At 35.4% G+C, this 72,089-nt stretch overlaps 3 protein-coding genes and 2 pseudogenes across 4 annotated transcripts; 2 read left to right on the top strand and 3 right to left on the bottom strand.

Moving 5' to 3' along the window:
• Nucleotides 1-2,436: 2,436 nt before the first annotated feature.
• On the bottom strand, nucleotides 2,437-3,737 carry LOC142618958 (heavy metal-associated isoprenylated plant protein 39). Its single transcript, XM_075792028.1, has 3 exons — nucleotides 3,398-3,737; nucleotides 3,187-3,265; nucleotides 2,437-2,864 (listed from the first exon to the last, which is right to left on the bottom strand). Exons 1-3 carry the CDS (start codon nucleotides 3,404-3,406, stop codon nucleotides 2,647-2,649), a joined length of 306 nt encoding a protein of 101 aa, XP_075648143.1. The 5' UTR covers nucleotides 3,407-3,737; the 3' UTR covers nucleotides 2,437-2,646.
• A 17,875-nt stretch (nucleotides 3,738-21,612) lies between these two features.
• Nucleotides 21,613-22,376, top strand: LOC142620203 (actin-depolymerizing factor 7-like; annotated as a pseudogene).
• An 8,732-nt stretch (nucleotides 22,377-31,108) lies between these two features.
• LOC142620855 (actin-depolymerizing factor 7-like) lies at nucleotides 31,109-31,889 on the top strand (annotated as a pseudogene).
• A 2,234-nt stretch (nucleotides 31,890-34,123) lies between these two features.
• On the bottom strand, nucleotides 34,124-39,790 carry LOC142621189 (receptor-like protein EIX2). Its single transcript, XM_075794506.1, has 3 exons — nucleotides 36,962-39,790; nucleotides 34,880-35,901; nucleotides 34,124-34,797 (listed from the first exon to the last, which is right to left on the bottom strand). Exon 1 carries the CDS (start codon nucleotides 39,678-39,680, stop codon nucleotides 37,017-37,019), a length of 2,664 nt encoding a protein of 887 aa, XP_075650621.1. The 5' UTR covers nucleotides 39,681-39,790; the 3' UTR covers nucleotides 34,124-34,797; nucleotides 34,880-35,901; nucleotides 36,962-37,016.
• Nucleotides 39,791-42,699: 2,909 nt separating this feature from the next.
• LOC142618221 (heavy metal-associated isoprenylated plant protein 31) lies at nucleotides 42,700-44,052 on the bottom strand. Of its 2 annotated transcripts, XM_075791127.1 has the most exons (3): nucleotides 43,797-44,052; nucleotides 43,615-43,693; nucleotides 42,700-43,216 (listed from the first exon to the last, which is right to left on the bottom strand). In XM_075791127.1, the coding sequence occupies exons 1-3, from the start codon at nucleotides 43,803-43,805 to the stop codon at nucleotides 42,888-42,890; spliced, it is 417 nt and encodes a 138-aa protein (XP_075647242.1). In that variant the 5' UTR covers nucleotides 43,806-44,052; the 3' UTR covers nucleotides 42,700-42,887. The 2 variants fall into 2 exon arrangements, with proteins under 2 accessions (XP_075647242.1, XP_075647241.1); XM_075791126.1 differs by lacking the exon at nucleotides 43,797-44,052 and having other exon boundaries at nucleotides 42,856-43,216; nucleotides 43,615-43,708.
• Nucleotides 44,053-72,089: the final 28,037 nt, after the last annotated feature.

The raw sequence follows: 72,089 nt of genomic DNA, 5'->3' as shown, positions 1-72,089 counted from the left end.
AATTTAAAACATTATTTCAAATAACACATATTGACTTTAAAAAAAATATACAATCTAACAACAACAATAACAACAACAACAATAATAATAATAATAATTGTAAATAAGGACTTAAGGAGGATGTGGTTGAATTTAAATGTTGAAAAAAATAACATGAGAAGAAAAAAATGTAGAAGAAAAAAATGTAAAAGTAAAAGATATAATAATAAACACCAAATTAATTATCTCTAAATAAATATCAAATTATCTAAATCATGCTATGTAATATAATAATATTACACTCTTATATACTATCTTTAATTCTTTATAATGCAATATGATAGAATTTAACAATCAAAATGAACAAAAAAAATTAAAACACAATTAAATTGCATCAACCTAAAGTAGAGTTCAAAAATACACAAAAATTGGTCAGCCTAAAGCAGAGATGTAACAAAAAAAAATCCACCAAAAATTGAGAGAGAAATAAAATTTTTTGTGAGGAAAAATTATACATATAATGAAAGAGAGAATGCCAAATTTATACTAAAAGAATAATAATAAGAAGAAACAAAATAAAGAAAGATAAAAGGAAAGATGAAGAGTGATATTAAGATAAAAGGTAGTGGAGAGATGAAAAGATAAAGGGAAGACGAAAGTGTAAATGTTAAAAAAATGAGTACAATTTTATTTATTTGAATTTAAATAAAATATTATATGTTTAATTTTTTAAAATAAAAAATAAGAGAAAATATAACTAAATTAATTATATAGAGGATGTGGCTGAGTTTAAAATTTGAATAAAATAAGATGAGAAGAAAAAAAAAGTAATACAAAAAAAAGACATAACAATAAATACCAAATTATCCAAATCATGTTATGTAATAGAATAATATATATATAATATTCTTATATATTATCTTTAATTTTTTATAAGACAATAGGATAACATATAACAATACAAGAGAACAAAAAAACTTAAAACACAAAATTAAATCATATCAACTCAAAGTAGAGTAATAACGAACACAAAAATGTATCAACTTAAAGCAAAGATGCAGGACAAATAAAATTAAAAAAATACTCCAAAAAATATTGAGGGAGAGAGAGAGAGAGAGAGAGAGAGAGAGATAATCTTTTTGTGTGGAAAACTATGTAAAGAATGGAAGAGAGAATGATAAATGTATAGTAAGATGGCGTGAATATGAAGAGACAGAATAAAGGAAGATGAAGAGAAAGATAAAGATAAATAGTGATATTAAGGTTGAGGGTAGTGGGGAAATGAAAAGGTAAGGGAGGAAGAAGGTTGAAGAAAATATAATTATTAAAAAAAATGTTAATGTTAAAACAAATTATAGAAAAATTGGAAAAAAAAAAAAAGAGAGAGAGAATAATGACGTAGATGTTGATGTGGCTCAATTAGAACATAGCAACAATAAATACTAAACTTCAGCTTTTAGATATATATTTAGCAAAAAACAAAATAAACAAATTAAATCAGAGTACTGTGAGTTAATCAGCTTTGTGTCTTTCTTCTTTGCTCAGATTTAATTAACAGTTACTCTCTGTCTTTTTGGCATTTATCTTGGTGGATTTGCATCAAATACCCATGCTAGAGATTTATCCACAACGTTACATTAGTTATTAATCAGAGCCAACAAAGGGCACTATCGAAAGCTTCTCCAAAGGGCAGTAATCTTTTACGTCTTACATGACAAGTTTAAAGATTCTACCAACCGACAGGGCCATTGCCCATTGGTTATGGCTGCTTTGTTAATTTGACGCTGCCAAATACAAGCATGCCATATTAGTGAAATGAGTGACCAAATAAAGCAAAATCATGCTCTCATCCTACTCATATATTCCCCAATCAACATCAAAAACGTTATCAAGACACGTAAGTCAGTGGTGGCGGTCACGAAACTTATGCTCTCAAATTGTGCCAATGTCAATGGTAATCTTGTGGTCACTCTCAAAGAATGAATGTAAATTACTAATTTTGTATGAATTCAATGCCTTTCGGGAAGGATCTCTTGGCAGATTCAAGACTTTGGGATCCTTGAAATTAAGATAGAAAATGACCCACAAACAAACAGAGGAGGAAACTCGGGGAATCAGCATTTTCTTTACACTTGTATTTTTCTTCTTGGCCTCCAACAAAGACAAAACTAGCGATGATCCCACAACCTCAAAAGCAATTTACATTAGTTGCCTAAGGTCCAGAATGTAGAAAATCTCCATTAAAGAAAATAAACCCCACAAAAAAGTATGTTGAAAAATGAGAAAAAAAAAATCTGAAATTTCAACAGGTAGACACAACAGTTTCATAATTGTCTACGTAGTAAATCTTGATTGATGCATAATGTCAAAAGTCATAACAAGATCATAAGAAAGTGATGTTTTGCTAGTTACAAATTTATCATTTTAACAAATTATGAAAAATATTATGAACAAAAGTAATCCCCAACATTTCTCATTTTATTTATAGGACTAACCGGCTATAAACTACATGGACGTAAATAAGTACCATGAGCTTTGTAATAGAAATATTTGTTCATGGGAAAGTCATAATTAAAGCTTATCACAAGCATTCCTCTCTGATATACTGAAAAACTAAAATTAATAAAAGGAGCCTGAGGGTAATATTGATTGAAATCATTGGCATACTCATTTCTTCTCCTCTTTCTTTTCTTCTTTCTTCTCTTCTTTCTTTTCTTCTTTCTTCTCCTCTTTTTTTTCTTCCTTCTTTTCTTCCTTAGCTGGTCCAACTGATACTATTTCAACTTTTCCTACTTTCTTCAACTTCTTCACAATTGCCACTGCATCCATTGATCCTACAACTGTTAACTTCTGGTCCTTCAGATCTGCTGCTATTGAATCTATCCCTGTTGATCAAAACACAAGGAATTAATATAATATTGCCAAAGAAAAATAAATAAAACATGTCAGTAATCATACTGTACGTACTATTTTCTTTTCTATTTAAAATGAGAGTATTAGATTCAAGACTTATATTTTACTTTTTCCAGCTTGTGAAATCAGATATTCTTATTCTCAATAATAAAAAAATATATATAAAAAAACCCATTGAATTATATTATGTCTTCAAAAAAAGTGACCAAAAAACTTTTAAGGTTTTGCACAAAAACTTTTTTTATTAGTATGTGGAAAACTGTAAGAGAAAACATAGACATAAAGATTAAATACCAAATATATCAGCTGCAGCTTCTATTGCTTTCTGCTTTGTTTTCTCATCGGTCATGGTCAAGACCTTCAAGATCACCTTCTGCACCAGCAAGTTCCAATTTTCAAAGAGAAAAAAAGAGTGAGGAATTTGAGAAAACTAAAAGAGGGTTACCACTTACCATTATAGTCTATACATATCAAATACATATAACAAAGAAAGAAAACACAGTACCTGAGCCATTTGGAGAGGAAGGAAATTAATGTGGACACAAAGAGAAGAGAATGAAGGTTGTACCTAGCCCAATTATGGGGTTTTGGAAAAAAACAGAGGGAGAGAGGAATGAGGTTGCGTGTTTGAGTATAGGCTGTGTGTGTGTGCGAGTCACATCCACCAGATGGATCCTCTTAATGGAATTTCTGGCCGCATGGAACAAGCTTTGGTAGCCATATATATATAATATATTAATATATGATAAATGATTCACACGGTGGTGGTGTATTTTTTTAAATAAAAAAATCAATACTAATTGGTGATTTTCTTTTTTCTATTTTTTATTCTTTAATTTTTAAACAAGAAGTTGATCGCACGGCTGGAATAGTTGAAGGCATGCCATGATTACATTAGTAGTATGGTCAAACTTCTAAGAATGTACTTGAAATTGTCATCAATTTCTATTTGAATTTAGTTCTTTTTTTTTATTAGTTTTTTCTTGGTGCGAAGGAAAAATATATCTTGGTTACTTTTTGGTTTTCTTTGATTGTGTGAATGGAAAAGTCTGCTTATCAAGAAATAAGAATTTGTAGAAAAATTTGGTGTTTTTGTGTGGGCCTTTTTTGCAATGTCAGGCTGGGCCGCTTGCTGCTATACTGGGCCCAAGATTTTCTTCTGAGTTGGAGAGTTGGGATTGGTCCAAAAACAAACCTTCCTGGTCCGGCTTGTGCACAAACAATGCCTTTTGGTAATCAGATCTTTACGGCAGGCAGAACTGTCACGTTAGCTACAGCAGGCAGACATAATAAAAGAGGACAAGAAATAATAGAGATTTTAAGCAACATAGTCAGTGGGCCTTAATGAAGGGTGGCCGTTTTACAATATAACATCAGAATAATAAATGTCAAATGAGAGTCAAGAGCGTATTAAGTAAATAAACGTTAGCCTGCCGCGATGAGCTGTTTCACAGAGCTCATGTCAGGAAAGGGAACTACTCCCTCAACCCGACTAATTTCTCTGAGGGGAAATTAGCTGCTTTGAAGGAACAAGCCTAAGTGACTTTGGCTGATCGGAGTTCTTTGTTTGGTTAACAGAGAGCATGAGTTAGAAGGGGAGAGGGCGATCAATCCAGTTGGTGCATGCCAATCACTCCATTCACTCTGTTTCTTTCTTGCTTCTGTTTTCTTTTTCTTTTACTTTTCTTTCTTCCTTTCTTTTATTTTTTCTCTCCTTTCTTTCCTGCGCCCTCTAATCCCCTGTTTTCTATAAATTTTTTTTTTTGGCTATTTTTTATAGAGGTTCCCTTTCTCCCGTTTTTTCTTGTCCCCCCTCGCCATTCACTGTGGGACTCCTTATATAGGATTAGCCACGCTTGGTTTTTTTTTACCCTTTTAGCCCTTAACCGTTTTTGTCTGGCCTGGGCTCCTTTGCCGATCGTCACTGACTGGTCAGTCACCCAGCCAGTGCTACCCTGCCTCAGTCAAAGAAGACTTTCTTGTTTTGCTCACTCCCTGCGGCATTCCTACTTGTCACGGGATGAAGACTCTCCTTCCCTTTACCCCTTACGGCATGCACCTGGTGGTTCCCACTCATCCTTGCCTCTTTTGGTACACATGCCTCCCCAGCAGGACATTGCTTCCAAAAGAACTTGAGCAGGAAACACATAAATGGATTTTTCCCCCTCCCCACCGCCAGACCATACCCCCTTACCTCTGACCCATGACCTCACCATTTCCTGTATTGGCTGGGTACAGGCTGGTGGTGCATGGGCTTTGCGCGTGCCTTACCTCCGTGCTTGTTCAAATCCTGCTTGTCGCGGTCTAAACGTCAAACTGCTCAGCCTACTGCTCATTTTTGGCTTCTTTTGGCGTGGGTTATTTTGCTCGACCTTTCTTTTATGGCTTGCATCTTCTGAGGACTAGACCATGCTTGTTCGTGGGCCGTTCCAAGCCTTTTACTCCCGGCCCCTGTTACTTGCTTCCTGCCACACAATTCTGTCGTGCCTGCCATGAGGCCTTCTTGACCCCAAGCCTGCTGGGCCACTTTGGACCTTTTACGTTCATTCTTTCTCCGAAGGCCCAATGATCCCTCTGGGCCCTTTTGCTACTCGCGGGCTCCCATTGTCCCACCTACTTCCATTTAGGCGTCCTTGGCCCACTTACTTTCTCAAGCGTCCTTGGCCCTTTTTCAATTTTATGTCTCCCATGGGCTTTTACTAACTTCTTGAGCTTCCTCGACCCAAGCATTTCTCACTTTTTCTTCGGGGCTTATGGGTTTTCCACAGTCCCCTACTTTCTTTACTTGCACTACTTTGAGCCTACCGTAGCAGCCATGACCCATTCTCACTTTTCCACCTCTATACAGCCCATGAGTTCGTGGTTACTTTCTTCCGGGCCTTTTTAGGCTCACTTACTTCCTCAAGATCTATTTATTTGTCTGTTAGACTCACTATTCGTTGTTCCTGCCACTCGCTTAGTGGTATTTCCATTGTACTTTCTATAGCCCATGACTTTGGGCCTTCCTCTCTTCTGGGCTTGTCAAAAAATAAGCGTCTACAGTTTTTAACCAAAGTCATCCCAAAAGGGTGAGAAATGAGTTTTGTTAGTACAGTGGATTCAATTAGGTTTTGAATATAGTGGATTTGATATTCCTCTTTGAGAGAAGTGCTTAGTTTGTTGAACCATGTAAATTTTTGTCACTGTTGGACACGTGCTAATTTTTTTTCCCCCTTATTTGTTTGAATTTGGTGGTGTATTACATAACAAGTGGTATTAGTAGCGGGGCTCCTAAGTTAGTTGGACTATAGTTGAGGTAAACTTGTCACTTGGCCTGATCAGATCGGGTTCAAAAATTAACACTCGATGATCATTGAATGGACTAATTGCTCCACCAATAGCTCAACAATGAATGAACCACCTGTGGGGAGTAAAAAGATCTTAATAGGGATATGGGCCGTTGGGCCTTGCTAAGGAAGGCCGACCTACTCTTGGGTTTAGGGCTTGTTGATACTTTAGGTCGTCCCATACGCCGAGGATCCGAGGACCGAGCCGAGGATGTTTTTCCCCTCGGACTGACACCAGAGAACCCGGGACTTCATGGTACAAGTTAGGGAATGGCACGGTCAAGACCAATGGTTAAAGGGGGTGAACCCTTGAATGTCCTAGAAGCACCGATGTTGGGAAAGTGTCAAAAGTAAAGGCTGCTACCTCCACATTAAAGACCCTGCACCTACCACCCTGGCCGCATTAATGGGGAGGTGACACTTGAACAGTGGAAGGGAAACTTCTAGTTACTGTTCAAAGGCACTAAGAAAAGAAATATTTAGGCTAAGGGAGGAGTTGGGGCAACACGTGTATAAAGTATTAAAAAGAAGAGTATTTAAGGGGAGATCAAAAACAGAAATGAGGACGGGACTTTTTGTAACCTAAAAAGAAAAAGGACAAAGAGAGAGATATAATATAAGAACAGCTCTCGGCTTACGTCCGAGGAGGCCTATTTACATTACTCCTTGCTGTTTCCAAGTACTTGTAATCTTTAGTTTGTCATTTAATCTTCACTCACTTCTAACCTGGGTTTCAAGCCCACTCTCTACAAAATTTTATTGTTTAAGGCTCATTGGGCCTGAGCCCATAACTGTTCTTGGGTCCAGGTGCAATTGTGCACTTACAATTGGCGCCGTCTGTGGGAAATCTAGTCTAGAAGTAGTAGAGATATTATGGCAGGCTTAGGCTCTCACCATGCAGAGTCACAAGGATCACAACCGGAAGATCATTTCGAACGTCTTGAACGTCATAGGGATCGTGAGGGAAGCGTCCATACAGAATACCCAGGGGCTAGCCATACTCAAGGAGGGGGTAGCACTACCCACGATGAGGGCTCTAAATCCATGCAGAAGGAAATTAATCGTTTGAAGAGGAAGTTACGCCGTGCTAAACGTAAGGTTTCTCCGTCCTCATCTAGTTCTTCCTCAGAGAAGGATAGGGGAGTTGGCTACAGTTCAAGGTCATATTCCCCCACTGGCGCAACATCCTCCGGCGAGGAGGACGACCAATCAACTCGCAGACGTAAGAAGCTTCGTTCTAGGGGCTTAGGCAACGATACCATGAGTAGAGCGTTGCACCAACTCTCTAAATCTCCGTTTTCACGGAGGATTGAGAGGGGGAGGCTTCCCAGGAGGTTCACCCAGCCCACCTTTACCATCTATAATGGCCGGACTGATCCGGTGGAACACGTGAGTCACTTCAACCAAAGGATGGCAGTGCACTCTCATAACGAGATTTTGATGTGTAAAGTCTTCCCCTCCAGCTTGGGACCTGTGGCTATGAGATGGTTTAACGGTCTCAAATCGGGGTCTGTGGGCTCGTTTGGGGAGTTAACTAGGGCATTTGCTTCGCGCTTCATCACGTGTAGCAGAGTCCATCGGCCATTGGATTCGTTGCTATCCATGGTCATGAAGGAAGGGGAGACACTGAAAGCATACTCCGACAGATACTGGGAGATGTTTAATGAAATAGATGGCGACTTTGATGAGGTGGCGCTTAATACCTTTAAGGTAGGCCTCCCTACTGATCACGACCTAAGAAAATCTTTGACGAAAAAGCCCGTCCGCAGCGTACGCCGTCTTATGGATCGTATCGATGAATATAAAAGGGTAGAGGAAGACTAGCAGCAAGGAAAAGGAAAGGAGAAGGTTATCCCGCAGGAGAGAAGGGATTTCAGGTCGGACAGATATCACAACAACAAGCCGAGGAGGGATTACTTCGGACAATCCGGCTCGGCGACCCAGCTGTAAATACTGTGTTCCGAGAACCAGTGCATCAGTTATTAGAAAAAGTTCGTAAAGAGCCCTTTTTCAGATGGCCCGGCAAGATGGCAGGGGACCCTGCGAGAAGAAATCAAAACCTTTTCTGTCAATACCATCAGGATGTGGGCCATACTACTGAGAACTGTCGGACCCTGTGGAACCATCTGGAGCAGCTCGTCGGTGAGGGAAAGTTAAAGCAGCACTTGTGTCAGCCCACTGGGCAAGTAAGTCAAGTTGGTTCAAACAACCAGAGGAACAGTTCATCTCGGCCAGCATTGGGAACAATTAATGTTATCTTCGCCGCACCTGGTAGGACCGGCTCAGGTCCCACTAGGGTCATGGCGGTTTCCCATCCGCAGGCCGAGGATGTGGGTGGTAGGCCGAAGAGATTAAAGATCACTTTACCTGTCTTGGGTTTCTCCGAGGAGGATAAAATAGGGACTATCCAGCCCCATGACGATGCTCTTGTGGTTACCCTCAGAATAGGGAATTATGACGTGAAGAGGGTGATGATAGATCAAGGCAGCGGTGCAGATATCATGTACCCTGATCTATTTAAAGGACTGAGGTTGGAGTTGGAAGATTTAACTCCTTATGATTCTCCACTTATAAGCTTTGAAGGAAGGGCCGTTGTGCCGAAGGGACAAATCCGTCTACCCGTTCAATCCGGCACAGAAACGGTTGAGGTAGATTTCATTGTGGTTGACACGTACTCTCCATATACAGCCATCCTCGCCAGGCCATGGCTGCACGCTTTGGGAGCTGTTTCTTCCACCTTACATGTTAAAGTGAAGTTCCCCTCGGGGGAGCATGTTGAGGAAATCCTCGGCAGCCAGGTAGTTGCTAGGCAATGCATATCGGCTGCGGTGCTTCGTCAGTCAGAAATGGAGTCATCAACCTTGCTCGTCCAGGAGTCATAGCAATTAACAGCTCCGGAGGCACCTGGAGCGATGACAGAAGATGAGGCTGTCTGCGAGGAGTTAGAGAAGTTTGTAATAGCAGATGATCCAGAGAGGTTCTTCCAAGTTGGCATACTTTTGCCATACCAAGAGAAGATGGAGTTGTTGGAATTTCTTAAGGATAATTTAGATGTCTTTGCATGGAACCCCTATGAGGCTCCAGGTGTAGATCCGAACTTTATTTGTCATCATTTAAATGTCAATCTGGCCATTGTTCCGAGGAGGCAGCCATCTCGGCGATCTTCCCGAGAACATTCTGAGGCTGTGAAGGAAGAGGTTCTTAAACTCAAAAGGGCGGGGGCTATCAAAGAAGTTTTCTACCCTGAATGGTTGGCTCATACTGTTGTCGTTAAGAAGAAGAACGGCAAGTGGAGAGTATGTGTGGACTTTACTGATCTGAACAAGGCCTGTCCTAAAGATTCGTTCCCAATGCCACGGATTGATCAACTGGTAGACGCTACTGTCGGACATCCTCGGATGAGTTTTTTGGATGCCTTCCAGGGTTACCATCAAATTCCCTTGGCGTTAGAAGATTAGGAGAAGACTGCTTTCATTACACCAACCGGGAACTATCATTATAAGGTCATGCCATTTGGGTTAAAAAATGCTGGGGCTACTTATCAAAGAATGATGACCCGAATGTTTGAACAGCAACTGGGGAAAAACATAGAAGTATACGTGGATGATATGGTGGTAAAGAGTAAGACGGTACCTTCGCACATGACAGATTTGGCCGACACCTTCCAAATGCTGAGGAAGTATAAGTTGCGCCTTAACGCCTCCAAGTGTTCTTTTGGCGTGGGATCTGGAAAGTTCCTAGGATATATGATCACTCATAGGGGCATAGAGGTGAACCCAGTGCAGGCTATTCGAATTTGCAGCCGCCTCGGAACCCAAAAGAGATTCAAAAATTGACCGGAATGATTGCTGCGCTGAATAGATTTATTTCTCGGTCAGCTGACCGGTGCCGTCCTTTCTTTCAGTTGTTGAACAAGTGGAAAGGGTTTCAATGGACCGAGGATTGCGAGGTAGCTTTCCAACAGCTTAAGCAATATCTTTCTCGGCCACCCATTTTATCTCGCCCTGAGGTGGACGAGGTTCTATTCGCTTATCTGGCCGTAGCCATTCACGCGGTGAGCCTAGTCCTCATAAGGAATGAAAATGGATTACAGAGACCGATCTACTACGTTAGTAAGTCCTTGAATGAGGCCGAGATGCGCTATCTGCCTTTGGAAAAAGCACTTCGGTCGTAGTCCACGCCACGCGCAAACTCCCTCATTATTTTCAATCTCATACCGTGGTTGTTTTGACCCTGCCTCTCAAGGCCGTGTTGCGTAGTGCTGATTATTCGGCAAGGTGGCAAAATGGGGAACCATTTTGGGAGCCTTTGATGTTAAATACAGGCCTCGCACATCGGTGAAGGGACAGGTCCTCGCAGATTTGGTGGCAGAGTTTACTGAACCATTGATAGAAGAAACTTCAAAAGAAGCACACATGGGTGGAAAATCAGTTGGTGTGATCACAGATGTATCACCCTCGGTTTGGAGAGTTCACGTGGATGGGGCTGCTAATCAAAGAGGGTCTGGTGTTGGGCTTGTTCTAGTGTCCCCTGAAGGGATTGTCTTTGAAAAATCTTTGAGATTGGCCTTCTCGGCTACTAATAATGAGGCTGAGTATGAAGCAGTCTTGGTAGGCATGCAAATGGTACATAAGATGGGTGGCAAGGAAATTCATTTGTTCTCGGACTCTCAGTTAGTGGTCGGCCAAGTTATGGGTACCATGGAAGCTAGAGATTCCAGAATGCAGGAATATTTGGCCCAGGTCAAACGTCAGCGGGCTCAATTCGACTCCTTTGTCTTAGCGCATGTCTCTAGGAGTGGAAATACTCATGCAGATTCTTTGGCTACGTTGGCAACATCCTCGGCTCAAGGGCTACCAAGGGTTATTCTTGTTGAGGATCTGGTAGAACCTTCTCTTTCAGCTGCTAACGCACCTCGCATCCATCTAATAAGGCCTGGTCCTAGCTGGATGGATTCGATCATATCTTTTCTTAAAAATGACATCCTTCCTGAAGACAAGGTCGAAGCAGAAAAGGTACGCCGAAAGGCGCCGCGTTTCTGGTTGTCCGAGGACCAGAAGTTATACAAACGATCCTTTTCAGGACCGTATTTGTTGTGTGTACACCCTGAATCAACAGAATCATTGCTGGAGGAATTGCATGAAGGAATTTGTGGGAGTCACACTGGGGGAAGGTCCTTAGCCCATAGAGCCCTGACGCAGGGTTATTGGTGGCCTAATATGCAGAGGGAGGCTCAGGATTATGCCAGAAAGTGTGATCAGTGTCAGAGGTTCGCCCCTAATATCCACCAACCTGGAGGGGTTCTTAATCCTCTGTCTAGCCCTTGGCCTTTCGCACAATGGGGCTTGGACATTGTAGGGCCATTCCCGAGAGCTGCTGGAAACAAAAGATGGCTGCTCGTAGGAACAGACTACTTCACTAAATGGGTCGAAGCTGAGCCCTTAGCCAATATCCGAGATGTTGATTCCAAGAGGTTTATTTGGAAGAATATTGTTACTAGATTTGGTATACCACATACTCTTATCTCGGACAATGGCGTTCAATTTGACAGCAACGCCTTTAGGCAGTACTGTGGTGACATGGGCATCACAAATAGATACTCTACCCCAGCTTATCCTCGAGGAAATGGACAGGCCGAGGCCGTTAACAAGGTCATAGTCAACGGGCTCAAGAAGAGGTTGGATGATGCGAAAGGCAGATGGGTAGAAGAGCTCCCTCATGTCCTGTGGACGTATCGGACCACTCCGCGCAGGTCCACTGGAGAAACGCCATTCTCTATGACTTATGGAGCAGAGGCGGTGATACCATTGGAGTCTGGATTTCCTACTCTAAAGACAAGTTCTTTTAGTCCAGAGAATAACAAGGAACTTCTAGAGAGAGATCTTGATTTACTTGAAGAACGGCGTGAGGCAGCTATGGTCCAAATGGCTTATTATCAGCAGAAGCTAAAACAAGGACATGATGCCCACGTGAAGCTAAGGCCACTTGCGCCTGGTGATCTTGTATTAAGGAAAGTTGTAGGCACTTCTAAGAACCCAGCATGGGGTAAGCTAGGACCTAACTGGGAAGGCCCCTACCGCATTGTTTCAATAGCAGGCATAGGGTCGTATAGGCTAGTTGACCTGGATGAACGAGTTGTACCACGTCCATGGAATGTAAATAATCTTAGAATGTATTATTATTAATCAAATAAGCTTTTGTCAATTAATGTTTCAAAGTTATGGCTAGCTCTCACATTTGAAGTTACCGTTTTAAAGAATCAAACAGAAACTTGGTTTAGTGCAGTCCTCGGACCACAAACCTTGTGGAAATTGATGTCTTGTCATTTGTTAAACAGAACCTTAGTTATGCCGGGTCTTCGGACCTCCTACTTTGGGAAAATTAACATTTGAAGTTATTGTTTTAAAGAATCAAACAAAAACTTGGTTAAGTGCAGTCCTCGGACCACAAACCTTGTGGAAATTGATGTCTTGTCATTTGTTAAACAGAACCTTAGTTATGCCGGGTCTTCGGACCTCCTACTTTGGGAAAATTAGCATTTGAAGTTACCGTTTTAAAGAATCAAACAGAAACTTGGTTAAGTGCAGTCCTCGGACCACAAACCTTGTGGAAATTGATGTCTTGTCATTTGTTAAACAGAACCTTAGTTATGCCGGGTCTTCGGACCTCCTACTTTGGGAAAATTAGCATTTGAAGTTACCGTTTTAAAGAATCAAACAAAAACTTGGTTAAGTGCAGTCCTCGGACCACAAACCTTGTGGAAATTGATGTCTTGTCATTTGTTAAACAGAACCTTAGTTATGCCGGGTCTTCGGACCTCCTACTTTGGGAAAATTAGCATTTGAAGTTACCGTTTTAAAGAATCAAACAGAAACTTGGTTAAGTGCAGTCCTCGGACCACAAACCTTGTGGAAATTGATGTCTTGTCATTTGTTAAACAGAACCTTAGTTATGCCGGGTCTTCGGACCTCCTACTTTGGGAAAATTAGCATTTGAAGTTACCGTTTTAAAGAATCAAACAGAAACTTGGTTAAGTGCAGTCCTCGGACCACAAACCTTGTGGAAATTGATGTCTTGTCATTTGTTAAACAGAACCTTAGTTATGCCGGGTCTTCGGACCTCCTACTTTGGGAAAATTAGCATTTGAAATTACCGTTTTAAAGAATCAAACAGAAACTTGGTTAAGTGCAGTCCTCGGACCACAAACCTTGTGGAAATTGATGTCTTGTCATTTGTTAAACAGAACCTTAGTTATGCCCGGTCTTCGGACCTCCTACTTTGGGAAAATTAACATTTGAAGTTATTGTTTTAAAGAATCAAACAGAACCTTAGTTATGCCGGGTCCTCGGACCTCCTACTTTGGGAAAACTAACATTTACAGTTACAATTTTTAAGAATTAAACGAAAGATTGCTTAAGATTTGTCTTCGGACTATGACTTTGCTTAAAGTTAACTTCTGATTGTGTCCGGATGTTAATACGTTATTGTTTATTAATTCGGATCTTAAGTTTTATATCTTTAAGTGTTGAATAAATTTGCGTAAGGACTGGTCCTCGGATCTTACATCTTATTAGATACTGTGATATACATTACAAGGGTCTGATCGTTATATGAGGTCCTTTCTTCGTTTTAATTGAGGCATTATTCAAATGAATTAACCATGTCACCTTGTATTAATTCTTTAATAATATACGCATGGCTATGTGAAAGTTATGACTGTGCAATCCTTGGAGTTAGATTTTTATGCTCTGAGAAACTTCTGATATGACTTAATGGGAAACTTTTGTAATAAGTACATAAAGAATAAAGAAAAAGTAGGCACAATCCAAGTGAAAAGCAAACGAAATTGTTCTTCATTAATCAAGTTGAATATACATTACAATATATAATTCGAAAAAAAAAAAAAACAGAAAGGAATGAAAAAAGAGAAGTCCTAAGCTGTTGGAGGAGGATCTTGTTGAGAGGTACTAGTGCCCTCGGTCTTTCTCAACTCTAGCTCAAAAGGAGTCATAACCTGCTTTCCTTTATCCGCTGTCTTTGTTGGAAGGACGATGGGTTCCACTGTCTGGCTTAAATCCTTCTCTGCATCCCCTCCTCCTTCCTTCTCTTTGTTGGAACCAGAAGGTTCTGTAGGATCGGGAATTTGCTGTGGGACCATCGGAGGTAAAGCAGGAAGAATCGTCTCAGGGGTAGGAGCAGCAACAGGAGCCTCTTCAATCTCCTGTATTTCTAGGGGAAGCCAAACGTTCTCGGACTTCCTCAAATCCGAAGATTGAGGAACTCCTGCTGCGTTTAAAGCTTCCCCCCATACTTTTTGACAGTATTCGCGGCATAAAGCCGCGAACTCCTCTGTCAGCTGCTCCTCGGTGGTGGCTACCCCTTCATCAAAACTTGCCTGTTTGGCAGCTTGAAGAGAGAGTTGGAAGGAACTGGCTTCTTCTTTCATCAGCGCCAGTTGCTTCTTAAGATCCGAGCACTCCCTTTGAGTTTGGGAGAGCTCTTCATCTCTTTCATGAAGGAGCTTGCGCTGTCCTTCTATCTGGGTCTTCATGGTCTTCAAGTTTGACTCGACCCCATTCTTCTCTCTCCTCAGCTCTGCTACCTCCGAGGTCAGCTTCTCGTTCTCGGCAAGAGCTGTACCTAAGGTATTCTCAGTCTCCACCCTAGTTTCGAGCTCAGCTCTGGCTACTTTCCGAGCGTCTTCAATAAACTTTTCAGCTACAAAGACCTCCTGAATAGCCTGTAAAAAAGCATGATGGAGTTAGGAATAACAAAAACTAATTTACTTATAAATATTGTTAAAAGGAGAAACACTTACCAGCGCTAAGTCTCTTTTTAGAGAGAGGAATAGTTGTGGCTGGCCCATCTTTTCCAAGGTCTCCATGTCCTTGGGCAGCAAAAGAGGGCGTTCTAGGACCTCGGCCAGGTGGTGGGCGTGGCCTTGTTGAACTGCCCTTATACTGGACTGGCAGGAGATAGGAGCGCCGTCCAGCCTTAGATCGGGGGACCAGGTGGCCGGTGCTCGGCGCACTACAGCCTCATCCCTGATTTCCCCAAGTTCAACTGAACGGGCTCTACCCTTGCCCTTGTCCAGCTTCTGCTGCTGGGCCGGTGGGAGTTGTTGGCGTGGTTTCTTGGGGTCTTTAGTAATCGTCCCCTCATCATCCCCCTTCCTCTTCTTCTTGGGATCCTCGGCTGGAAGTTTTGGCTCAGCAGGAGGAGGAGGTAAAGCGGGGGGAACTTGGGACGTCCCCGTTTTCTTTTTCGCTGCAACTTTGGCAGCCCTGTTGGTGAGGAGACCCTCCATTCGTCCCATGTTTTCTTCTACGTCGTCCTCGGGAAGGGCAACCACAAACCCAGCAATTCCAGAGGCCTCGGTAGCTTCTTCTTCCTCGTCGGAAAGTACCACAAACTGGTTCCCGCGAGGTCTCTCGGTGTCTTCGAGATGGAATTGATCTATCTCGTCGTCAAGTGTGTGTGAAGAAGACACCTGCTCTTCTGGAATGACAGTTGTTTGTGAGTGCACGGCGAGGGGGACTGCTGCTATCGGCCGGTTGTACAAAATAGTGTTAGGAGTGTCCGGGAGGTCACGGTCGTCCAAAAAATGGCCCCGAGCTACGTTGATCCTCTTCCGTCTTCGGTCGCCTGCAATAATGGCGTCCTCTATCTCTTGGAAGTCTTTGGAAAGGGGAGTGTATCCGAGAATGAGGTGAGCAGCCCGGAGTTGTAAGTCTTCGCTAACGAACACCTCGGAGCGAAGTACTCGGTTTAGATCGGCAACGTTACAATGACTCAGACGAGGACGCACGTGCTGCTTATCTGCAAAAAAGACGTCAAAACAAACAAACCTGATTAGATTCACACAAATATTTAACAAGTTTAAGTAAATACAAATACGCATTTTTGTGTGTGTGTTAGGAGAGGTTGTGTTGTGGGGAGATTAATCCTACGGCGTCGCACCTGGATCCCCCCACTGAACTGGGCAGTGGAAGCCATCGTGCCAGTTCCCAGACACGATCAAGTAGTCGTCCTTCATGCCTTTGTTTGATTTGGGCAGACAGGAGATTAGCCTAACGGTGCTGGACCGAGATTTCATGTAATAACCTACCTTAGAGAGTTTGTGGGACTCATATAGGAACACGACATCGTGCCATGTGAGGTTTAAACCCATCTGCTCGTTTAGAGCATCTACACTACCTAGAACTCTAAAAACGTTTGGAAGGCATTGGTCGGGGCACAACCGGTGGTTGCGAAGATACTCCCTCATTACGGGTTTCATTGGAAGGGTCATCCCACCCTCTATGAAGGCTATCATAGGGATGATAACCTCTCCCTCTTTCCTAGAACCGGCCACGGCTGTTGCCGGGCAGTATTCTAGCCCTACGTCACTGGGAATATGGTATTTAGCTCTAAAGCCTTCCATCCCAGCGGCGGTATCAACTAGACACTTAAATTTTCCCATTGCAGAAAGACGATAGACTAAACTCTAAAAAGGAGAATGATTGTAGTGATAGCCGAGGACTGTATCCGAGGAGAAAAGGTCAAGACTAAAGAGAGCAATAACTTACAAAGTTGAAGGTACGGGTTTCCACGGTTTTCTGCTGGTGAAGAATGATTGTTGTTGTTTTGATGGGATTGATCCCTGATGACTTAAATGAAGGCGCAGGTTCCCGAAGCGTCACGACGTGCGAAAAGGCGGCCTCGAAATTATGTCTGTCCCGCCTAAAATTTCGTGGAGTAATGAGAACCGTTGGATGCCCATCTCACCGTTGAACGTGGGAGACAAAGAGTAACTTACAGTAATAAATACGTGCGTTTTTGAAAATAAAACCGCCAAGTGTCATCTTTTAGGACGCGAAACGATTTCCACACGTGCCATCACTTATAAAGTGTGTAGAGTGGATCCTCGTCAGATCAAAACCCTATTTTTCTCCTCGGATGTCGAAAATTAGAGTTTTGAGGGGCTATTGTGGGGAGTAAAAAGATCTTAGTAGGGATATGGGCCGTTGGGCCTTGCTAAGGAAGGCCGACCTACTCTTGGGTTTAGGGCTTGTTGATACTTTAGGTCGGCCCATACGCCGAGGATCCGAGGACCGAGCCGAGGATGTTTTTCCCCTCGGATTGACACCAGAGAACCCAGGACTTCATGGTGCAGGTTAGGGAATGGCACGGTCAAGACCAATGGTTAAAGGGGGTGAACCCTTGAATGTCCTAGAAGCACCGATGTTGGAAAAGTGTCAAAAGTAAAGGTTGCTACCTCCACATTAAAGACCCTGCACCTACCACCCTGGCCGCATTAATGGGGAGGTGACACTTGAACAGTGGAAGGGAAACTTCTAGTTACTGTTCAAAGGCACTAAGAAAAGAAATATCTAGGCTAAGGGAGGAGTTGGGGCAACACGTGTATAAAGTATTAAAAAGAAGAGTATTTAAGGGGAGATCAAAAACAGAAATGAGGACGGGACTTTTTGTAACCTAAAAAGAAAAAGGACAAAGAGAGAGATATAATATAAGAACAGCTCTCGGCTTACGTCCGAGGAGGCCTATTTACATTACTCCTTGCTGTTTCCAAGTACTTGTAATCTTTAGTTTGTCATTTAATCTTCACTCACTTCTAACCTGGGTTTCAAGCCCACTCTCTACAAAATTTTATTGTTTAAGGCTCATTGGGCCTGAGCCCATAACTGTTCTTGGGTCCAGGTGCAATTGTGCACTTACACCACCTATATGCTTCGATTTGAGCACAAATGAGCGAGATTAATCAAGGTGAAAGATGACATAATAGAACTCAACCAAATTTGAGCACAAAAACTTGATCAAATTTTACAGCAGTCACTAGAAAATAAGCGATGTCAATGACATAAAAAGGGGTTTTTGATGAGAGAGAGAGAGAGTAAATGAGTCGATAAGGGATTTTGGGAAGTGCATATCAAGAGTTGGGAAAATATTGGAGTTACAATAAATTTTACTATAAAAAACTTATAAAAAAGAAAACAAATGGACGAGTCAAGAATATAACTATTGTCACTCAATCAATATAATAAATGAATGTTTATTTTTTAGTAAATAAATAAATGTTTAAACTTAAAATTACTTTCTTGTGATTGGTTATGTAGTAAAATTTGTAGTATTCCTAGCATCACTTGTCAAGTTAAATTAATTAGCTTCAAATCCACCAACTCAAACATCTTTGTTGGGTTAGAGATTTTTAATATTATTATTTAATTATTGTGAAAATATATGTAAATTAAAAAGTGTTATAAAAATACGTGTTGGAGGTATTTAAACACCCCTGCCAAACCCCACCCAACCATTAGAACATTGGAATTTACAATTTAGATTCAAATCTAATTGACCATTAGGCGAAACCACCCAAAATCAATCAGATCGTGCGGTTTTGTCAAATGGGCTGGGTTTTTGTCTTTTTGAGCACCTAGGATTTAGAGTATTTGCTACCTCAACAGAAAGGAAGAAAGGACGTTACAGAAGATGAAGAAAATCATATTGCATAGTAATATATGTCAGTACGTACTAAAAAATTACTATTGTTTTTGTTTTGTTTTGTTTTTTTTAAATGTTTTTTTATTCAATAATTACAATGAAAGAAAAAGAGATTTAAATTCTAAACTTTTTTGTTAAAAACTCAAAGAAGTGTCAATTGAGCTCTCTCTAAACTGCAATCTAACTAATTAAGACATTTGAAGAAATTTATAATCAATTAAGTAAACTGGTATGGTAGAATCGTCTAATTTATTTTTCAGCTGATCAAATTTATCTTAATTTTAAAAATATTTTTATGGATTGGTAGAGAAATCTCTAATCCTAACAAGAATAAGTCCCTCTAAAGTTTTTATTTTTATTTTTATAATATATGATTTACAACCCTATAATAGGAATTCTTTGGAGTATATAATAAAAATTTGTTAATAAACCATAAATATATTTATGAAAATTATACATTTATACCAAATGAAACATTATCGATAGCTAGTATAGTGGATAAAGCCGTAACCCTTTTTTTTTTTCTCCCATTCCAAAATTTCCAATCTATCAAAAATTTTCCCTTTTTACAATTGAATGAAAGTTGAGTGATGTCAATTGTACTATGGTCTATGGAGTATTTGACTTCATTTGTTCCCGTGAATAACAATGAGATAACAGAGTTATCGATTTGAGTTGGAATTTTTGGACTTTCTTATCTATAACTTTAAAGGGCTTCAAACGAAAGTTGGGGGTCAAGTTGGCCAACCCATCCATTGGCTACGGTGGCTTTTTGATGATTTATTCAAGATGCTCTTTATTCAAAAAGTTGTAAAGGGAGACTTTCTTCCTCTTAACTCTTAAGTTATTGCAGTACAAATAATTAAAGCAATGCAAGATTTGAATAGCACCACCATCACGTTCATCTACAAGAGAACCATAGCATGACCTTTTACATAGTAAAATTTGGTCAATAATTTGACCATTATCATTACAATAGTGGTTCCATGGACTCACCAATATGTGAATTTTCACATGCTCTTACCAATAGTTTTGTAACTTAATTGGTTATTACTTCTTAATGTGTTCATAACATTAAGAATTTAAATCTCTCTCTCTTTCTCTCCTGCTATAGCTTTTGAATTCCATAAAATAATTTTCTAACGATAAATCCGGCCTATACAACAACTGTCCTATGGCTATGAATAGGGAGGCATGCAGTGCACGGTACAATAGAAAAGTAAGGCAACGTTAAAGAATAAAAGACTAATTAATTAGTTGGTTTGGGGACATTAATAATGATGGTGGATGGAAATGTGAATGCCAAATTTGAGAACTTCCTCTGATATTGTATAGGGGTGACAAAATTTGACACGACCCACGAACCCGACACGACACGACACGAAATTAGCAGGTTATAGATTGAGGCTTAACGGGTTTGTGTCATATTCAAGTTGACACGGCTAACCTGTTTAATAAATGGGTTGGGTTAGTGCTGAACACATAGAACCCGTTTGACCCGTTTAATTAAATGATATTTTATCAATATACCCTTCAAACTCTTGGTATATAAACTTATTAGTTGTTGTGATTTATTTTCTTTGACATATTGTGATTGATTATTTGTGATATTGAGATATGCCTTAATTTTGAATGATTATTTGTGATGCAGTTACTCGTTAGTTCTGAATTTTATATTAAAAATATTTATTTGTTTGTTTTTTCATTAATTATTATTTTTCATTTTGATAAAAGCTGATAAACAGGTCGACACGACTAACCCGTTTAATAAATGGATTGTGTTAGGGTTGAGGAATTTTGACCCGTTTAATAAACATGTCGGGTTAGTATTGACTTATGTAGTCGAATACTCATGACTTGACACGACACGAACCCGACACGCAAACACGAATTGTCACCCCTAATATTGTATCACTTACAATTTAATGGTTTGAAATATCTAATACTATTCAATTAGGTCTTTTTTTCCTAAGTATCTCTACCTGTCATCAATGTAGAGGGTCTTCTCAGAAATTAGGCAAAGCAGATTGAGATTAGAAAAGAGTCCTAGGAAGGTGCTACATGTCCCAATATGTCTGGCACACTATATATGTAGTATTGAATATGTACCCTGAATACTCCAAAATGAACATTGCTTGCTGATTCCTGTTGCTTTTTTTTTTTTGGAAATATTCTAGACTTGATATTTTATTCGTCACTTCTTACACAAACAGCATAAGAGAAAGAATACAATCTATGTTCCATGATGAGAACATTTTGACAAAATATCCAGCAGGTAGCTATTAGCCTATTATCCTCATCTCTTGAACTTTCTGCCCCCCAATCAAAAAAAGAGGGCCATTTCAAAGTGCCTTTTAGTCATGTCCCGTAAGTCCGCATGTTTGTTACGCCACAACAACCTATTAAATGACAATATGATTTTTCTCCAAAAAAAAAAAAAAGTAATGACAATATGCTTTGTCTAAAACTATGAATTATGACAACATAATATGCAATAACAACAAAAATTTTAGTCTCAAATTTTTTGAGCTTGGATACAAGATTAGTTATAGTTGGTCACATATATTCTTTTCCTACATTATATTCTATTTGAAGTCATAACCTCTACTACTTTCTTAATTAAGATGTTTTTTTTTCTTTTTCTTTATAAAATCAATTAATGTGTCCTTTTTAGCTATTTATACTACCGCTATTTTTGGTTTCCTTTACCTTTCCTGTTTTCTTAACTTAAATCAACTCACGATTCATTTCTTGATGTTGTTTTCTTCGGAAAAAAATAGATCCTATTAACTTTAATACTTTATTGTATATGCGTATATACGTTTGTGATGTGGAAATTTTTTTTCCTTCTTCCAAAATAAAATATTTGGGTTAGGCAAATGTGATTTCTTGTATGGCTGTGAGTGATGAATGTAAACTGAAGTTCTTGGAGCTAATAGCAAAGAGGAACTGTAAGTTTATTATTTTCAAGATTGAGAATCAAAGTAGTGGTAGAGACTTGGAATCCCAGATGAAGCCTAAGAGGACTTCACTGCACCTTAACCTGCCAGTGAGTGCCGCTATGCTGTCTTTAATTTTGATTTCATCACTGATCAGAGTTTCCAGAAAAGCAAATTATTTTCATTGCATGGTAATTTAGATTTTCTCTAACTAGTATACATGAATGCTTAAAAACTAGTCTTTTAGTGTATATACTATAGTGGCATATTGAAATGGAGATAAAAAAGCACAATATTTAGTAATTAGTAAATCTTTCTATTAACATTCAAAGAACAATTTTGCTGCTTTTTTGAGAAAAAAGTCATGAAAAATTTTGCTTCTAGGAGTAATGGAAATACTCCCAAAATGCTAATGAGTAATGACACAACGGAACTAGAAAATAGAAGCCAAATAATATTTGGCTTCCAGGCTAATACTGCTCCTCTTTGGACTTCGAAGGCAATTGATCGTATATTGAAGGTCAAAATAACAATTTGATACACAGTGGTGTTTGTGAAAGTTAACTCTCTTGTTTTCAGGTCACCTTTCTTCAAAGTGAGAAGTAAGGCGGTCTATGCCAGCTCCAAGGATAGATTCAATAGTCAACTGGATGGAACTCAAGTTGAGTTGCAAGCAACAGATCCTAGTGAAATGAGATTTGGCATTGTAATAGGATGAACAGTGTAAAAGTTTTTTTTTTTTTTTTTTTTACTTTGGATGTTTAGCCCTTCTAAAAACTACATTATGCGCGCATTGTTTTTCCACCCCTAGTCATTATTATTATTTTTTCTCTTGTTGCATGGATTTTATACTAAAAGTGTTTGTTTGAGAATAATTTATCTAGCTTTTTACTGAAAGTATGCTAAAATATACTTGTACCTTACAAAAAGTAAGAAAAAGTGTGAAAAAATGAAGCTTTAAAAGCTAAAAATGATGCCATACTATGAATTTATCTGTCATGATTAGTACTTCTTAGGCTGCTTGTCCAAACTCCGAAATCACTTGATAGCACATAACTCTAGTCATGGTGTGTTTTAATGTTGAGGACAGTGAATTTGGAAAAGCACTGAATCCAACTTTTATCTGAAAAATCTAACAGGAAAGAATTAAACAACAAACCTTATGTTCTATTCTTTTTGGTGCAAAGTGAAATGACTTCTACCACATACATAAATAGTTCGAACAGTCATAGGCTGGAATCATAATCCTTAGCATTTTATTCAAGTACATTTTAGAACAAGATCAGGAGGTAATGATACTTGTCACAATTGCTCTGCCAACTAATCTTTGTGGCCTCTTCGAAAGCATGGACCAGAGCTACCTGCAATCATGAATATCATTGCCATGGGTATGTAAGTTGGAATTTGAAGTATGTATGAGCTACATGACCACCTACACAATTCTATTCTTTGTACTAGTAAATTATCCCAGTGGAGTAAAAGCTTTTAGCATGTTACTGTGTGCGCTGTGGTACAAAACTTGTATGATACAGATGTGTACAAGAAATAACTTGTCAAAGTCCCTACTCTGTTTCTTTCAGTAGCATTTTGTTCTCAGATCTTTCAAAATGAACCATGTTTCATATGGCAACTGTCTGTAAATCATGACTAGAAATTGAAAAAGTGGGTTCCATTAGGGTATCAGCATCTTTGTAATACAAACAGCAATTGAAATATTGAATAGGAGGTTAGCTATGAGTCAAATCACATTTGCATTGCAGCAGGACAGAATGGGTTGGGAAATTGTAATAAGGGAAAAGAAAGAACAGGACAAATCCCTAGGCTTCACCACCTAGAATAAGCCAGAAATCCTAGGCTTCACCACCTACTTGTGCTTGAATCACCACCAAGCTTGTAGAAACAATTTTAATCTAAGGGTCCGTTTGGATAGAGTTTATTGTTAAAAACTGAAAACTGAAAACACTATAGCAAAATAATTTTTAAATGTGTGAATAGTGTTGTGAGACCCATTTTTAATATTTTTTTCTGAATAAAGTGCTTGTGGGTCCCATGAATAATGCATAAACAGTGCAGCTACAGTGCGTGAACAGTAAAATTGGTCTCCCACACAGTAAAATAACGTGCATGACAGTACCGGTTACTGTTCATGCACGTTGAAAAAAAAAAACGCAGAATCTCAAAACGTGGCCACAAAACGCACTATCCAAACTAAGCTTAAAGTTCTAATTCAAAGTGCAGTGCTTCACATCATTCTTGGAGCCTCTTTTTAATAGGCTTCAAGGAGTACAATCAAGCCACAATCATTCCTCAAAATCCACAACATTAAATTTGAAATTCAAAAATCAAAAGTGCTGTAATTAAAAAATGAAATCTGAAATTTCAAATAAGAAAAATCTGAAATGATAAATTCTGAAATAATTTTGGTTGTGCTTTGCTCCCTGCATCAACATCCTCATCAACTCTCCACAGGAATATCTTCAACCGTTCATGAAGTTTAGAACTCCATAAAGCCTTCCAGAGGTCCTGACAATAGAGTTTGGAGACAAATTTAAAATATTTTGATTTTGAAATACTGGCAAAACGCGCTTCGGACTTTGCCCTCACAAGGATCTTTTTGCAAAGTTTTAACTTTTAACTCTTCCAAATCTAAGAGAAGCCCCAACCTCTCTAGTGAGGTACCATTCAACTAGTTCAATTCAAGATGTAATGTCCTCAAGGCAGATAACTTTCCAAAATACTTAGGGATTTGAACATATATAGAAGGAATTGTCATTATATAGAAAGATGTACAAACCGGTACAGGGTATAGCATTTTTTGAAAAATTAGAGTACGCCACATCTTACGTACGGCAATTATTTAATTAATAAATATTTTTGGACAAAATATGTTTATTTTAGGTTTTCAAGTTAAGCAACAACACCACTGCGCACTTTTGGTGCGGTGATCACTCCACAAGTATAAATGCTTGTGAGATGTAGGGGTAAAGGCTGAAGTTTAAGTTTTCAAGAGAGAGTTTCACACACATATACACTTACATTAGGCTAGAGTAGAAATTCTAACTTGTATCAAAAAAAAAAAAGATTAAGCAACAACAATAAAATGCTTGAAAACATATCTAAAATTCATTTAAATGCAATAATAAATAGCAAAGAAGTACAATGACACCCATAAATATTGTCTAAAGTAAAATACACTAAACACGTAAGTTGCATGGGTACCCACATGGGCAGGGGTACGACATAAGTATGGGTACTTGGACATTTTAGCCATGTCCGTGCAACATAGAAATGCAAGATGCCTAAATTGGCCAAAGGAATTTGATATATTCCAGTAAGCTGATTGCTGGACAAGAAGAACATGTTCAAGTTGTAAATAGTTAATATGGTACTTGGTAGCGGGCCATGATTTTTCTCTTCAAATATTTCCTTTTAAATATATGAAAATCATACCAAAAAGGCATAAAATTGTTAGGTTTTCCAACCACTTCTCCATGCCAAATAGGTCCTTCCACTGAGGTGAAGCCATGAAGCATCATACATGTCTATAATAGGTGCAATGTGCTTGTGCATATGTACCAGAGTGCTCCTATGTAATTCATGTAGTGTGACAACCCAGTTGCTACTTTATTTAGTAAGAAAATATTTATAAAACTCTTACTACATATGGTGTTTTCTTCACATAAATGATCATCACAGGATATTATACAATTACTTCAAGACCCTCAACATATTAACACATTTCTTGATAGTTTGCTATATCATCATCTTCACATTATTCCAACTGCAGCTACAACATCAACAAGAGCAAAATATTCTAGACAACATAATTTCCAATTTAATACCTGATTGAAGAATTGATGCTTTTTGCTACCAAAACGTCAGCTTCTTAAACTTTTTGCAGATCCAGTTCACCTTCAGCACTGTAGTCACATAGGCCTGATCTCTTATGTCATAGACAAACCGGAAACTACAACAATGTAGCCTACTACGGACCTAAATGGGCTTCTATAATCTATATATATATATATATATATATAGATGTTTTAAAAATATTTAGGAAAAATTAGAAACAAAAAAAGATAATGACGTGGCTGCTTAGGTGGCTTAACCGAAGCTAACAACAATAAATGTTTTACTTCAGCTTTTGGATATATATAAAAGCTGAAGCGTAACATTTATTGTTACTATACTTCGGTTAAGCCACCTAAGCAGCAACGTCATTATCCTTTTTTGTTTCTAATTTTTCCTAAATATTTTTAAAACATTTTCTCATTTAATAAGGTGATTTAAAAATTCCATTATTTAAAAATTATAATATCTTTTAACCCTCCCTTACCTTTTCATCTCCTCACTACTCTCTACATTAATATCATTCCTTCTTTTCCCTTTCATTTTCCTTTATTTTTGTCTCTTCTTATTTGCACCTTTTTACTATAAATTCATCATTATCTCTTCCATTCTATGCATAGTTTTCCCTCACAAAACAAAGGTTCTCTCTCTCTCTCTCCCTCTCAATTTGCTTTTCATTTTTTTTATTGCATCCATACTTAGGTTAATAAATTTTTGTGTTAATTAGAATTCTACTTTAGGTTGATGCGATATAGTTTTGTGTTTTAAGTTGGTATCTTTTCTATTCTCTTTTATTATTAAATATTATCCTACTGTATTCTACATATAGTTCATAATAATATAATTTTATTATTATTATTATTATTATTTTAGAATACTAAATATTTTTAACACACACACGGAGAGAGGGGAGAAGATTTTAAAGAAATTTACAGTAGTGTATATCCAAAAAGGCCTATTATATTATATAAAATGACATGGATAATTTGATGTTTATTGTTATATATTTTATTTTTACTCTTTTTTCTTCTTATCTTATTTTATTCAACATTTAAATTAAGTCACATCCTCCATACTTCTGCAACACAAATCAAGAAAATAGCTAGACACACACTTGCCTTCCTTTACCATACATTAGGAGTATCAAAATATTTGTGTGATAAAGGGTCATATAATTTATAATTTAGATGACACTTTGTGAATGTGTCTAGGCCTATAGATTGAGCAATTTGTAGTCTTATAAGGCTATTGAGAATGGACTTTTTGAATCAAGACAAAAAAAAAAAAAAAAATGGACTACTATATATCATTTAGACAAAAACCTTTATCATAGATATATTAATTTTTTGCAACAAATCTAAATCACGCAAATTTTATATTATGTGTTAGCATCATTTCTACTTCTTCTTCTTCTCAAAAATATTATGTATCGTCTTTAAAGGATGCCAACAATATTGATCTTATACGAAAAGTTACATAAAATATTGAGAAAAAAATGTTTTATATTACAGTCTACTAAAAATGCTTTTTAAGAATTTAAACATTTCTATTTTTCATATCATTGTGATACTTTTCTATTTACAGTTACTACATGTAATAACTTAAGTTTTAATATTCTTAAGTTGTTGGCAAAGAGAAAAAAAAATTAAAAAAAAAGGTTGCCATAAAATAGGAGTTCATGTAAGGCTACCAAACTTGATAATTTACAAATAATGGAACCATTTGCAACAATATTTGCATACTTATATAGTTCCAGGCAAAGAAATCAAGCAAACTTTTAGTCTTTAAAAAACATATATCTACTAGTGGTTAAACATTCATCTTGCGTATTTTTAACTTTTCATATAATTTTACTTCTAATATATTCATCTATTTTAATTTCAATTTTAAAAAAAAAACTTTCATTTAGATATTTATAAGTAAACAATGAAATAATGATTCATGAATAATCAAAAAAAAAATCATCTATACATATTTATCTTGTGTGGTCTACTATAATTTAGATGATTATAACTTAATAATGAAGTCTATAAACAAGGTATTTAAAACAATCATATTTCTATAATTCAAAAAGTTCCCATTTATTTTTTCAAAAAAATGCCTTTTACATTTCCTTGGAATTTAAAATTTTTTTTTTTAACTTTGACATATCACTAACCTAACCTCTTCATGCATTAAAAAAATTTAATGCTCATTATTACTTCCATTAAGATATTATGGATGTTTTAATTGATTGAGACCAAACTAGAGAAATGTCTTTCATATTTCCTTGAAAATTTAGAAGAAGAAAAAAACCCTTTGATATACCACTAATGTAACTATATTTATAACTATTTAAATCATCCATGATATCTATTTCTTTTTTTCTTTTCTTTTTTAGAATATATCTATTTCTTATTGATAACTATAAAAACTACAATTAGCAAGGAAACATACAAAGTAATCAAGAAAAAATGATGCAAGAAAAAATGAAATGAAATCAAACGTCAATAATAATCATTATTTGAAAAATGAAAAAGTGGCCAAGAGGAGTAAGAAATAAAATAGAAATGACTATAAAGAGACATTGAAAACTTTATAGTGCAACAAAATCAACCATTACAATCACATAATTAAATCAATAATCAACAATTAAATATAATAATAAAAAAATTAAACTTAAAACTAATCAAACTCTAACTAGGGAAATTATATTTCCTATCATAGCTAAAAATAAGATGTTCTTTAGTAATTTAGAAATTATATTAGAAATAAAGTTGGAAAATTTTATAATCTCATTTTTTGACATTTCATTTAACCTTTTATATATATATACCACGATTTAAAAAAATCTAATGAACAATTCTATATTTTATTTAATGTCTATGTTATGCAAATCATCAACCAATAAATATATGATAATAGTAAGAAACATTATAAACAAGATTAAAAAAAAATGATAAAACTTTTTTTTTTTTAAATCTTTACAATGTTTAGGAACTAAAATAATATTTTTACCTAAAAATATCATGCGCAATGCGCGGGTTTGCGACTAGTAGTAGTAATTTTGCTGATTGATTAGTGCTGAAGGGTTTTGCTCAAGCAGTTAAGCCCTGGCCCATGCTTTTCAGATTTTGTACCTCATCTGTTTCAAACTTTCAATAAAGTATTTTAAACCTCATTATTGGGAGTTTTAAAAAAGTTTTTGGGGAAATCATATTTTAAATCCATAGTTTATAATAATTGTCTCGTTGATTAGATATGTGTATTGGTTCAGCCTTTCTCATAACTTGTGCACCCTACAAATATGTGAGACTCACACATTATGAGAATAATAATACAGATATCCAATGCATGTAATAAATTCTCCATAGTTTATGGGTAATTTCAAATTATATGCTATAGTTTTATAATATACTAATTGCACCCTATAATTTGCCACCAAATTGGTTGAATACATTCTCTTAAAAAAAAAAAAAACCCTATAATTTAATGAAGGTTTCAGAGTAAACTTTACAATTTTATAAGTTAAAAGCTAAACCCTATAATTTAAGGGATTTTCACCCTCAAATTAAATTAAGTTGGCACATGAGAACTCTTAGGTTAAACTGTAAATGAGAAAGAGTCCTACAAGAGGAGTGTAAGACGTCCTTATTGTTCACGAAGAAATAAATTGTAAAATGTATCCTTTGACAACATATTCAAGGATCATACTCATGAAATTAATTCATATTTTAGTGAGAGTAGACTTTAATATCAATTGAGAACTATGAATAGACCCTAACAAATTAAGTATCACTTATGCCCAAAATTAACAGTCTACAAATTCACATGACCACAGTAATAATCACCACAATATGGTAATACTTTATAGGGAGGGATTCGACTAGTGCATTTTGACAGCATATGAAAATGAATTGCAAATATGCAATAACAACCAATATTTTAGTCTCAAATTTTTTGGAGTCGGTTATAGATCCTTGACAAGATTAATTAGAGTTGGTCATATGTATTCTTTTCTTACATTATATTCTATTTGAAGTCATAGCCTCTATGACAGTATTACTTTCTTAGTTAAGATTTTTTTTTTCTTTATAGAATCAATTAACATGTCCTTTTTAACTACTTGTACTAATGCTATTTTTGGTTTTCTTTACCTTTTTCATTCGTATTAAATAGTAGTTTGCATTAATAGTCAAATCCTTAAGTCAGAGAATTTACTTCCTTCCTTAACTCAAAAATTCTAGGACCATTTCCCTGTGAATACCTATATTGCAAGCCAAGCCAAACCTCCCATGCTGTCTTGAAGTACACCACACTAGGTTGCAAATTCTTAGAGATAGAGTTGAACAACCAAGCCAAAATTGTGCGGTTACACTTGCACCAAGCTCTATAATAAGGAAGGTCAATTCACTAAGGTTTTGGAATAGAACCATCAATGATGTCTTACTTGGTTTTGGCATCCAAAGAGATGAGGACTACTCTACCTTAAGTATTGTAATTCTCCTCAGTGAGATGTTGAACAACAAGGGACATACCAGGGTTATCACTATTAGACAAGAAATAAGGACTAGATGCATTTTCCCATGGTTGGACAGTTGGGTCAGAAGCACTATCAGCCATACTTAATGCAATTATCCAGCAAGAGCAGGTACAATTGTTGATCAAGATTCACAGTCCCAAATCAGAAATCAACAAAAAGTAAACAAGAATTGATTTTCTACAAATCAAGATTCTTGAGCGGAAGGAATCAACTCAGAAACTTGTTGATCAGTCAAAAACAAGGATAAATTAAAGATCTTGATGGATGAGAAAACAATTACAGAATCCACAAATTGGTAATAGAAAACCCTAAATCAAGAATCTCAATTTACCATTGTATAGAAAGAAATCAAGATTTTAGTATGCTATCGTGCACAGAGAAAAATCAAGATTTAGAAGGAAAATTTAGTGCAAGAATCAAGAGAAATACATACAAGAAAATTTCTACTTGATTCGAAGGGAAAGCACTAAGAAAACAAGATGAAATTGAACTAAGAAGCTCAGAGAATACCAGATTGAAGACTCTCTGAATTAGTTTAGCTCTGATACCATGTTGAAATCATACACAAGCTCAAGGTCCTACAATGGTGGATCGAGAATCACACAGAGAAGAGAGAAAGTAGGAACATAAATATTGTGAATGATTCATTGTATTCATAAATATCAAGCTCTGCCCTTTATATAGTGAGAGCAGAGTGGCGGGAAAGCATAACAGAATAACAAACTATCCATCTAACTCTATACTACAGGTAGTTTAACAGAGTATATACTCTGCTCTCACTATATAAAGGGCAGAGCTTGATATTTAAGAATACAATGAATCATTCACAACATCTCTGTTCCTACTTTCTCTCTTCTCTGTGTGATTCTCGAACCACCATTGTAGTACCTTGAGCTAGTGTATGATTTCAACAGTTCCCTTAACTTAAATCGACTCACCATTCATTATTTCTTGATATTGTTTTCTTCTGAAACAAATAGATCCTATTAACTTTAATAATTTATTGTATGTGTAAATATGTTTGTGATGTGTACATGTTATTTTTTTCTTCCAAAATAAAATCTTTGGGTTAGGCTAATGTGGTGTCTTGTATGGATGTGAGTGATGAATGTAAACTGAGGTTCTTGGAGCTAATAGCAAAGAGTAACTGCAGGTTTATTATTTTCAAGATTGAGAATCAAGAAGTGGTGGTAGAGAAACTTGGAATCCCAGATGAAGCCTATGAGGACTTCACCGCATCTCAGCCTGCCAGTGAGCGCCGCATTACTGTCTTTAATTTTGATTTTATTACTGATCAGAATTTCCAGAAAAGCATTTTTTTTTTTCATTGCATGGTAATTTATATTTTCTCCAACAGTTTATACGAATGCTTAAAGACTAGTCCTTTAGTGTATATACTAGTGGCATATTGAAATAGAGATAAAAAGCACAATGTATAGTAATTAGTAAATCTTTCTATTAATATTCAAAAAACAAATTTTCTTCTTTTTTGAGAAAAAAAGTCACGAAATTTTTTGCTTCTAGGAGTAATGGAAATTCTCACAAAATGCTGATAAGTAATGACACAATGGAACTAGAAAATGGATGCCAAATAATATTTGGCTTCCAGGCTAACACTGCTCCTCTTTGGAGGCAATTGATCATATATTGAAGGCCAAAATAACAATTTGATACACAATGGTGTTTGTGATAGTTAACTCTCTTGTTTTCAGGTCTCCTTTCTTCAAAGGGAGAAGTAAGGTGGTCTATTCCAACTCTGAGGATAGATTTAAGAGTCAACTGGATGGAATTCAAGTTGAGTTGCAAGCAATAGATTCTAGTGAAATGAGCCTTGACATTGTAAAAGGACGAACACTGTAAATGTTGTCATTTTTTACTTTGATGTTTAGCCATTCCTAACAATTACATTATGTGAGCATCGTTTTTTCGTTCCTCGCTAATTGTTTTATCTTGTTGTATGTGTTTTATACTAAACCTGTAGTTAATGTCATACAATGAATTTATCGGTCATGATTAGTACTTCTTTGGTTGTTTGTCCAGACTCCGAAGTCACTTGATAGCACATAACTCGTCTTTTCTGTCTTGGTGTGTTTTAATGTAGTGGACAGTGCACTTGGAAAAGCACTGCATCTGTCTTTTATCAGAAAAATCTAATTCTAAGTATCCATTCGTGGTCGCCCATTTTAAGGAATAGATGAGTGAATCTAGTTGTTTGCAGGCTTGCTTATAACAGGAAAGAATCAAACAACAACAAACCTTATGTTCTATTCTTTTTGGTGCAAAGTGAAATGACTTCCACTACATACATAAATAGTTTGAACAGTCATTGGCAGGATCCCTAGCATTTATCCATGTACAATATAAAACAAAATCAGGAGGTAATGATGCCTGTCAGAATTGCTTTGCCGACTAATCTTTGTGGCCTCTTCGAGAGCATGAGCCAGAGCCACCTTCTAAAGCATAAACAACCTGCAGTGATCAATCGCATTGCCATGCGCATGTAAGTTACGCATTTGAAGTGCTTATGAGCTGCATGACCACCAACACAATTCTTTTCTTAATACTAGTATATCCCCCAATAGAGTAAAAGCTTTTAGCATGTTATGTGTGTGGTATAGTAAAAAACTATATGATGTAGATATGTCTGAGAAATAACTTGTCATAGTGCCTACTCTTTTTTTTTTTTTATTTATGTGAAGTCTGCATTTCAAAATGAACCATATTTCATATGGCAACAGTGAAATTAAAAGGTAAGCTATGAATCAATTACAGTTGCAGTGCAGCGCTACAACATCAACATGAGCAAAAAACTATCTAGGACATAGTGTGTAGAATATGATGCCTTTCACTTACATCTATGCTTACTCAACTTTTTAAGGAATCAGTCCACTATTAACATTGTAGTCACATGGATCTTTCATGCCATTGATAAACCTGAAATAAGCATGCCTCTAAGTCCTTTTGAAGAAGATTACTCCACAAACTCCCCAATAGCCAACAGAAAATCCAACTCTCATACCTATATAGAACCAGAAATTTTCAGTCATCTTCATCTTGCCAAATGCTTTGTGCAAGTTTTGGCAAGAAGAGCTCAATCAAGTGCAGGTTTCCAATGTAGCTAAATGCATAAAAACTCAGAATCCGGATGCCTAATCGAGTTGTTCTTGACAAATTGTTGTATGGCAGGTTCAAGTAACTAAGAACAGGAAAATTAGATATGCCATGAAGAATTTTGCCCAAAGATTGCTTATTAAGACATCAGGGGATTCCAACAATGTCATGTCCCTGGATTTTTTTGGTACCTTTCCCATCAAATGAATTTTAGACAAGTTTAAGCAACAGAATCCAATAACACCTCAAAAAAAACTGATCCAGAAAATTTGTTACTTGAAAGGTCTGCACCCCGTAAAAATACGGAATAATAAGACTCCTGGAAAGTGCTAGAGAATAATAAGAGGTAGCCGTGAGGTTATAGCTCAAGTCCATTTGAACACCTTGGTATATGTCTTGACAGGCTATAAAGGGCAAGATCCAAAACCAAAAGAAAAGCAAGTTGCCGTAAGTTTTTCCAACAATTGTTGGATTTTAAGCTGAGAGCTACTAGAGTTTTTCATTTCCCTACTCAAGCTTGGTACAATCCCTGTAAATCTATTCTGGCCTAGATCAAGGAGCCCAAAATGTGTGCAGTTTGCAATGAAAAAGCTATATTTCTGAAGAAGCTATTGTTTTCAAGCACAAGGATTCAAGCTTATATAAAGAAGCCAATGAGTTCAGAGTTCCACCTGAAAGTTTATCGTTCCCAAAAATAAACATGGTTTAGAGATAGCCAATGCATCCGGCAATGAGGAATTACCAGGGCACCCTTTATTCACGTTATGGCTCTGTAATGGTGATAGTGGTGTGGAAAATTAATTGTGCAGTAGTATTCAACATTCTAACATTGGGAGATAATCATGGTAGTGGACCTTTGAAGCAATTAGAGCTCAATTACAACTTCAGAGTTTAGTGACGTGTTGGATGCATCCCCATTAATTTGTTTCTCAGAGAGGTTAATTAATGAAATGCAGTTCGGGCTTAAATATAGTAATGTACTATATAGTTTTGCAATGTAATGTAATGTACATAGCCATATTCCTGAACCAGTCTGATACTGTCTGAAATTCCGAACGTTTAGATGTCTAACTACTTAAGAGATTTTTGTGTTTGTAACTATGCAAGAAACTGGCAACCAATCTTACAACTTACAAGTTCTCACTGTGAGAGATTTTTTTTTTCTAAGATGGGTTTATTAGACAAAAAGAACCACATACAGCCATCCTCCCTTAAGGCATAACATAAAAGCACATCTGGCTAAGGCATGAGCAATGCCATTTACTGTCCTAAAAACCAAGCAAAATTACAGACATCAAAATGCTCTTTTACTGCTAAAATATCTTCAATCAGCGCACACAATTCCAAGACTTGGGCAACTGTTCACCTCGGTTAGAGAGTCAATTTAGAACTTAGAATCTCCTTAAACAATCAGCTTTGTACCCCAAAATCCTTGGCTTTAACATAGCTCACAGGAAAGTCTTTGTTTCAGCCACCTCAGTCTTGCAGAAGTGATGACTGACCATGCTTTAGCCACCTGGCCTTCCCAATTTCTTAAAGCAGCACCAATGCTAGTATTTTTGTTGATTGATGACAGCATCACAGTTGAACTTAAGTAATCAACAAGAGGTCTTTGTCATTTGCCTTGCTCTTTTTGATTTATCACCCTGTTCCATTCCTGCAAAGTTGATAGAAAGCTGTCAAAGCTCTTAAAAGTCTTGAAGACCATCTCAACAGTTAAGACGGAATCACCATTATACCATGCTCTGTGCCTTGCTTTCCATATCAGATCAGAAACTATAGCAGCAAACAAGGTGAAGTTCTCCTTCATAATTTGATCTCCCAAAACATCTGGAGGAGGCTTAATTATCAACTTGACCAGCTCAAAACTGGAGTACATATTCAGGGAAGCAATGTTGAGAACTCAACCAGACCTGAATCACACAGCTTTGGTGGAGTCACACTGACAAAACAAATGCAAACTATTTTCTTCTGCTAAACCACAAAGAGAGCAAGAAACTTCCTCCAAATTTGAGATGCCGTTTATTTTAACTTTGGAAATGGGAAAGACATCTGATGCTGGACAGAATGGGTTGGGAAATAGAAAGAAGAACAGGGCAAATCCCTACGCTTCACCCCGTAAACTAAGCCTGAAACCCCAGGCTCCACCATTATAGATGGCAATGGGATAGGATGGGGTTGGATCAGGGGTGCCTCAACCCCTATTCAGGACGGGAGTAGGACGGGCGGGCTGAATGTATTTTACCATTCCTAATGAGGTGGCTTCGACATTAAAAAGGTAAAGATGAGAGAGAGAGAGAGGGAATAGGAAGTTACGAGAGTGCTAAAAGGAAGAGAAAGTAAGTGTTTTGAAGGATGGTCATAGAATTTGTAAAAGAAAAAGGTATATATCGGTTTGTGCAAAAGATACTAAACTATAGACATTAATAATTTAAATATATATGAATTAAAAAACATATATACAAATTCGGGGCAGGGTGAGCAAAACCCGTCCCTGCCTTGTCATCTCTTCAGGGTGGGGAAATCCTGCACTAGGTAGGACGGGCCAAGTGGGGCAGGGATTTTTTGCCATTCCTATTCACCACCTATGGGTACTTGAATCACCACCAAGCTTAGAGGAACATCTCTAATCAGAAAAGTCTGATACACATCTCTTGTTAGAAGATTCTGATTCAAAGTGCACTGCTTCAAACCATTCTTGGAGCCTCTTTTTAAGAGAATTCAAGGAGTACATCGAGCCATAATCTCATTCCACAAAATCCTGAACAACATTAAATTTGAAATTCAAAAGTGAAATCCCAAAAAATTCTAAATTTTAAAAATGAAATATGAGATTTCAAGTAAATAAATTTTGATATAATTTTGGTTTTGCTTTGCTTCCTGCATCAATATCCTTAACAACTCCCCACAGGAAATCTTCGGGCTTTTCATGAAGTTTAAAACTCCATAGAGCCTTCTAGAGGTCCTGTTTTTATTACTGAATCTGTGATGTTGAGACAGCCAATATGCAGAATTAACTTTGGAGCTACCTTGATGACAATGGAGTTTGAAGACAAGGAACTTCTGCAATTATCTTCGTCCATTCATGAAGTTTAGGACTCCAAGGAACTTTTTACAATGTTTAACTCATCCAAATCTGAGAGTTGCTCCAACCACTCTAGTGTAGTGCTCCTCAAGTTTGAGAAGTTTGCAAGACACTCAGGCATAGAAAGAATAGTCATTATATAGAATGAATGATATGCAAGATGCCTAAATTGGCCAAAGGAATCTGGGATTTCCCCAGCAAGATGATTGCCGGAGAAGAACATGTTCAAGTTGTAAATATTTAATATGGTATGTGGTATTGGACCATGATCCTTCTCTTCAAATATTTCCATCTAAATATATTAACAATACGTACCAAAAAGCCCATAAAATTGTCAACTTTTCCAACCGCTTCTCCATGCCAAACAGGTCTACTGAGGTGAAGCCATGAAGCAACAAACATTTCTATAATAGGTGCAATGTGTTTGCGCATAGGTACCACAGTGTTCTATGTAATTCATGGAGCACAAAAAACCCAGTTGCCACTTTTTTTAGTAAGAAAATCTTAATAAAAATCTTACTACATATAAAATTTTCTTCACATTAGAATGCTCATCAAAGGATATTAAACAAAATACTTAGAAGAGCCTCTACATAATAGCACATTTCTTTACAGTTTAATGTATCATCATATGCACATTATTCCAACAGTAGCTACAACATCAACAAGAGCAAAATATCCTAGACAACATAGTTTCCAATTTTATACTTGACAGAAGATAATGCCTTTAGCTTACCGAAATGTTAGCCTCTTAAATTTTTTGCAGATCTAGTTCACGTTCAACACTATAGTTACATAGGTTGATCTTTCATGTCATTGACAAACCAGAAACAAGTCCAAGTATTTTTGAAGAAAGGAGCAGCACAAACTCCCCAAAAACCTACAGCAAATCCAACCCCCAAGCCACTGTAAAACCATGATGTTTCAGAGTCATCTTCAGCTTTGCCCACAGCAGTCCCACCAGCTTTGCCCACAGGAGTATCACCATCAGATTCTTGCTCTTTTCTGCAGTTTTTTGTAAGAGGAGCTCCACAAAGTTCAGGATTTCCAATGTAGCGAAGTGCATCAAAGCTCTGAAGTTGGGTGCTTGAAGGAATTCTGCCAGAGAAGTTGTTGTATGACAAGTCCAAGTAACTAAGAAATGTCAAAATAGACATGCTTGGAGGAATTTCACCCGATAGATGATTTCTTGAGAGATCAATGGACTCTAACTCTTTCATGGTCCCAATTTTTTCTGGTATCTTCCCCGTCAAATGGTTTCGAGATAAGTTCAAAAAATGCAATTGGGAAAGAACTGAAATTTCATTAGGGATTGATCCTGACAAGTTATTGCTTGAAAGGTCAATGATGCTAACATATATAAGGTTCTCTTCGTACCTTAATTGCTCCCCCTTGGGAACTAACATGAGGCTCTCGAAGTAGGTGCCTGCATCTTCAAAATACACCATAGTTTCATAGTTTTCACCATGGGGCATTGCCATGGAATTGATAGAATTCAAACACTTTGGTATGGGTCCTGATAGGCTATTATTTGCAAGATCCAATACTCTAAGAGAAGAAAGTTGGCATGTCTGTAGAGGTATATGCCCTTTGAACCCATTAGATCTTAGACGGAGAATAGTAAGACTTTTCATTTCTCCAATCCAGAGTGGTATGGTCATTGACAAATGATTTTCACCTATATCAAGAAGTCCCAAATTTGAGCACTTTTGTAATGAGGAAGGAATATCCCCACAAATGCTATTGTTGGGTAATCGCAATGCTTTGAGTGCAACTAAAGACCCCATCGAGTAAGGAATTCTACCTGACAAACGATTGCTCCCCAAGTTTAAATGGATCAAATTCTGCCAATACCTCCAGCAATTTGAAAGTTCTCCAAACAAAAGATTGTTTGATGCATCTAAAACTTGTAACTTATTTTTTCTATTAGTCTTTTGGCACAGGAAAGTGGAAATGGGTCCAGAAAAAAAGTTGTTAGCTACATTAAGCACTCTGACATTTGCAGACAAACGAGGCAGCTGACCTTTCAAGTGATTAGAACTTAGATCTAAGACAGTAGAATTCACCAAAAAATTTGGTACGTCGCCTTCTATGTTATTGTCAGAGAGATTGACGAAGTCAATGTTTGAAGTCCAATTCCAAAACCAACTTGGAGCCTTGTCCGAAATTCCTGACATGGACATTAATAAAACCTTGAGAGATCTTTGTGTTTGTAGCCATGCAGGAAAGTTAGGTCCTACCTTGCAAGAGCTCATGTGGGCATATATCAGTTGAAAAGGAGGAACCCAGTTGGAATTCACATTGAAGAACAACGGTGTTCGAGACAGGTCTAGGTACTTCAATTTTGAGAGTTTGGTAAAAAACACTTCATCTGCTGTGCCTGTTAAGAAATTATCTCCGATAAACAAGTACTTTAAATTTGAGAGAAGCCCAAGACTTTTTGGGGGAGTACCATCCAACCGATTACCTTCAAGGATTAACTTCCACATATAAGATAAATTCCCAAGGGATGAAGGAATAGGACCACTAAGAGAATTAAGTTTGAGATCAAGTACTGTTAGATGCTTCAGTTGCCCAAATGACTCCGGAATTTTTCCAGTTAGATAATTTACCCCCAAGACAAGATGTTCTAAGTTCTGAAAATTCGAAACACTGCACGGTATCTCGCCCTTCAGTGCATTGCTGCTCAAGTCAAGCTCTAAGAGGGTAGAACTAATATTAGAAAACCAATTAGGTATCTCATGAATGAAAAGATTTAAGGAAAGATCAAGGACTAGAAGAGATGTAAAGTTGACAAATTTAAGAGATGGATTTAGGCTATCAAGACGACAACCTTGCAAGTATAGCTCCGAAAGAGATGAGAGCCTACTCATTAGTTGAAGCCAATCTAGTGCGGAAGAAAGGTTGACAAAAGACATGTCAAGGTATTTCATGGAAGAGAGACTAGACATCCAATGAAGGCTATGCACATAAAGGCCAAGATTATATCCTAGATTCAGATAACGAAGATCTGAAAGATTTCCAAGCTGGTGTGGAATCAGTCCACAAAATCCAGCGGAAGCAAGGTTCAGATGTCTCATACTGCGCATTGAACTAAGGAAACTTGGAATACTAGTACAATTAAAGTTACTAATGCTCAAGTCCAAGTAATTCAAATGTTCCAATTCAAGCAATGAAGGACTAATCTCACCATTCAAGTTGAGATTACCGAGCTGTAGCTTTGTGACTCGAGCAGTTTTGTTGTCACAGTGAACTCCTGCCCATTTACAGCAATCTTCTTGGTCAGACCAGGATGAGAGTGCGTTCCAAGGATCAGTGAGACCTCGTTTGAGGTTTAGAAGTGCTTGTTTCTCTTTTTCATTGCAAGAGATATTTGAGTTTACTTTGCAGAAGCTGAACGATGCTGCAAAGAACCATATTAAGAAAAACACATGAGTTGCAGAAGAGTTATCCATGGTAAAAGCAATAACAAGGGAAGAGAAGGGTTCAAAGAAAAATGTGAAAGTTCTTAGCAGGTTGAGCCTGAGACACAAGCTCTTGATAGATTATATAGGCTTCACTTTTCTGCATGACTAGATACACAGAATTGGACTTTTCAAAAAAAAATTCCTTTTTATCTTTGACTTGTTGAATGTAGTATTATTTTCCTTGATCAGCGCATGGAACTGTCCTAATTCTATTACTTCTAAGTCTTTTTTCTCTCTTAAAAATATATAGTAATCACTAATTAGTCAACAAAATAATTATATCTCAGCTGGTGTCTTTGAAAATTTGGTCCGTGAAATAAGTTCATTTTGTCATCTTCTTTCTTCATTTTCATACATGTCACCATCTAGATCTAGATTTTTCCTATCAAGTGCATGTGATCTTCCATTCAATTCAAGGACCTTGTTTTAACATCAGCTTACTGCAACCTTAGTTAGCAAGATGTGGAAAATGTTTCGGAAAAAGTTGTGTCCTTAAATACAATTCTGTTGAACCGATTTTAGCCAATGAAATAACATGGTTAACTTCAATTAGCTAAGATATTCAGTTTTTATGGCATGGCTTGAAATTAATTCTAAAACTAAGTAACTTTATTTACCTAAAATTTTGACATATACTTGTGTAGGGGTATTGGGCCCAGTAATTTATGAAGGATGGCCCAACGAAGTATTTTGGGCTGGAAACTCAAATCCGAAGACATCAAAATGATCGTGGACTATTTAAATATCCAAATACGTCCGAGGAATAGATTTGTCCTCGGATTACTAGGCCGAGGACATAGGAAGAGAAGTTTAGTGTCCCTGAGTTATATTATAAAGAGTCCTACAACTATGGGGATACACAGTATACGTGGAGGACAATAGAAAGAGCGGTGGAATGTCTAAAAATAAAGCTGCTACCACCGCCCATACATTAAAAGCTATGTAATTGATACGCTGACTGTATAGATGGAAGGATGGGACCTGAGCATAGAGCTTGGAACTTGGTCCCTAATCCTAGCGGGCTTTAGGGAAGAATGGATGGGACAAGTATCCGAAAATGAGGATTGCAACCAGAAAGTGGAAGGTGATGAAGGGAAAGAAAAGAATATAAAGAGGAGGGAAGGCATACGATGAAGGGAGAGGACTTTTGGAGTAGAAGAGATAGAGTCAATAGTAAATGATAATCGACACTTGTATCCAAACTTGAGAAATATTATTATAAACCATCCTCGGAAACAATCCGAGGACGATTTCTCAGTCTTACTCTTTGCAAACGATTCTTTGTTTTGTTCCATTGGGACCAAAACCCGTTCTTTTTGTAATTGTCCAAACCATCCTTGAAATCTAAATTACAAAGCCATCCTCTACAAATTCATTGTGAAGAAAGGCCTTTCAAGCCCATTTTCCTCCCAGTCGTGGTTTGGGAATTTGAATTGTGTCCTTACAACTTGCATATGTATTGTAAATATATATATATATATATATATATATATATATATATATATATATATATATATATATATATATATATATTTGAGCAAATTGCAAGTAGTATATATATTGGAAATATAAGAAGAAAAATATGTCATTCAACTGATGTATTGACGAAAAAGTCCTCAATAATTTAAAGAAATTCCCAACGTTACAGAATCTAACTGACCTCCTCAGTCCTCAAGCTTTCGCACTTCTTCTCTAATAACTTTGCCATCTCAATCTTTTAACACTTTTCACCAAAATCCTCAACATTTTTCACAAAATTTCTACACCCGGAATGTCCAAAAAAAATGAAAAAGAACTGAGCTATGATATTTGCCTTATTTGGTTGGGCCCATCGCCCATATGCAAAAGATGAAAGTGCAAACATGTTTGTTGTGGTTGTGGGTATGCGACTTGAAAGGCCTAGGTTTGTTTTTCTATTGGGTTCAAAGAAACTGCAAAAATAATGTAGCTCACTGCATAGCTAAATGGGCTTTATCATAATATAGTTTTTGCTGACTGGTTACTGCCCAAGGATTTTCTCAAGCAGTTAATAAGCCCCGGTGGCCCGGCCTATGATTTTCAGATTTTGTACCTATCCTTTTTCAATAAAATATTTTTGGAAATTATATTTTAAATTTAAACCCCATTATTGGGAGTATCAAATTAAAACCTATTCAATAAAGTTTTTGGGGAAATTGTATTTTAAATCCATAGTTATGATAATTGTCCGGTCAATCAAATATATGTATCGGTTCATCTTCTCTTTCATAATGTGTACACTCTATAAATAGTTGAGACTCATACGTTGTGAGAAGAATGATACATATATTTTATGCATCTTATATTTTCACCATAATTTGAAATTAAATTCTATACTTTTATAATATACTACTTAAACCCTATAATTGAATGATGGTTTCAAAGTAACTTTATAGTTTAATATGTTACAAGCTAAACCAATTTAAGGGAGCTGCACCCTTAAATTAAATTAAGCTAGCACCCGAGAGAAGTATAAAACGTGCTCATTTTCTCTTATTTCTCTTCACTTCTCTCCTCATTATAAATCCAAGATTAAAAACTTTACCCACATCACTTCTCTTCTTTTCACTTTTCTCAATCCAAAGATAATATAAGCCTTGCAAATCTCAATTTATTCCTTAAAGAATTATATATATATATAGCAGACATCCACTCCTCCGTGAGAGAGGTATTACATATGCCCACCATTACACCATATATCTTTTGAGAAATATTACGTTTACAAAATTTTTATAATATTTTCACAATAAATCATAAGTGGTAAATTATTATTAATTTAAATTTAAATTTACAACTTAAATTACTTTTTTTCTCACCTATAACAGCCGATAACAATCTATCAATTAAAATTGGTAAAAAAGTATTATGAAAATGTCGTAGACATAACATTTCTTTTACTGTTCATGCTCGATATTCTCAATTCTGGTAGGATTCTAGAGAAATTAAAGCATGACAAAAAAAGAAGGATCGGTTTTTCTTTGGCCATCCAAAAACACAAATATAAGATGAAAAATAATATAAATGACATACTATTACAATGATAAGCTTCGAGCCAAACAAAAAGACAGCATTAAACCTCTCCATCTCTCAAAAAATAATAAAACATCAATTAGATAAGACCAAAAAAAGGAGGGAGAGAAGAAAAAAAAAAAACAAAAAAAACAAAGAGAAGCATGTTCACATGATTGTACAAGCATGCGGATTGTCATCGCTAAAGAGTGAAGCAATGGCTTCATCGGATGCGACGGCGACTGAATAAACAGCAGGGGTTTGGAAGAAAGTGTGTACGCCTGTGGTAGCTTCATTTTTGTATGTGTCATAATAATGGTTAACAATGTAAGTTGGGTATTTGTAAAATGAGGCAAAATGAGAGTATCCAGGGAATGGCCATGGCTCCACTGCTTTTCCAGCTCTCTTGATTGCTTTAAGAACCTTCTTTTCCTCCAAGGCATATCCTCTCACTGTAATCTTTTGTGTCTCCATTTCTACTTCCACCTCTTCTACTCCTGAGAGCCATGAATCAAAGTTAAAATTACATAAAAGTTAACTTTGAAAGCTTTGCCTTATAATTGAACACTTATTATTTCTTAAATTGTGCCCTCAAAACACTCTTTGTAACAAAACTCTTAAAAGTGGTGGTCCAATAATTAGTCAACTTACAAAGGTTGTAAGAAAAATTGTATCCTTAATATTTTATTTAAAGAATATGTTAACGGAAGCTCGATTGCACTTGTTAAGGATGAATTAAATAGAGCATGTTATATTAAGAAGTAATAAAAGTTAATAAACAAATATCCCTTTAATTGAAATTTACCCGATAAACTTAAAAAAAGCTAGTCGATTACAATAAAAACTCAACCTTAACTAAGTTACTTTGACACTCCAATTAATGGTATAAAGGTACCTTTAAGCTTGAAGAGAGCTTTCTTCAACTTCGTAGCACATCCCTCACAGTCAAGGTTCGGAACTCTCACCTCCACCATCTGCAAAACCAACATTGCCAAATTGTCACTTCCACATTGTGTATGTGTGTGTGTGTGTGTGTGTGTGTGAGAGAGAGAGAGAGAGAGAGAGAGAGAGACTCACTGCAGACATTGTTTTCTTAGCTTCAGAATGTAAAGAAACTGTGATATAAAATTTGTTAGGAATCTCAAGATTGTTCTATTTTTAGTGAAGGAAACAATTAGAGCTGAGAAGTCTCTGAAGTCTTCATGTTATGTCCGATTATAACTTGAGACTGTGGCTTTATTGAAGTGCTTATTGAAACTGCTCATAGCTAGCTAATAAAGAGAGAGGAGAGAGCCTTGGGTTTTGAAAATGGAAAACAATGCAAAGAGCATTCACGCGTGGAATGGAAAAGTGTGACTTTTAACATATTTTTGCCCACTCCAAAGCCTGGTCCTCTTCTCTGTAACGTTTTAATTAGAAAATGCCCCCCAATGTTTTATGCCACGCTCTTTGTCGAATAATGAAGGAGGACACTCCGGCAAAGGTATTATGACCTATTTGTTTATGTAGGACCTCGTACTCATTATCCATGTCCTAAGTCAACATTAATTTCCAAAGAGTTTTTATTTATTTATTTGATGAACAAATTTCCAAAGGTTTTAGTGTTGGCTTAAGTAATCCATTACCGGTTAGTTTCATACGGTATGAGATTGATTTATCACATATTCACATACATTATGTTGATTGTGAGTTTGGATTGGTTTATTAGTTGATTTTCTGATTTTGTTTGTTGAAAATGGATAAAGGTACAATTGTGACATACTTAATATAGTTTTAGGCGTAAAGTGACAACTTTAAATAGATCTTTTTTCTATATTTAAATATTAATTAGTTTACATTTTATATTATGATTTTTTTTATTTAAAATTTTTTATTATGGCTTTTTTTTATATATGACTAATTCACTTAGTGGTGAATGAGTTGGTTTTCTATCAATTCATAATTTTTTAGGCTTCCTTAGGAGCGGAGGAAAAAAAAATGCACAATTCCAGTGTGGTTTTTTTTTTTTAATATTAAAAACAAATCACTTATTTCCCTACATTTAGTGATCTTTGTCTAGTTGGAGGACCCTAGGCCTAGGGTAGAGTTGTACCTAGGGATTTAAGAAGTTATGCATAAACAAATAAACTTATAAACTCCTTAAAAAGGCTAAACCAAACATACATTGAGATACATGAGTTAACAAAAAAATTGGATGAAAATAAAAAAATTTTTCTACAAAATATATCCCTACTAAAATTTTTAAATTATGTATGTTATCAGTTAGAGGAAAACAAAAACCTTTTTTTTTTTTCAGATTCTTCAACTTTTCAACATATTTTATCTCCCTTGCTACAATAATTTATGAAAAAAAAAATTACGAAACCATGTTGAAGTGAAGTGTGTGACAATGAGAAATTGGGAAATGCATAATGTCTCATACGCGCTACGATGGAGAGTAGTTCTTGTGATGTTGATACTTAATGCTCTCACAGTTCAGACGAAAAAGAACTGTATCAGCTTTAGCATTGTAAAGGATTTTAAGAACAAAGAACTGAATCAACTTTACTGGAACCTGCTTTATTTCTGTAAAGAATTCGATGAACAGAGATATTCGTTGCAGATATAAGCTGGCAATCGATAGCTTTGCATGCTCAAGTACAACAACACTTTTCTGTCAACGATTCCTTTTAAATTACCTGAGAGTGGTCAACATATTGGTATTTGAATTGAAGATTAATATGGGAAAATTTGTGACTATTCTGATCGTATTTTAACAATTTCAATGCCTCGAATAATGAGAACAGAATGACAAAAAGGGACCACGCACAAATGGGTGCTAAGAATTGTTATCATCATACTTGTTTTTGTGAAATTTGGGTTAATGAATATGCTCATAATTTGAAATGCTTCATGGGGGAGCATAATGATCATAGTTATAATAATGGTTTTTTATTGGAGGGAAAGTTTTCACGCTGCACGCAGTGACACTCTACACCACATTACTGTGTAAAAACAAAAATCATTATCTATTTTTTGATGTTTTCTGTTGCTTTGTTTGCTGCACCTGATTTTGAATTTATTTTATAACAAAGTTTCTGTGTAATGCGATTCAAGAGTCAAGGCACACAGTACTTTTATCTTGGATGGAACTTTTCCAAATATCTCTAAATTAAACTAACAATTTATATATATAATTTTGGTTAATGGGGCTTCACTAATTTCTCATTTTCTTCAGTTTAATTAGTTTTTTTTTTTTCCTTTTAATTTTTTGAAGGAAATGTTTTTCTTGCGTGAAAATACTGTATAGGGATTGAGCATAAGATCCCATCCAAGTTTTGGCTAAGTCCAGCACATTCTGGAGAAGGGTCTGTGCTAATTGATCAAACAATTAAAAGGTCTTTGTCTTAATTGTATAAATAAAATATGAAATTCAGCAGCATAATTTTCTTAAAAGAAAAGCGCAATCTTAAAAAACTTTCATCATTGACATAAATGTTGAAAAATTTTCCCCTCACCAACCTTCGGCCCTGCTTTGCCATCATTTAGTGTTTCATTATACTATATAATATAGATCTTTTATAGTTTAATGTATATAACATCTATGCATATTAACCAAATTTTAGGTTGATTTGTACTTTTTTATGTTTTTAATGGAGACGTTCGAAGTTTAAATCCTTGTGCAACCCACGTTTCTATTCAGGAAAAAAAATGTTTCTATTAAGGAGAAAAAAAAACCTAAGTTTCTAATAAAAGATCTACCTATATAAAAATTAAATAAGTAAAAATTGGCATGCAACCTAAGTTTTTGGTTAATTATATATTTTAGTTTACCTTTTTCTCAGATCATTTGGCCCAATTTTATTGGGCAGTTCATTCCATATTAGCACATTTTACAAACAAAAAGAGTGGGTCTTAGGCTAAATTATTTGGGCTTAATTAAATCACAAAGTCATAGAGTCTAAACAAAACTTTTTGAAAGCCCAACTCATTATAAGACAAAAACCTCAAGCCATGCAAACACGTGGGACCCAAGGTAAAAAAGAAACTAGACTTGCCGACTCACCAATAACCCTCACATAAAAGAAAGGCTCAAATAATACACCATTAGTTCCTCCGGTTTAGTAAATGAGCGATTTTGGTCCCAAAGGTTTACAAAAAAGAAAAACTGTTACACACATTTTTTGAACTATAATAGCATGTAGTAGGGTGTGTGTAACAAACACCATACTAAAGTTTAAAACAATTATTGTCAAATGCCTTGTAGTTAAATTAACGCATCCCATGTACAAAGTGATTGGGGTTTAGGAGAAAGAGTTCGAGCTTCAAGGTTAGCAACATGTTATTATTATCTCTAAAAAAAAGTTTAAAACAATTATTTTTAGTCTCTTATAAATTAAAAATTGGTATGTCATCATTTAATAAGGACTAGAAGCGACTATTTAAGGGTCTGTTTGGATTAAGGAGGGAAGGAGAGAGAGTGAAGGTAAATAAAGTAGAATTGGCTGAAAATAAGCTAAATTTGAATCGAATCTACTTTACTCTACTCCTCCTCCCTCCCCCTCAATTCAAACGGATCATAAGTTTGTTATGAACTAAAATTGATTGCTTCAACATTTTTGAGGGCTAAAAGTGATTGTTTTAAGTTTTTTAGGGATTATTTCCTCAAAAAAAAAAGTTTTTTAGGGATTTAAAGTGATTACTTTAAACGACCACCTTAAGTGCTAGTGATTCTATCATTGGACTTTCAAGACTGGCGGATTCTAATGACTGAGGCACCAATTTTGATAGTTTGTGCATGAAATATTTTATATATTATACCAAATACCTAATAATATTTTACTAAAATAATTCTGTATTTGAAATTGTTTTATTGCTAAAACAAATGGAGTATAAATACACTTGTTCAACAATCAGAAAGTTTATACTCTGTGGGAAGGAAGACCAAATGAATTAAACCTTTTTTTTTTTTTTTTTGCTGAAGAAATGAATTAAACTTTCCCCACTATATCATTCTTTTTTTTTTTTTCTTTTTCCTTTTTTGATGAACCACTATATCATTCTTATCCAAAGAGTAGGTGGGTTGTCAAATCCTTTTTTATTTTTATTTTTTGAGAAAATGGTCACTTGTTAAATCCATATATTGCCGAATGTGAGGAAACTGCCCATACATGTTGGCCATCCTCTTTTACTACTTTTATGTTATTTTCAAACTTGTCCCCAAAACCATATTTAAAGAAGACATATACAAAATAACCTAAATATCATAACTGGTCACGCTCTCTTCTTCCATCCCACATTCACACTCAAGTTTGCCTCTTTAAAATATAAATTATTGTGGCTAAACTCATACTGATTTATGAATTGTTTTATCATACTGTTCGATTTTTTTTTTTATAAAAAAAACTGGAATTAATTCAAATATTAAGAAGTATATATAAGTATCTATATTACATATATCATATTTGGTCATACCATAGACCAAAATGATCTAAAAAACATCAAGGGTAGTGCAAAAGCTGGGGGATGATCTAAAGTTAACTATTGCATTAATGTGCATGAAAGAGACTAGACTAGCATTAAGTTTTACTTCTAAGTTTTGGATACTCTGTTGTACACCCAGAATTAACCCATCTCTAATAAAAGCCCAAAGCTCAGCAAATAACCTGTTGTACATCCTATTCTTCTAGAATTACCCTGAATCCAATCTCCATAAGTGTTTCTACTTTCTAATTAATAAGACCTCCATTTCTTGCAGGACCTAGATTTCCAAGCGATGAACTATCAAAATAAGTTTAAACCAACCCTCAGGTGGTTTCTCCCATTTAACTTGGATTATTGCAATAGCCTTATAGTGTTCCTTTCTTGGAACACAAAAAGTGAATTCTAGAGCTAGAGCATTTCTACAATCTTAAGAAAACCTGGTGTGGGGTCATGGATTTTGGGATTTGGCCGAGAGCATGTGGTTTTGATCGAGAAGTATGGGTGGTCCGGGTCCGAGTCCGAGGAGTACTATCTCCTCGGATAAAGCTAAACGCAAATCTGGTATAGATCCAAATGATCAAGGATGACCTTCCAGGAAGTTCTAATGATAGCAATGAGCATCATGAACGTACAAAAAGGATAAGGACTAAAAAATATCTAAGGGAAAGTTGCTACCACCGCATTAATGAGGAAGTGACTTCTGAACAGTATTATTGCAGCCTTACAGCCACCCCAGAAGACTTTTGGAGGGAGCTTATGGGACAAGTATCAGCATAAACCATCAACTGTCCACATGTAATCCACGTGTAGGATAAAGATGAAGGGAGAGATGTAATATAAATAAAGGTAGAGATCCTAGAGAAGGGGGAGGATGGAAAAAGGAGAAGAGAAAGCATTATAACAATCTCAACAACTCCTATAACCATTGTTATCCAATATATACTAGAATAGAGCTCCTTGGACTGTGCCGAAGACAAACTTTCTTGCACAAACCAGGTACAATTCTTGTTAGCTCATCATCCGAAACCATATTAACTGTTATCCATGCACTAAAACCTAGCTCTTTGACCCACTCTCTACAAATTTATTGTACTGGGTTCACTAGGCCAAGATCCCTTATATTTTGGATTTGGTCTGAAAATCGTGTCCCTACACCTGATTTAGGAGACTAGTTCTTGAAGATTTGCCTTTTATTTGTAGGAAAAAGTAAGCGAATATTATGAGAATAGTGATTTAGAAAATATTTTTAAAAAAATTTTATTAGAAAAAGAAATAATTAATTTTTTTGACAATTGTTATATTTCCTATAAAAATAGTGTTAAAATTTTCTTAAAATAGTTTATTAACTTATCATTGGTCACCCATTAACCGGACATGTGTTGTTGCACTTGCACTAACTCATTGGTTTATTTTTAAAAGTATGTGTTTAATACTTCATATTTTGACATGTGGACTGATATACAATATTAAATTTACATATTTCAAAGGGTAGAGTCCAGCATAGTAGCTTGCTTTGGGGCTCTCGTGCCCTTGTGCATCGCCCATGTGTTGTTGCACTAAGCATGGGCCTGGTACTGTACAGACAGTACAGTGTACTCCCAAAAAAATAAAATAAAGAAGAGAAAATTAAGCTGAAAAGGTTGGCAATATTACTACTTAATTAATAAAGAATTATTACTAATGGTATCGGTAAGAGCACGAAAATTTGGATTACCCAAGCCTACTTAGAATAGTGAGATTCATGTTTTCAAACTCGGCTCAAATCAATAAATATTTGTAAAGAAAGTGGGATGGACGAGTTTGGACTTCGCCCAAGAACAAAGATAGAGTAGAAGGAATTAGAAATCTAAGATTTAAATGTATAGATAGATCTTTACAAGCTTACCTGAGGACAATGTTCATGGTTGTTATGTACATTGTTCACTCTCTTTCTCTCAGTTACTATTTTAGCTCTAGCCTCTTTTTCTTGATTCTTTCTAGATCATTTTTATCTGAGACTTCCTTTCCTTTATATACTCCATGGTCTCTTGTATCCTATCCCTCCATCTTTAATCCTTCTAAATCTCCTTAGGACACTTGTCCCATTAGACTTCTGGTGAAGGTGGTGGAAGGAACTGTTGAGCTGTAAATCTACTATTCAAGTCACTTCCTAATCTACTATTCAGGTCACTTTCTCATTAATGCTGCTGATAAAATTGTTGACTGCCATTTAATGCGGAGGAGTGGGTGAGACCTCACAAAAAACCTCCCACAAATATCTTGCTTATCACCTAAGGCACCTACATTCATCTCTTACACCCCCTAAGGACGCTTCGTCACTTCCCACTCTCTCCTCGGACCACCTCACTCCTCAAGCCATGGATGCTCTTTCATGAGGAACAACTGAAAGCAACAGAGATACTTCCAATCTTCGGTCTTTGGGCCCCACAGTATCATTGGTATACCATACACATGTAACCTAACTCCTCTCAAATTGCTGGAAATTCTAGTTCGTGATTAATTTTTTTTTAAAGATTAGTTTAGTTCATCAATTATCATCAATTATACTACACTTGTATATAAAGATGATATTGATAAGATTTACCAGTATTGTGTATCAATTCAATTTGGATGGTCCACGGTTTTGTTTTGTTTCTCCTATAATAAGTGGAAATGGAGAATTTCAACTTAATATTATAAGAAAAATCTTTAGATAATTTGTCTATTCCTCTTTTCAATGTAACCAAACTCAACAAGAAAATCTGAATCTGTGAAAATTTCTTATTAAGATAAAGAGTCCCCTTTTGTTCAACTTCTTTGATTCCTATTATTATGCAAATTGAACAAAGAAATGAGAAAAATTTGATGGAAAGAAAACAATAAAAGAAAGGCTTTTCAGAGATGATCTTTTATCTTTTAGACCTAGGAAATGTTTATTTGAGCTTAAATTTAAGTTTATTTTTACGTTCGGTATATGTAACGTGTACAATTTTTTTAATTTTTACTCTTTTTTTTTTCTTCAGGTGTAATTGCAATTTTGTATATAACATTTTTGTTTTTTTGTTGAGATAACTTTTTTTTTTTATAGGTGATAAAACTTTTTTTTTTTAACAAAATAAGTGAATAAAAATAAGGTCATATAAAGCACACTGTAAATATAAATTGAAAGATCACAATTAAGAATTTCTCTTGGTGTGTTTAGTAATAAACCGTATTCTCTACTAGTTTCACCAAATTTTCCATTACTCAATGTCTCATACCAAAATGGAGAAAAAAGTTGATCGAAAAATTAAGGCGAAAATGCACTTTTGGTCCCTACATTTTGGTTCAATTCCCATTTTGGTCCCAAAATTGATTTCTTTGCTAATATCATCCCTAAAAAATGAAAATCGTTTTTAAAATGGTCCTTTCCGTCAGGCTAGAAACAGAGAAATCCTACGTGTCTAACGGAATGCCATGTTTGCTGACGTGGCGCTTAAAATAATATTTGGCATTTTTAAATGCCATGTCAGCATTTTAATTTTTTTAAACAAAGCCACGTCAGAAAATTTATATAAAAAAGAAATTAAATTTAAAAAAAAAAACTTTAAATCTAATTTAATTAAAAAACAACTTGTTTCTCAAAAAAAATTAAAAATTAAAAAAACAACTTGCTGTTCTTCCCCATCAAACCCAGGAAGAACTCAAACCCAGAACTCAAACAACAAACACAGACCCAGATCGGTAGAACCACAACAGCACACCACAACAGAAACAAAAACCCAAACCAACAGCACACCACATGGCCAAACCCACAAATCCAACCACCACTTCCACCGTTGCCTACCAGCCACAACCCCAAACCACAGTAGCAAAAAAAAAAAAAAAAACACCACTTCCTCCTCCACCACTTCTCAAGAAATCACCACCATCCACAGCAAGAAAAAAAGAAAAAAAAAAACCCACAAACCAAATCGGACCACAATTCCTACGATCCACGCTCCGACCCATGAACAATTAGACCCAAGACCCACGCTTCGATCCACCATTCGATCCACACAGACCCACGAAGAGAGAACAAAGAACAGAGAAAAGAGGGAGAGAAGAACAAGCCTCGGCGACGTTGGGTGCTGGGTTGGTGGGTTTGGGTCTCGGCGAGAACAGAGAATAGAGGGAGAGAAGAGAGAACAAAGAAAAGAAGTAAGAGAGGAGAGAGAAGAATAAGCCTGAAATGAAATAGCTCATTTGCTGTGGGATGATAGGTGTTGGTTTGTGTTTGTTGTTTGGTTGCTGGGTTTGTTTTCATAGAATCTGGGTTTGATGGGGAAGAACAGCAAATTGTTTTTTTAATTTTTAATTTTTTTTGAGAAACAAGTTGTTTTTTTAAATTATATTATATTTAAGGTTTTTTTTTAAATTTAATTTCTTTTTTATATAAATTTTCTGACGTGGCTTTGTTTAAAAAAATTAAAATGCTAACATGGCATTTAAAAATGCCAAATAATATTTTTTAATAATATTTTAAGCGTCATGTCAACAAACATGGCATTCCGTTAGACACATAGGATTTCTCCGTTTCTAGCCTGACGGAAAGGACCATTTTAAAAACGATTTTCATTTTTTAAGAATGACATTAGCAAAGAAATCAATTTTGGGACCAAAATGAGAATTGATCCAAAATGTAGAGACCAAAAGTGCATTTTCGCCAAAAATTGAATGAGAAGTGAGAACCTTTAAAGTAGAAGTGGAGACCTAGTACAACTAATTTATTTGCAAATTTAATTTGATTGTCACAACTACCCCATGCCTAACATAAAGAGCCTAGGTAGCTGAGGGAGACTAAGGCAGCCCTATTGTGTTAACTTATGTATCATGTAGGGCTATGCAATAGAAATTTCGTACAAAAGACATCCACTTCAACACGAGGCATAAATATTATGGTATAAAAGCTTGAAATTCAAGTGAGTAGAATTTAATTAGATTTACCACTTTTCCAGCCATATTTATTAAAGAATATATCCTTCTTCGTGACCAAATTCACCATTAATGTTAAAACATAGAACACTACATCACCACAGTTTCGAAGTGTCTAATAATTATTTACTGTATTTTATAGTTCTTATCTTTCAACCTAAGTTATCAATCTATGCCAGTATCCACTATCCACTCCATGATTATTACTACCCTTTATCATTAGGTCAAAATATCAATTGATTTTTATGTAGCCGTAATTTGAATATTAGAGGGTCATTCTACTGTACCCTCTATTTTTTTTGGGGGTACAATACCCACCCATATCTGAACCATTGACTTGGTGTTGTTATCATCTTAGCCGTTAATTTAATTTTAGTAGAAACCGGTTACTGGCAAAGCAAGTTAGTGTATATAAACTAAAAAAAAAAATTCTGGTGGTCTCTCTCAGTTTTTTTTTCTCACGTGTTCTCCGATTTTTCTTCCTCTCTCGCGTTCTTCGCTTCCTCTTGCGTTCTCTGGTAAAGGTTTCTTTCTTTCTAAAAAAAATGAAGGTTTCTTTAAAGGATCATAATCATTTTGATATTGTTAAAGGTAAGTATCAAAACGATAAAAACCTATTTTGACTGCTATTGATTTGTGTCCCTTTTTTCTTTATTAGTTTCTTGTGGGTATTGTGTATGGGGTGGGTGGGGAAGAGTCCTCAATCTTCTTCTGGTCTGTTTGGATGGCATGGGATTTCGTTTAGGATTTGGATTTAGGTGGGTAACTTAAAAAGAGAAGAATTTGTATTTGACCCAAATTCATCCTGGAATTCAAGTTCCAAATCTATTGATTTCAAATCCCTCACTAACCATGGAATGTGGGAAATCCTTCCACAATGCTCGCGTCTTCATTGCCTCAAGCTGCGACAACAATGTTAAAGCTGCAACCACCATGGTGTTCAGGTTTGTCTCTCTTAGCCTATCTAAGTTCGTTCTGGGTTTGTCTATATTTCTATTTTTATTTGTATTTGAGTTGTGTGGGTTTCGTTTGGATTTTTCTATGTGGGTCTGTATCTATTTGTAAGCATGGGTTGGTTTAGTTTTGTTAAGAAATTGTTGGAGATATTTTTTTAGAGTTCTGAGTTGGTCTAATTGAAATGCAATGAATTGTTTGATGAAATGCCTCTACGAGCTATGTATTTTAATGCATTATAACTTTTTGGATGACAGTGGTGATAACTTTTTAACTAGTTTAACATAGGATGTTTGCTTTGTGCATAGCTACATTGATTTCAAAGTTTGACCTATTAGTAGATTTGTATCAATGCCTAGTCTGTGATGAAAGAAGACTGGCTAGTGCTAATTATGTAATTGATTCCTCTTGTTTCCATAGAACAGGCGGAACCTTTTTTTTTTCATGTCTAATAAGCATTTTGATGGCTTTGCTTAACCCTGGAATAGCTTTGAAATATATTTGTAATGTTGAGTAGATAACATCAATTCATCTCAATCCAACATCCTCTTTTTCTCTTCTTAGTAGTTCATAGTTTTTTGGGGTCTATGTGAGTGAAATGGAGATTTATAAGTAAATGATTTTGTCTTTCACATGGGCAGACAGGGGAGATCTCTGCTACATGACAGGGGAGAGTGAGAGAGAGGAGTTGAAGGCCTAGAAGAAGCTAGCCTATGTTGGAAATTGCTTCTCCAATTTGTTAATTTACCCTATATAACAACAACAAAGCTTTACTCCCAAAAATTTGGGGTTAGTTATGCATCTTTAACATTAATCGGAGTTGGTCCCATGTATTCTTCTCTGCCATTCAATTATATCCAAAATCATACCTTTGCCACTTCTTTGATTAACTTGTCATTTTTTACTACTTGCTTATTTACCCTATAATTGATACAATTTCTCCTCGTACCATACTTGCCAATACAGCTGGAAAATATTTTACCATACCAAACTGGTATAATATCCTCTTGGAAAGGTATCGGCATGCACTTTAACTCGTTATGGCTATTTGAGTTGGTAATTCTATTTTAGGCCAGTACAATAAAAGGTTGTTTTTATAAATTTGTTAAAACTAGACACCAATGTATGCAGATGCTAAGCTTGCCAAAATAGCATTTCCAGAAGGACAAGATCATTCACTTCTCCCACTTTTTCTTCTTCCACATCGTCCACAGCCCCATGTTACCCACTTCTTCTTGATTTCTTTGCTAACCACTTTCTTTGTGTTTCTGTTTTGATCGCACAAACACTTTTTATGTTTCTTGGTTTGTCTGTCTAGCAGAACAAGTTAACCTTCCTCATATGAATCTTTGGTAACACGTACACACACACACACACACACACACATACATGGACTTGCATTTTGGGCCAAGGTTGATTAGGTTGTTGATTGCTTCTATGAGGAAAAAAATGTAAACCTAGGCAACATATTAGGATGGGCATGGACTTATATTTTTATTGGCTCTTACCAAATTAGCAGGCTCTAACCAAACATATTTTAAGTTCATAAATATACAAATATATTTTTTATAGTGATAATTCCAATATGGTACACAGGTACCAAAATATTTTGTTCCTCTAGCCCTTCTTATTGATGCTTTTTATTTGTTATATATATATAGTTCATAGTTGGCCCCAAACCCAGAAAAAGGAGGGTTGAAGCAAATTGTTGGCTAGCATAAAATGTAGTCACTCTATTATTGTTTTATATAAATTTATGTAGATATGTATATATGTATGTGTATACACGAAACCTTTACTAGCCATATTTGCCTTGTTTCATATACTGCTTGCTTTTTGGCTATCTTTTCTTCATATTGAATTTTAAAGCCCATGCCACTTTGGGGATTTACACATATTTCACTCTATTTTGTTATGGGTTTGCATGTTGAAAAGCTTGTCATTTATTAGGGACTGGTACTCATGTTAGTGTTCATGTCACATAGTCCTAACTTCACTGTTGCATCTTTCTTCTTATTCATTAGACATTAGGTCTGTTGGATGGCTCTTATGCATTGAGCATCCCTTACATTGTATAATTCACGTTACTCATATTTTTCTTGATGCAGCAATCATGTTTGCCAGATAATTGAAGTTAAAGGCATCATTGATCCTTTGGTCAATACTCTAAAGCACTCGCAGACCTCTGAAAGCCTGATTGAAAAGGTGTTTTATTATTATTTTATTTATCTTTATCCCCCATTTCCCATTATAAGAAACAATCCTGAGGATAATGAACCCTTGCTGCAATGCAGAGCTTGAACCTACTTGCTCGGATATTAGATCCTAGTAAAGAGATGAAATCTAAGGTTTTCATTAGTTTCTTGCACCATGTGTGAAAAACTCATAATGTTTTTTTGTCTTACGGAGTATGTTGATGCATTCCAATTTTATGATGGACCAGTTAATGGACCAAAAAAGTTATCAGACACAACAAAAAACCCTGAAGATTCTACAGTCTTAACTGGAAATATGGTTGACAAACCCATATCAAATGTGAATGCCAGGTCTTTTCCTCTCTCTCCCCCCACCCCCCTTCCAAAAAAGAAACTCCCCTTCTAATTTTATTTTGTTTATTAATTTTAAAACTGCTTTTTCATTATTATCATTTATTTCTCCTTTTCATGAAATTTATTTTTTCTGTTACTATATACCTATTCCATATCTTTGTTTTTTGTGTTCGTGAGAGGAATTCAAAGTTGGGTGATTCTTATTTATTGTTACAGTATTTTGCTTATTGTTCATGACAAACAAATAGAGTAAGGTGAGCAAAATGCATATGTTGACCTCTCATTTTCATATCTTATCTCATAAAAAAATCCAGTTCACCTATCAAGAAAAAAAAACCTGGTTCAATATTGACTACTTTAATAATTCTATTGGGAGGAGCAAGCAAAATGAAAGCTTGCTTGTATAAATGACAAGGATTTCTCCTCAAAGATTTCATCTTCATATCCTCTTTATGAAAAAAAAATTTTCATTATTTGTGTAACAGTCTAAAAAGTAAACACTTCAGCTAGATGCTTAAGTTTAGGTTGCAACAATATTTCAGGAACAGAAAAAGGAAACTTGGATTTAATATAGAATCTTTTGATGCCAGAGACACAAGGAGAATTTTTATTTTAATTTAGAATTATTTATTTTTGCAAGTCAATTGTATTTTTATGTTTTATGTCCTAATAGTTTATTAGGGTATTAGTATTTTAATATTTGAAAGCAAGGTTATTTTTGTAATAAGGCAATTAGGGTTTTCTACACCAATTAGAACTAGGGTTTAGTTTCCTATATAAGAAAACTATTGTACTCCTTTTGGATAAAGATTTATGGTCTGTTTGGATTGAGCGGGAGGGAGGGGGAGTAGAGTAGAGTAGATTTAGCCTAAAATTAGTTTAATTTTAGCCAACTCTACTATACTCCCCCTCCTTCCCCCGTTCATCCAAACAGACCATTAGAGATGAATGAAAAGTTGCCTTTTGGTTTCTTTTCTCTAGTGTCGACTCTAGCCAACCCTAGGAATTGAGTCCCAGTGGTTTTCCTCATTTGGTGCTAACTCCAAGCAAGCCTAAGTGCTGATTCCTAGGTTCCTATCCCTTTAATTTCATATTTTTTAATTTTGTTCTAGTTGTCTTGCATTATCTTCCCAACCCCAAACCATTGTAAAATTCAAGTTTGATTTTCATGTCCTTTATCACCTAGGCAAACAAACAAAGCATGCTTGTTTTAACTTTTATGTAAAAGTTTATGCTCTTCTAGACATACAACCTTGTGAGGTGCTTGATGCAATGCAAAATCTTTTAATAGATTTAGCTCTCTTCCTTGTAGGGGCTAAGACTACAAGCTGTTGGAAGGGAATGATAACCCTTGCCATATCTTCATAATCTCTCTCATTTTTTGGGTGTATGTTATCAATATTCTGTTTTATTGGAGCCACCATATCTGGGTCGTTTTCTTCCCAACACAAATGTAACATCCTTCGTCATTTAGTCAACTCATTGACCTATGTATTAAAGCAGTTGCAAACATAGTTTTGATTTCACAATATCAAATAGGTCAATGGTAATATTTAAATTAAACCATGATTCAGTGCTATTGGGCAAACCTGGACTTATCTGCTTATAACAAGGCTAGACCAATAAAGTTGATTCTGCTAGGAACTTACCTGTTTTGAGCGTGCTAATGTGTTAGTCTAAGTTTTTAAAATATTTTTATGGATTCCTTGCCTAACTAACAATGTTGAAAATGCAAGTTCTACAAAAAGTAGATTTCAAATGTAAATAATTTAAGTGCTTACAATGTGCTGGCCTTTCAGTTTGAAAAGTATAGGGTATGTTTGGAAAGCCTGACAACTATTTGCAAAGTGCAAACAAGTTCTAGAACTGTTAGAATTTTATGTTAAACTGTGGTCTTTTGTGAGAACAATATTTATTGAGATTTGCTATTATAAATTAGTAGATTTCAATAGTTTTGTTTCAATTGTGCTAACTCACTGCTTGTCTTTTTTTTTAATAGAAAATTTCGAAAGCTTGTGCTTATAAAATCAAAGTTATTGACAATTGGGAGGTCATTAAGATCTTGTTTGGATCTATTGTTCCTTTTACCTATTGTTTTGGCCTTAACTTACACAGTACTATTGTTTTGTGTAAAAGATTAAATTCTAAATGTTGTATTTTAATATATTCACATCTTGCAGCTTCTTGTCAATTTTCTTGTAGTTGAATATTGCTAGTAGCTTCTGCTTTTATGTAATTGGCTTTGTAATTGGTCAGCCTTTTATTTCCATAAAATACAATCATTTCTTAGGGGAAAAATAAAAGAAAAGAATTTGTTGTTTTTCATTTCTACATATGCATTTGGTTCATAGTCATGATGCAAGGGTCCATTGTGAGCCTATCTTATTAATTTTTGGATGTATCAGTTTGAAGAAATATCACTTTCTGACGATATAATCTATGCCTTCGACAATTTGAGTCCTGTTTACTATACTTTTGGACTATATAATTTATTGAGCCGATTTAATTATATAACAGTACAAATCATACTTTTATATATATATATATATATAAATATAAACAATAGTGCAAGAATTATTATACTTTGGGTTCTTTCATAAGTCAAATAAGAGGAACTAAGTGTGGTTAAACTTAGTTTACTTGCTTAAGTTTGTGTTTTTATTTTTAATTTGTGCCCTTATTCCTATTGTCATGTTTATTAGATACACATACACCTCTACTTAGTCATGGGTGCTGGCAATGACAAGCACGAGAATTATCATTGCTATGAGTTATTAGAGTGCCATGAGTATGTTAGCATAAGTGCACAATTGCACCTGGACCCAAGAACAGTTATGGGCTCAGGCCCAATGAGCCTTAAACAATGAAAATTTGTAGAGAGTGGGCTTGAAACCCAGGTTAGAAGTGAGTGAAGATTAAATGACAAACTAAAGATTGCCAGTATTAGGAAACAGCAAAGAGTAATGGAAATAGGTCTCCTCGGACGTAAGCCGAGAGCTGTTCTTATATTATCTCTCTCTCTTTGTCTTTTTTTCTTTTTAGGTTACAAAAAGTTCCGTCCTCATTTCTGTTCTAGGTCCTCCCTTAAATACTCTTCTTCTTAATACTTTATACACGTGTTGCCCCCAACTCCTCCCTTAGTATAGATATTTCTTTTCTTAGTGCCTTTGAACAGTAACTAGAAGTTTCCCTTCCACTGTTCAAGTGTCACCTCCCCATTAATGCGGCCAGGGTGGTAGGTGCAGGGTCTTTAATGTGGAGGTAGCAGCCTTTGTCTTTGACATTTCTTCAACACTGGTGCTTCTGGGGCATTCAAGGGTTCACCCGTTTTAACCATTGGTCTTGACCGTGTCATTCCCTAACCTGTACCATGAAGTCCTGGGTTCTCTGGTGTCAGTCCGAGGGTAAGTTCACCCTCGGCTGGGTCCTCGGACCCTCGGCGCATGGGCCGACCCATAGTATTAACAACTTCTAAACCCAGGGTCAGGTCGGCCCTCCTTAACACGGCCCAAAAGGCCCATGTTCCCATCAGGATCTTTTTACCCCCCACAGTTAGCATCAACCATCGGAAGTGTGTTGTACTTGGAGATTTGAGCATTGTTAACTTTTTTTTAGTAATTGAATACCTTACTTTGTATGTTTTGATTTCGTCATATTGATATGTAAATATGTAAATGTAGCAAAACATGTTGTATCTTTGGTCAATTAATTTCTAACACATGATTACATTGATCAATATAATACAAATAATGTTAAAATTCAATGTAATACAGATATAATTTTTCCTCTCCATTGATAGTGATTACAATGGATGCAGTTTGCAGATAAATGCTAATTGATATACCTAGACTAATCTCATGGATGCTATGATGAAATGCAAGTTCTGATTAGGTGTGTGAGTGACGATATGTTAATTTGCATCATTTGCATCTTTTAGAAGGATTGGTTGGGTTTAAGGGTATTTCGTGATTTAATAAATAAATAAAATCATTATAATGTGGAAAATCGTTAGACCTCGAAAGTGACGTGACAAGACAAAGTATTATAAGGTCAACTAATAATCAAACGTCTTTAGCTTTTTCATATTACTAATCACTAACTCGTGTGATGCACTTGTGCTAGCGCTTTGAATGGCACTTGCTTCTGCTTGGATGGAGAGACAGCTACGGTGAGGCTTGGCCCAGACCTTGATCACTTTGCCAAAAAAGTCTCTCGCTACTATTGCAAGGGCAGTTCTCGATGGGTTGACTGCAGTATTGGCATTCAGCTTGATAGTGCCAGGGGGAGGAGGCTTCCATCTTTGAGCCAATGATGGGGAGGACATCTGGGTGGCAGATCGGGTAGCAGCAAAGAATTCGAGGGTTCTGCTCTAAGCATGCGTGGATGTTAACAATTTCTCCTTGAAACAATGTTCTATTACTTAAGGTCCAAATTTCAACTACAACGAATGACATAGATGAAGATACGCATCATTGCTCAATGTCAAGGGTGGTAAAAGATAGGGGGTCGAGAATGAGTTTGATTATATCACAATTGCTATGGTCGTGTTGTGAATCAGTTTTGAAACCCTAGCAATATGCAAATCAAATGGCTTTAGCAATTGGGCAGGTGAAGAATATGTGACATATAGATTCAATATCATTGCTGCAATGGACACAAGCAGAGTTAATGGATTCTAGCCTTCGATGCAGGATGTCTCTGATTGGCAGAGAATTGGTTACCACCCTCTAAAGTAGAATTTTGATTCTCTCTGGAGTTTTGATCTTCCATTGACCTTTCCATTGGCCTTTGCTTAGTGAGCTGCTTACTCCAAAATCATGGTTGGCTCTGTATACTGACTTCACGGAGAAAACTCCCTTAGAATTTGGGATCCATATTAGCTTATCGGTTCTGGATCTTAAGGGAATAGGGAGAAAGAGGATGGCTTGAGCTGAAGCTGGCTCGAAGAGATCATTAATCATGCCAACCTTCCAGTGATTAGTTGTGTTGTCTATAAGCATGGATACCATCATTGGAGTGTCTACATATGTTGCTTGCAAAAGTTTTGGAGTGAAATTATGGAGCCAGAGGACTTAAGGATCTAACCAAACGTTAATAGTAGAACCGTCCCCTATTAGATAGCAGGCCCCTTTAATGATTAACTTCTTTGCACCTTCAATGGCTCTCCAAACTGGAGAAGCTTTTGATGGGGGTCATTTTGTAGCAAGATATGACTAACTTTGTACTTGGCCCTTAGAATGGACATACAAAGGTTATCCCTTTTTTATGCAATCATTTATGCTAATTTAGTTAGGAGAGCATCGTTGAAATCCTTGGCTTTTCTAAACCCAAGGCCACCTTTGCAAGTGGGGTTGCAAACATTATCCCAAGCTGTTAATGCTAGGAATTTTCTATTAGGGGTTTTTGGTTTCCACCAAAATTTGTGGGACAGGGCATCGAGCTTATCACAGACACCTAATTGGATTTTGAAGGAAGACATTGCATAATTGGGGATGGCTTGCACGATGGACTTTATAAGGGTGGTTCTTACTGCCCAGGATAGTGTTTTGCTTCTCTAGCCCTTGAGCTTGGTTTCAAGTCTGTCAATAAGGTATTTGAAATCTTTGGAGGGGAATCCGGAAAGGAAGAGAGGTGCACCTAAATAGATAAAATCCTACTTGAGCCTTTTCATCTCGAGAATGTGCTTGACGGCTCTTTGGGATTGATGGGGTGTGTGCTTTGAAAAGAAGACTCTAGATTTTGCCCTGTTCAAACATTGGCCAAACCATATGCAGTATTTGTCAATGCATTCAATAATGGTTGAGGCATTCTTTCTAGTGGCTTTGGAGACCAGCACAATGTCATCGACGTACATGACATGTGTAATTGGCGAAGCACCTATGCTTGCTTTAACACCAACCAGGTTTTTAATAGAGAATTGGTGCTCAATGATTCTCTATAGGATCTACTAACTAATGATGAAGAGGTAGGATGATAGGGATTGCCCTGTCTTAAGCCTCTAGTTGGCTTGAATTGTGCTTCTTTTCCTCCATTCACAAGCATCTCAAAAGAAACATAAGTAACACAGGCAAGGATCCATCTCACAAAGACATCACAAAAGCCGAATTTAGAGAGCAAAATTTTGAGGAAGGTCCAATTGACCATGTCGTAAGCTTTTTGGAGGTCAAGCTTTATAGCCATTTGCCCAGATTTGATCTTTCTAGTTTTGAAGCTGTGAATTAGTTTGTGGACCAACACTTGGTTCTCTGTAATCCATTTATCCGGAATGAATGCAGACTGAGTTGTAAAGACAAGCTTTGGGAGGAGAGGTCTAATTCTAGAGACTACAATCTTGGAAATAATCTTTTAAACCACGTTATATAAACTGATAAGACAGTAATTATTGAAGAATGAAGGATTGGGTACCTTTGGGATGTGGATGATAAGGGAGCTATTGATCCCCTTGAGCATAGATTTGCCTCAGAAGAAGGGGGAGACTACTTGGATGACATTCTCCTCCACTATAGTCCAATAAGCTTTGTAAAAAGCCACAAGGAAGTCGTCCGACCTAGGGGCTTTGAGATCTTGCATCTTGAAGAGGGTTGGCCTGATTTCATTGGGAGGGGGAATGGCGCAGATTCACTCATTGTCTTCTTCAAATATGGTTGTGTGAATGAGATTTTTGAGATGATTAGGGAAAGAAACTTCTTCTTCTGAGAATTGGTCTTTGAATTTGTCCAGGAAGAAATGTCTAATGTTTCTTGATCCTGTGACCCATGTCCCATCATCGACCCTAATGGCATCAATATTGTTTTGTCTCCTTCGAATGATAGTTGATAGGTGGAAGAAAGATGAGTTCTCACCCTTTACCTTGAGCCAAAGCTCCCTAGATTTTTTCCTCCACAAAACTTCACTATGCACTAGCCATTCAAACAATTTGGCTTGAAGGCTAGGCTCATTGTTCCCTTATGCTTAGAATGATTCATGCCTTGAACAATCATGATCTTTTGGATTAGGTCATTAATTCTGGATTGGTAGTGCCCAAAGACTTCTCTGTTCCACTTGCGTAGGGCTTTACGAGTTGCTTCATGCTTCTTACATAGCTTGGTGAACTTGGATCCAAGAATTGTTATCATCATACTTGTTTTTGTGAAATTTAGGTTAAGGAATATGGTCATAATTCGAAATGTTTCTTAGGGGAGCATAATGATCATAGTTATAATAATGGTTTTTTTACTAGAGGGAAAGCTTTCATGCTAACACAATGAAACTCTACAAGATTCTCAACAAAAAAAAAGAAAAAGAAGAAGACACTCTACACTATGCTTGCTCACTCCCAAGTGCAGGAGATCGTAGCAATATAATTCTCGGAGTACCGAGGTCAAACCACAAGGAGCAGGGTAAATTCAAAGACAATATAATTAAAAAAACAATTTGGGTGAAGAAGAAAAGTACTTTTGCTTGGTGTTGTTAACAAGAATATTAATAAAAGCCGATTTAAATCAAAAATGTAAATACTAGGGCATCGAGGTGTTTCCCTATATCGATATGGGATTCTTTGTGATTTAAGAAAATATGTATTTCATAATTGACTGTTCTTATACAATTAAAAACTTATGATTCGGTTGAACTGAGACAATTCAAGAACGCGTGATAACCTCGATTAATAATGCGGTTAGAAAAGTTTTTCAGAAAAACTCATTCACTTTAAAATCTGATTTCTATTTGAAACTATTATAAATTCATCTAAACAATAAGAAAAACATGATTGAACTTATTGAAAGCATGGAAGAACCAATACATCAAAAGAAATCTAATTGAACAATTAAATATGTTGTTGATAAAATCTTAGAAAGAATCACATTGAATATTCATACCGTATAAAAGAAACATAACCCCTAGCCCTAGAAAAGAGTTTAGGCGGCCATTAGAGAAAGGAAAAATACAAGTTTTCTTTGCCCAAAATTCGTTCTCTCAGCCTCCCTACAAAACCCTAATATAAAAGTGTCCAAAGAAAATAAAACTTTTACTATTTTAATTTCCGTCCAAGTTTACAGCTGTAACTTGTGAGTTAATTTTGGCCTTCAAAAATTGAGAATTTCGAAAACCTCAAAACTAGGTTGTAGATAATTAAGTCACGATTCCAACCCATCTATCCTTGTGTCAATTGGATTTTTGAGGAGAGAGATAAGCCCAAAATACTGATCTGTGCTCAGATCAGATTTTTCCTTTTCAGATCCTGCCTATTTGATTTCTTTCCTTATTTGAAACTTCCAATCATGATAAATGATCCAAGCACTCCAGCTGCACCTTCTTAGACATTTAAACATGGTCCTTTAGCTCTCCTTAATTTTAGTTTGGCCTCTATTCTCTCACAAATTTCTGTAAACTCATCTTTCTCACATGATTTCCTGAAAGTAGAAAATTACACACAATGAATTGCATCTTATTCAAGAAATTATGTAAAGATAAATAATAGGGATTAATGCAAATCATGACTTAATTATACAAATTAAGCATAATAATAAGGAGATCACGCCAACATAAATATATAACAAGTATACATTTTAAGGCGTTATCGCACCACAATACTATGTAAAAACAAAAATCATTATCTATTTTTTGAAGTTTTTTGTTGCTTTGTTTGTTGCACCTAGTTTTGAATTTATTTTATAATAAAGTTTTTGTATAATGCGATTCTAGAGTCAAGACATACAGTAATTTATGTTGGATGGAAGTTTTCAAGTAGCTTAACTGGTAAAATCTCTGATGGTTGAATAATAAATCTGGGGTTTAATTCTTATCTACACCAAAAACCGATTGATGTCTTAATTTGATGATAAAGAGCTATCATCAGGAGCGGACACCATAAGTTAAAATTCCCTCCAAAAAAAATGTTGTAAATAATAAATATAATTTTGCTTAATGGGGCTTCACTAATTTCTCATTTTCTTCAGTTTAATTAGTTTATTTTTTTCCTTTCAAATTTTTGAAGGAATTTGTTTTTCTTGCATGAGAATACTGTATAGGGCTTGAGCATAAGATCCAATCAAAGTTTTGATTAACTCCAGCACATTCTGGAGAAGGGTTTTGTGCTAATTGATCAAACAAGTAAAAGGTCTTTGTCTTAATTGTATACATAAAATATGAAATTCAGCCGCATAATTGTTTTAAAAGAAAATCGCAATCTTAAAAAACTCTCGTCAATAGTCATTGACATAAATGTCCAAAAATTGTCCCCTCACCAACCTTCGGCCCTGCTTTGCCATCATGTAGTGTTTCATTTTATATATATATATATAGTTTAATGTATATAAGATCTATCCATATTAACCAACTTTTAGGTTGATTTGCAACTTTTTATGTTTTTAACGGAGACGTAAAAAGTTTAAATCCTCGTGCAATCTAAGTTTTTATTAGGAAAAAAAAAAAAAATAAAGTTTCTGGTAAAAGATATACCTATATAAAAACTAAATAAATAAAAATTGGCATGCAAACTAAGTTTTTGGTTAATCATATATTTTAGTTTACATTTTTCTCATTTCATTTGGCCCAATTTTATTGGGCAGCTCATTCCATATTAGCACATTTTACAAACAAAAAGAGTGGGTCTTGGGCTAAATTATTTGGGCTTAATTAAATTACAAAGTCATGGAGTCTAAACAAAACTTTTTGAAAGCCCAAGCTTTTATAGGTAAATACTTTATGTGAAGCAAAGAGCAGCCCAACTCATTATAAGACAAAAGCCTCAAGTCTTGCAAACACGTGGGACCCAAGGTAAAAAAGAAACCAGACTTGCCAACTCATCAATAACCCTCTCCACTACACAAGACATAAAAAGAAAGGCTCAAATAAATAAAATAATACACCATTTTTTTTTTTATAATGAAATAATACACCATTAGTTCCTCAGGTTTAGTATACGAGTTATTTTGGACCCAAAGGATTAAGAAAGAAAAAAAAAAAACTGTTACATTGTTTGAACTACAATCATATGTAATAGGGTATGTGTAACAAGCATTACTCTAAAGTTTAAAGTAATTATTTTTAGTCTCTTATATGTCGTAGCCAAATTAAGATTGATATATCGTCATTTAAAAGGACTAGATGCGACCGCTTTAAATTTGTTATAAACTAAAATCGATTACTTCAACTTGTTAAGGACAAAAAGTGATTGCTTTAAGTTTTTTTGGGATTATTTCCTAAAAAGAAGCTTTTTAAGAATTAAAAGTGATTACTTTAAGCGACCACCTTAAGTGTTAGTGATCTGATTATTGAACTTTCAACAATGAATATTTTGATGACTGAGGTACCAATTTTGGTAGTTTGTGCTTGGAATATTTTATATATTATACCAAATACCTAATAATATTTTACTAAAATTATTCTGTATTCAGAAAGTTTATACTCTTTGGAAAGGAAGACCAAACGAATTAAGGGTCCGTTTGGATAAAGCTTATTGCTGAAAACTGAAAACTGAAAACTGAAAACACTGTATCAAAATAATTTTTAAATGTATAAATAGTGCCGTGGGTCCTATTTTTAATTTTAAAAATTCTGAAAAGTGAAGTTTGTGGGTCCGTGAACAGTACACGGGACCCACAAATTTGCTGAAAGTCAACAAAATCGGCTACTGTTCATGCACAGTAGCATGAACAGTAGCCGCTTCTCCTATGAAACGCGTGAAGCAGAAGGGCAAAAAAAAAAAAAAAAAAAAAAAAACGCTGAACGCAGATGCTTTCATTTTTCATCCGTATCCAAACTCAGCCTAAACCTTCTTTTTTTGCGCTGAAGAAATGAAAAACTTTCCCCACTACATCATTCTATTTCTTTTCTTTTTCTTTTTCTATTTTTGATGAACCACTATATAATTCTTATCCAAAGAGTAGGTGGGTTGTCAAATCCTTTTTTTTTTTTTTTTTAGAAAATGGTTGTCAAATCCATATATTGCCGAATGAGAGGAAACTGCCCATACATGTTGGCCATCCTCTTTTACTACTTTTATGTTATTTTCAAACCTGTCCCCAAAACCATATTTAAAGAGGATCAAAGAGAATCACTTAGAACACTAATTATAAATTTCTATATTAAAAAAAGAATACCCATTAAAAATACTAAATATCATAATTTGTCACGCTCTCTTCTTAAATCACACATTCACACTCAAGTTTGCCTCTTAAAAATATGAAAATATTGTGGCTAAACTCATACTGATTTATGAATTGTTTTTATCTTACTGTTGGATGTTTTTATTATTATCAGAAACTGGAATTAATTCAAATATTAAGAAGTATGAGTATCTATATTACATATATCATATATGGTCATAGCATAGACCAAAATGAGCTAAAAACATCAAAGGTAGTACAAAAGATGGAGGATGATATAAAGTTAATTATTGCATTAATGTGCATGAAAGAGACTTCTAGACTAGCATTAAGTTTTACTTCTAAGTTTCGGATATTTTGTTGTACACCCAAAATTAACACATCTCTAAGAGCCCAAAGCTCAGTAGATACCCTATTATACATCCTATTCTTCTAGCTAGAATAACCCTTAATCTCTTCATTAAGTGTTTCTAATAAGACCTTCACTCCTTGCAGAACCTAGATTTTCAAGCGATGAACCATCAGAATAAATTTAAACCAATCCTGAAGTTGTTTCTCCCATGTAACTTGGATTATTGCAATAGCCTTACAGTGTTCTTTTCTTAGAAAACAACAGGCGAATTCTAGAGCCAGAGCATTCTTACATTCTTAAAAAAACCTAGTTTAGGAGACTAATGCTTGAAGATTTACCTTTTATTCTTAAGGAAAAGTAAACGAATACCTTAAGAATATTGATTTAGAAAATATTTATAAAAAAAAAATTATGGGAAACAAATTTTTTTTTTTTGTAAAAATAGTATCAAAATTTTTAAAAAATAATTTATTATCAATTGCTCGACATTAACAGAACACTTGTTGTTGCAGCCTGCACTAACTTTTTTTTTTTTTTGATAAACCTATCTCTGAACGTTGCACCTGCACTAACTCATTGATTAGTTGAAGTATGTGTTTAATATTTCATATTTAGACATGTGGGCTGATATACAGTATTAAATTTACATATTTCAAAGGGTAGAGTCCAGCAGAGTGGCTTGCTTTGGGGCTCTCGTTCCCTTGTGCGTTGCCCACGTGTTGTTGCACTAAGCATGGGTCTGGTACTGTGCAGACAGTACAGACTCCCCAAAAAATAAAATAAAGAAGAGAAAAAAAAGAAGCTGAAAAGGTTGGCAATGTTACTACTTCAATTAATAAATAATTATTACTAATGGTATACCATATACAAGTAACCTACTCTCAAATTGCTGGAAATTCTAGTTCATGATCAATTTTTTTAAGGAAATTCTAGTTCATCAATTATACATTTATACTACACTTATAAAGATGATATTGATAGGATTTACCAGTATTGTGTATCAATCCAATTCGGATGGTCCATGGTTTTTGTTTTTCTTATAATAAATGGAAATAGAGAATTTCAATTTAGTGTATATTTGAATATCGCTTATTTTGCTGAAAACTGAAAACAATAAAAAATATATATTTTTTAATTACTGTTCATTAATGAATTTACGGTTCACTTGCCTAATTGCAAACGCAGAAACAAATACAAGCGTGTCTGACGCAAACGCGCGCAAACCAAACAAACCTTTAATCTTATAAGAAAAATCTTTAGATAATTGGTCTATCCCTCTTTTCAATGTAACAAAACAACAAAATCTGAATCTGTGAAAATTTCTTATTAACATAAAGAGTCCCCTTTTGTTTAACTTATTTGATTCCTATTATTATGAAAATTGAACAAAAGAAAATCTAATTTTATATATCCAGAAAAGAGAAAATTTTGGTGGAAAGAAAACAATAAAAGAAAGGCTTTTCAAAGATGATCTTTTTATCTTTTAGACCTAGGAATAGTTCTTCATACTTCTAAAAATAAAAAGTACATGTTTGTTTTAGCTTTAATTTAATTTAATTTTTACGGTCGGTACAATTTTTAAAATTTTACTTTTTTTTTATTTTTTTATCTTCAGGTGTAATTATAATTTTGTATTAACACTTTTGTTTTTGTTGAGAAAAGTTTTCTTTTTGTAGGTGATATAACTTTTTTTTTTAAAGCAAAATAAGTCAATAAAGATAAGGTTACATAAAGCATACTGCAAATATAAATAGAAAGATCATGATAAAGAATTTCTCTTGGTGTGTTTAGTAATAAATGGCATTCTCTAATGGTTTCACCTACTTTTCCATTACTCAATGTCTGATACTATAATGGAGAAAAAAGTTGATCGAAAAATTAAATGAGAAGTAAGAACATTTAAAGTAGAAGTGGATAAAATCTCTCCCTAGTACAACTAATTTCTTTGCAAATTTAATTTGATTGTCACAAGTACCCCATGGCGCCATGCCTAACACAAAGAGCCTAGGTAGCTGAGGGCGACTAAGGCAGCCCTTTTATGTTAATTTAGGTATCATGTAGGGCTATACAAAAGAAATTTCGTACAAAATATATTATGTTAATTTATGTATCATGTAAGGCTATGCAAAAGAAATTTCGTACAAAAGATATCCACTTCGACACGGGGCGTAAATGTTATGGTATAAAAGCTTGAAATTCAAGTGAGTAGAATTTAATTAGATTTACCACTTTTCCAGCCATATTTATTAAAGAATATATCCTTCTTCATGACCAAATTCACCATTAATGTTAAAATATAGAACACTACGTTACCATAGTTTTTTTTTTGAAACTCTACGTTACTATAGTTTTGAAGTGTCTAATAATATAATTATTTACTATATTTTATAGTTTTTATTTTTCAACCCAAGTTATCAATCTATGCCAGTGTCCACTATCCACTCTATGATTATTATTACCTTTTATGGCTTTGTAATTAGGTCAAAATATCAACTAGTTTTTGATGTAGCATAATTCAAATGTCATCTTTTATCTTATAAAAAAAAATTACCAGTTAATCTAATTGGAATCCACTTCAACTCATATTATGTTATTAAAACTTACAATCATATTAATAATATTTTTTTAACTTTCTTTATTAATCAACATCAAGTTATATAAATAAATGACTTTGCAAGATAAAGCCAATATTTAAATTAAAAAGAAACCTAATCTTTATCTACAACAACATGTAGATAAAAGTTATCCAAATATTAAGCTAACAATTTATCCTATTCATTATCTGATAACCCAACTCCTAATAACAAAAATAAAAAAAATTAAATAAAAATTAAGCATGTAACAAAATTTTTTTACTTTATTTTTTAGAATACTAAGTATTTTAACACACATAGAAGAGGAAAGAATATCAAAAGAGCTCTGAAATGGCTTTTTGTTGGTAGCTCCAAAAAGAGAGCTAGTGAAAAAGGTGGGACAAGACGCAGGAAAATATTACTCTTATTATCACCTCCTGAAATTCTTCCATCACCTATTAAAATAAAATATGGTCTTTAATATACTAAAAAGTATTAGTCAGTGGATTAAAAGTTTGGTGGTCTCCTCCTTTCACATGAGGCTGGCCCTATTGTCAGAGGGAGGGCAAACAGACAAGTCGTTCCATAAAGGTAATAATCTCTCCTAATTTACCTAGGATGCAAGGTTGTTTTTAGTATTTCAAAACCTTTTTTTTTTTTTTCAAATTGAAATTGAAAAGCATCATAATTGAGGGCATTGATGTTCCATTCTTCATAGTTCATATCATCTATTTTAGTCAAATTTTATTCACAAAATTGGTTCTACATCCACTCTTTATTAAATAGAAAAAAAAAAAAAGAAGACTTTTAATTGCAAAAGTTTTCCAAACTTTACAAAACTGAATATGTATGCTCTCTTTGTTATACTTCTGTTTATGTTCACTTTCTTCTAACAAATAAAATTTTAATACTTTACTTCAAAAAAGCAAAAGAAGAATGCTCTTAAGAGACTTTAAAAAAGGTTACAAGTCCAGTTTTTGTTTTTAGCACAATTCAAATATTTTATCTTTTGCAAAATGCTACAGTGTCACGTGGAATATTTTGTAAAACTTTCTTCTCTTTTTTTATTCAAACAAATCCTCTCTCCTTTTTCTCTATTCCCCAAAAAAATATTTATGATAAATTTTTTAATTTTTTTTTTGAGAAGCTGATAAATATTTTAATTGGATGTATACGAAAATGTAAAGTGATATATATGGTGTATTAAAAATTTAATATTAGGTAGCTAAAATATAAAGAAGTGATTTTTTTTTTTTGTTTTACTTCAAAGTGATCATGTGAATGCTTTGAATATCATATTGTTCTTTCGATTTATAGACTTAAAATTATAAATTGAATTCTTCTTCATTTCCTTATTACATCTAAATTATTATTCTTTTATTTTTATTTTTTTGACATTCTAATTAGAATCATTTTCTAGATTTTTTTTTTAAATTTCTCTCTTTTCTATAACTAAATCA

This window comes from Castanea sativa, chromosome 12, assembly GCF_040712315.1.
Source record: "Castanea sativa cultivar Marrone di Chiusa Pesio chromosome 12, ASM4071231v1".
Lineage (NCBI taxonomy): Eukaryota > Viridiplantae > Streptophyta > Magnoliopsida > Fagales > Fagaceae > Castanea > Castanea sativa.
The sequence above is the reverse complement of the archived record's forward strand: the minus strand, read 5'-3'. Positions and strand labels throughout refer to the sequence as shown.

Excerpts from the sequence above, each read along its gene's own strand:
- LOC142618958 (XM_075792028.1), bottom strand. Across the intron at positions 2,865-3,186 it reads AGCTGCAGCTGATATATTTG|GGATAGATTCAATAGCAGCA; the intron begins GTATTTAATCTT and ends TTTGATCAACAG.
- LOC142621189 (XM_075794506.1), bottom strand. The coding sequence starts at position 39,680 with ATGGATAACTCTTCTGCAACTCATGTGTTTTTCTTAATATGGTTCTTT.
- LOC142618221 (XM_075791126.1), bottom strand. The coding sequence starts at position 43,708 with ATGTTGGTTTTGCAGATGGTGGAGGTGAGAGTTCCGAACCTTGACTGT. Across the intron at positions 43,217-43,614 it reads AGCTCTCTTCAAGCTTAAAG|GAGTAGAAGAGGTGGAAGTA; the intron begins GTACCTTTATAC and ends CATGGCTCTCAG.